This window comes from Oncorhynchus masou, chromosome 31 (assembly GCF_036934945.1).
Source record: "Oncorhynchus masou masou isolate Uvic2021 chromosome 31, UVic_Omas_1.1, whole genome shotgun sequence".
NCBI lineage: Eukaryota > Metazoa > Chordata > Actinopteri > Salmoniformes > Salmonidae > Oncorhynchus > Oncorhynchus masou.
Window position 1 is genome coordinate 82,041,643 of NC_088242.1, and position 72,089 is coordinate 82,113,731.

General features: G+C 42.2%; 4 protein-coding genes across 10 annotated transcripts in view; 2 read left to right on the forward strand and 2 right to left on the reverse strand.

Annotated features, from left to right (window-relative positions):
• Positions 1 to 8,614: 8,614 nt before the first annotated feature.
• LOC135524560 (transmembrane protein 161A-like) lies at positions 8,615 to 24,453 on the forward strand. Its single transcript, XM_064952195.1, is given in 13 exon segments — positions 8,615 to 8,704; positions 9,322 to 9,425; positions 9,642 to 9,728; positions 9,847 to 9,938; positions 10,057 to 10,213; positions 10,839 to 11,019; positions 13,814 to 13,875; positions 14,035 to 14,178; positions 14,273 to 14,386; positions 16,905 to 17,079; positions 17,567 to 17,663; positions 21,408 to 21,647; positions 21,650 to 24,453. Coding segments are annotated over 13 exon segments (1,494 nt in total). The 5' UTR covers positions 8,615 to 8,701; the 3' UTR covers positions 21,688 to 24,453.
• A 2,747-nt stretch (positions 24,454 to 27,200) lies between these two features.
• LOC135524559 (myocyte-specific enhancer factor 2B-like) lies at positions 27,201 to 55,031 on the reverse strand. Of its 2 annotated transcripts, none has more exons than XM_064952193.1 (9): positions 54,794 to 55,031; positions 36,078 to 36,161; positions 35,760 to 35,963; positions 34,287 to 34,421; positions 33,843 to 34,032; positions 32,870 to 33,015; positions 30,399 to 30,510; positions 30,208 to 30,316; positions 27,201 to 29,851 (listed from the first exon to the last, which is right to left on the reverse strand). In XM_064952193.1, exons 2-9 carry the CDS (start codon positions 36,129 to 36,131, stop codon positions 29,524 to 29,526), a joined length of 1,278 nt encoding a protein of 425 aa, XP_064808265.1. In that variant the 5' UTR covers positions 36,132 to 36,161; positions 54,794 to 55,031; the 3' UTR covers positions 27,201 to 29,523. The 2 variants fall into 2 exon arrangements, with proteins under 2 accessions (XP_064808265.1, XP_064808266.1); XM_064952194.1 differs by lacking the exon at positions 54,794 to 55,031 and adding an exon at positions 46,535 to 46,594.
• Positions 55,032 to 69,870: 14,839 nt separating this feature from the next.
• LOC135524563 (transmembrane protein 221-like) overlaps positions 69,871 to 72,089 on the forward strand; it is a 3,440-nt gene continuing 1,221 nt past the window's right edge. Inside the window, exons 1-2 of the mRNA XM_064952204.1 lie at positions 69,871 to 70,278; positions 70,807 to 70,892. Of these exons, the coding sequence (XP_064808276.1) occupies positions 69,983 to 70,278; positions 70,807 to 70,892 (382 nt within the window). The 5' untranslated portion in view covers positions 69,871 to 69,982. The remainder of the gene's footprint in view (positions 70,279 to 70,806; positions 70,893 to 72,089) is intronic.
• The window catches only part of borcs8 (BLOC-1 related complex subunit 8), a 7,884-nt gene continuing 6,500 nt past the window's right edge, over positions 70,706 to 72,089 (reverse strand). For 4 of the 6 annotated variants that reach the window (XM_064952202.1, XM_064952203.1, XM_064952201.1 and 1 more), the window contains one exon: positions 70,706 to 71,882. Coding sequence is in view for 2 of the 6 variants with exons in the window: in XM_064952201.1 (XP_064808273.1) it covers positions 71,819 to 71,882 (64 nt within the window). In the remaining 4 variants the exon portion in view is untranslated. Of the gene's footprint in view, positions 71,886 to 72,089 lie in introns of all 6 variants that reach the window. The other 2 variants (XM_064952200.1, XM_064952199.1) reach the window with 1 other exon arrangement.

The window sequence follows — 72,089 nt, forward strand, 5'->3', positions numbered from 1 at the left end:
GATACTGACAGAACACAAGAATCAGCCAGATGCATTATTATGCAACATGATTGACCACCTACAACCAAATGTAAAAATCAAACTACATGTTCTAGGCACATTTTTAGTGAAACAGTCAGGAGGTTAAATAATAATAATAATAGTTCATGAAAATACTATAGCTAAAGTTTCCTTGTAAAGAATCAGTAAACTTGTCACGACGTCCGCCGAAGTCGGCTCCTCTCCTTGTTCGGGCGGCGTTCGGCGATCGATGTCGCCGGCTTTCTAGTCATCGCCGCTCCATTTTTCATATATCCATTTGTTTTGTCTTGTTTCATACACACCTGGTTTTCATTCCATAATCACACTGCATGTATTTAGTCCTCTGTTCCCTTCCATGTCTTTGTGTGTAATTGTTTATTATTAATGGTGTATGTTCACGCGCTATACTTAAGATTTCATGTTCCGTGTTTTTTGGGCACTTAGATGTCACGTTGTGCCTAGTTTTTGACCGGAATAAAAGTGTGCCTGTTTACTCTACTCTGCTCTTCTGCACCTGCGCCTTAACAGAATTACACACCAACGATGGAGTCAGCAGGAGCAGGTACCCGGGTTAGAGAAGTCGAGGAGCGCGTCCAGGAACATTCAGCTATGTTACAACATCTTGGTGCCATGATGGATCGCGTTGTCCAGACTATGGACCGCTGGGAGAGACAGGAAGTCTCTCCAGTGCCTCGACCAGCGCAACCGGGGTTGCCTCTACCCATCCCATCTGGAGCCAGTCCCAGTGGGATACGTCTCTCCCTTCCCAGGGAGTATGATGGGATGGCCACACAGTGCCAGGGATTCCTATTACAACTGGACATTTACCTGGCCATTGTGCATCCAGCTCCCTCGGGAAGGGAGAGAGTGTCTGCCCTCGTCTCATGCCTCTCAAGGAGAGCTCTGGAGTGGGCAAACGCCATGTGGGAAAAGATGACGCGGTGTTGGACCCCTTCGAGGAGTTCACCCGTCACTTACGGGCCGTCTTTTACCATCCGCCCGAAGGGAGAGTGGCGGGAGAACGGCTCTTCCATTTGAGGCAGGGGACGAGGAGCGCCCAGGAATTGACCCTGTAATTCCGGACCTTGGCCGCCTGGAGCAGGCTGGAACGATAGGACCCTCATCGACCACTATCGGTGCAGCCTGCGTGAGGACGTTCGACGTGGGCTGGCCTGCAGGGAGGCCAACATCTCCTTCGACCAACTGGTGGATTTGTCCATCCGGTTGGATAACCTGCTGGTCACCCGCGGACGCCTAGAGGGGGCTCTGTCGGTGTCATCTTCCAGCAGGGAAGTTTGGTTTATTTTCAGCGTGTGTAGTTTATAAAGTATTTAACTCAATCATCGGTGTGACAGTTCTAGGTCATGGATGTTATTGTTTGGGACCGCGCCGGTTATGGATCGCATGGATTAGTAGCAACATTGTTGCGAAGCTTTGACATACAAACCAACAAACCATTGGAGGGTCAGACAGTACACCGGCAAGCCTGAAGACCACAGCTAAGATCTCTCTTGTTCTCTTTCTCTCTTTCTCTTCCTGCTATTGTTCCAGTGCTTTACCCTGCAACCAGACTTTCTATTTCTCAAATGCACTTCCCATTGAAGTTCATTAGAGCTGGACTATTATTGCCCTGCCAGAAGTATTTGGGTGGACATTTGAGTTAAAAGTGAGGTTGCTTGTAAGTTGTGTATTGTTATTTGAACTGTATTGAGGTGGGGTGTACTAATGACATGGCAGAGAAGATTGTGGACATTTTTAAGGCCTTTGTGTCTATGAATAGCCCCCACATTCATACCCTCTGCACTCCTCCACTGGAAGATATACAGATTATTGCAAATCCTCTGTTGATGACTGGGTTCTTTCTTGTATGAAGTTTCTGTTCAATTGCTCTGCCATTATTATTATTATTATTATTATTATTGTATTAGGTATTCTTGGTGGGGATACCCCTGTGCTGTGATGTGGGATTTATAGGGTGTGTATTCTCTTTTCTCTCCATTGGCTATCTGGTAAACAGGCTACACTCACAGTCTCTTCTGCTGAAGTGTGTGGGTCTGGTAGTGGTACTCTCTCTAATCTACTATTTTCCTTTCGGCATGGTTAATACCTGTCTGGTGCCCGAACAAAATCTTTCTTAACCCCTCTCTAATAAATACCGCTAAAGAATTGCCGCCCAAACAGAGACTTGGAACAGAAGAAGTTCTTGCCTATGCAAGTCGCACCCTTAATTCAGCCGAGTGGAATTATTCAATGACTGAAAGGGAGTGCCACGCTGTGGTCTGGGCTTTGGAGAAATGGAGCTACTACTTGGAGGCGAAGATCTTCACCGTTGTCACAGACCACGCTGCTCTGCAGTGGGTTCTGGCATCAGGCAAGACCAACAGCCGTCTTATTCGCTGGTCTATCAGACTGCAGAAGTTTGACTTCATCATTGAGTATCGCAAAGGAAAACTGAATGTTGTACCAGATGCCCTTTCTCGGATTACAGAGACTGCCAATGTTTGTCCTCCCTTGTGCAGCACTTACACTACCGCTAAATGTCTGGATGATTCCTTTCCTCTGGATGATGAGAGTGTATGGAGAGCACAGCAGAAGGATGCTGCCATCATGGCGATCCACAAGAGTCTGTCTGAAGAAGACTCCAAGAGTCGCTTCAATGATAAGTATAGCATAATTCAGGATAAAGTGTATCGAAAAACTCCAAAAGGAGATGGAATACACAGCACCCATTATCGCATCTTCATTCCTTCTACATTGAGTGACCAGATAATCCAAGTTTATCATGCTTATCCCATGAATGGCCATCTTGGAGTTTTTAAGACTTACCGAAGACTACAAGACGTGGTTTACTGGCCAGGCATGCGGGTTGATACCCGGATGTTTGTACAGCAGTGTGAAGTCTGCCAGAAATACAAACCAGACATTGGCAGACCTGCCGGGAAAATGCAGCAGACCGTGGTGAACCATCCAAATGAAATGTTGGGAATTGACCTCATGGGACCTTTTCCTCCCAGCCGGGGGACCCGGAATGAATTTTTATTGGTGGTAGTGGACTACTACACACACTGGGCGGAGTTGTTTCCCCTCCGCAAAGCCACTGCATCAGCCATTGCTCTAATTCTGCGAAGGGAGGTCTTCACCAGATTCGGGATTCCAGACCAAATCCTCTCTGACCGAGGTCCGCAGTTCATATCAGGAATATACAAAGAGCTCTGTACCTACTGGGGTGTAGTTGCCAAGCTGACCACAGCCTACCATCCTCAGACCAACCTGGCCGAGAGGGTAAACCGAACCTTGAAGGGGATGATTGCTTCATCAGAGGGGGATCAGCACACAAGGTGGGATCAGCATCTTCCTGAATTTCGCTTTGCACTGAACTCTGCCTTGCAGGAGACTTCTGGGGTCACTCCCGCCGAACTACAACTTCTGGAAAATACAGGGTGTACTCAGTTCTACAGTATAGGGTGTACTCAGTTCTACAGCTTCTGGAGAATGCAGGGTGTACTCAGTTCTTCAGCTTCTGGAGAATACACAGTGTACTCAGTTCTACAGCTTCTGGAGAATACAGGGTGTACTCGGTTCTACAGCTTTTGGAGAATACAGGGTGTACTCAGTTCTACAGCTTCTGGAGAATACAGGGTGTTCTCATTTCTACAGCTTCTGGAGAATACAGGGTGTTCTCAGTTCTATAGCTGCTGGAGAATAAAGGGTGTACTCAATTCTACAGCTTCTGGATGGTTCATCACTGCCAATACAACAGTGCCTTCATAGACTTTAGACCAAGTCTGACCAAGTCCATACAACTACAGTTGATGTCGGAAGGTTACATTCACTTAGGTTGGAGTCATTAAAACTCGTTTTTCAATCACTCCACAAATTTCTTGTTAACAAACTATAATTTTTGCAAGTCGGTTAAGACATCTTCTTTGTGCATGACACAAGTCATTTTTACAACAATTGTTTACAGACAGATCTTTTCACTTATAATTCACTGTATCACAATTTCAGTGGGTCAGAAGTTTACATACACTAAGTTGACTGTGCCTTTAAACAGCTTGGAACATTCCAGAAAATTATGTATGGCTTCACAAGCTTCTGATAGGCTAATTGACATCATTTGAGTCAATTGGAGGTGTACCTGTGGATGCATTTCAAGGTCTACCTTCAAAGTCAGTGCCTCTTTGCTTGACATCATGGGAAAATCAAAAGAAATCAGCCAAGACCACAGAAACAAAATGTAGACCTCCACAAGTCTGGTTCATCCCTGGGAGCAATTTCCAAATGCCGAGTCCTATATCGACATAACCCGAAAGGCCGCTCAGTAAGGAAGAAGCCACTGCTCCAAAACCACCATAAAAAAGCCAGACTACGGTTTTCAACTGCACATGGGGACAAAGATTGTACTTCTTGCAGAAATGTCCTCTGTTCTGATGAAACAAAAATAGAACTGTTTGGCCATAATAACCATCATTATGTTTGGAGGAAAAAGGGGGAAGCTTGTAAGCCCGAAGAACACCATTCCAACCGTGAAGCACAGGGTTGACAGCATCATGTTGTGGGGGTGCTTTGCTGCAGGACGGACTGGTGCACTTCACAAAATTGATGGCATCATGAGGGAGGGAAATTATGGGGATATATTGAAGCAACATCTCAAGACTTCAGTCAGGAAGTTAAAGCTTGGTCGCAAATGGGGTCTTCCAAATGGACAATGAACCCAAGCATTTATTTTTTATTTCACATTCATTTAATCAGGTAGGCTGTTCCAAATGGACAATGACCCCAAGCATACTTCCAAAGTTGTGGCAATATCGCTTAAGGACAACAAAGTCAAGGTCTTGGAGTGGCTATCACAAAGCCCTGACCTCAATCCTATAGACAATTTGTGGGCAGAACTGAAAAAGCGTGTGCGAGCAAGGTGGCCTACACCCAACTTCACCCAACTTATTGTGGGAAGCTTGTGGAAGGCTACCTTAATTAAACGTTTTACCCAAGTTAAACAATTGAAAGGCAATGCTACCAAATACTAATTGAGTGTATGTAAACTTCTGACCCACTGGGAATGTGATGAAAGAAATTAAAGCTGAAATAAATCATTCTCTCTGCTATTATTCTGACATTTCACATTCTTAAATAAAGTGGTGATCCTAACTGACCTAAGACAGGGAATTCTTACTAGGATTAAATGTCAGGAATTGTGAAAAACCTGATTTTAAATGTATTTGGCTGAGGTGTATGTAAACTTCTGACTTCAACTGTATGTGTAGGACCAAAAACAGTGACAAAACCTCTGAAGAAAGAAAGAGTTTGAGTCAAAACACTCCCTTCTGACACTCTCCAAACTCATGAAATGAACTTTCAATAAAATACATCATTACTGTGGAATAACTTAACACTTTAAATGTCACACTTGAATAAACAAACACATACCTTTGAGTACAATTGACCACACCCCAAACATTGGTGGTCCTCAAATGGCTTTCAAACAAATTACTAGCACAGCAACAACACATCTCTAAACACACAAATAACCCTTAAGTATATTGAACACAAATATAAACGTAACATGCAAAGATTGCAGTTCATACAAGGAAATCAGTCTATTGAAATGAATTAATTTGTCCCTAATCTATTGATTTTACATGACTGGGAATACAGATATGCATCTGTTGGTCACGGATACCTTACAAAAAAGGTAGGGGCGTGGATCGGAAAAGCAGTCAGTTTCTGGTATGACCATGAGGCCTCATGCAGTGTGACACATCACCTTCGCATAGAGTTGATCAGGCTGATGTTGTCCCACTTCTTTTCAATGGCTGTGCGAAGTTGCTGGATTTTGGCGGGAACTGGAACATGCTGCCGTACACGTCAGTCCAGAGCATCCCAATCATGCTCAACGGTTGACATGTCTATTGAGTATTGTTATTTGTATTTCTTATGGATACCCATTAGCTGCTGCCAAAGCAGCAGCTACTCTTCCTGGGGTTCAGCAAAGTTAAGGCAGTTAGCAAAACTAAGTCAGTTAACAAAATGAAGGCAGTATGCAGGCCATGGAAGAACTTGGGACATTTTCAGCTTCCAGGAATTGTGTACAGATCCTTGTGATATGGGGCCATGCATGAAACATGAGTTGATGGTGGTGGATGAATGGCACTACAATGGGCCTCAGGATCTCATCACAGTATCTCTGTGCATTCAAATGGCCATCGATAATGCAATAGTGTTCCTTGTCTGTAGGTTATGCCTGCCTATACCATAACTCCACCGCCACCATGGGGCACTCTTCACAACATTGACATCAGCAAACCGCTCGCCCACACGAAACCATACACGTGGTCTGCGGTTGTGAGGCCGATTAGACGTACGGCCAAATTCTCTAAAATGAATTTGGAGGTGGTTTATGGTAGAAATTAACAACAGCTCTGGTGGACATTCCTGCGGTCAGCATGCCAACTGCACACTCCCTCAGAAATTGAGACATCTGTGGCATTGTGTTGTGTGACAAAAAAGCACATTTTAGAGCGCTGACACCAGTTTGTCCCCAGCACAAGGTGCACTCAACAACGAGTGTATATAGCAGGCCTGGAATTTCGTGATTTTAGAGGCAAGGCCATTTAGTCTTCAAGAGGTGCCCATCTGCCACGGCACAAACAACATCTGCTAGGGCACCAAGGCCATTAACCCAAATATCCAATTAAATTGGTTTGAAAATCAAAAACAGTAGCTATACTGTTAAGAAAGACATCAGTGTATGTAAATGTATATAAATAATTAGCCTACATGTAGAAGTGTAGGTGATAGCATATTCATATTGGCTTCAGCCCATCATGTCAAAACCGATGCTGACATAAGGGAGGCACCTGAAAATGTAGCCAAACTTTAATGAAACATTTTATTACATATACTGAACAAAAATATAAACTCAACATGCAATAATTTCAACAATTTTACTGAGTTACAGTTCATATAAGTAAATCAGTCAATTGAAATATATTCATTAGGCCCTAATTTATGCATTTCACATGACTGGGAAGATGTGCAGCCATGGGTGGGCCTGGGAGGGCATAGGCCCACCCACTTGGGAGTCAGGCCCAGCAAATCAGAATGAGTTTCTCCCCACAAAAGGGCTTTATTACAGACATAAATACTCTCCAGTTTCATCAGCTGTCCGGGTGGCTGGTTTCAGACGATCCCGCAGGTGAAGAAGCCAGATGTGAAGTTCCTCGGCTGGCGTGGTTACACGTGGTCGGTCTGCGGTTGTGAGGCCAGTTGGACGTATTGCCAAATTATCTAAAATGATGTTGGAGGTGGCTTATGGGAGAGAAATGAACATTAAATTATCTGTCAATAGCTCTGGTGGACATTCCTGCAGTCAACATGCCGATTGCATGCTACCTCAAAACTTGAGACATCTGTGGCATTGTGTTGTGTGACAAAACAGCACATTTTAGAGTGGCCATTTATTGTCCCCAGCACAAGGTGAAACTGTGTAATGAGCATGCTGTTTAATCAGCTTCTTGATATGCCACACCTACCAGGTGGCTGGATTATTTTAACAAAGAATAAAAGCTCACTAACAGGGATGTAAACAAATTTGTGCATACAATTTGAGAGAAATACATGCGTATGGAAAATTTCTGTGATCGTTTATTTCAGCTCACAAAACATGGGACACAATTTACATGTTGAGTTTATATTTTTGTTCAGTGTTCATAAGTCTCACCTGCAGTACTATCAAATATGGTTTGGTATGGGTACTCGCTGGTCATGTCGAGAAGCGATACAGCTTCGGTCAAATTGATGTCAAAAGTAGATTTTTTTCTTCTTGCATTTTAGCTAACCCTTTTCCTAACTTCATGCGTTCATTTTCATAACCTGCTGCATATGTTCAATTTTGACAAAAGTGGCGTGCTTTCTCAATAAAATCGTACTAGGTGTATTTATACATTTGTAATGTTCATCCCTAATTAGGGTCCACTGAGAAACACTGACCCACACTTTGGTTCCTGTCATCTTAAAACCAAAGTTTGTAAATTATCTTTGCTAAAACTGCAAAATATAGCGAACAGACTAAGCGTCTCATCACTTTGTATGAGAAACTACAACTCCCACAATAATAAGCCCAGTTACAGTGTGATTGGTTTGGACAGCTGTGAAAGTAGTCTACGTGTACTTGGCTTTATGATACAGTATCTATAAAACAAGGCTTTTTTTATTGCTAAGCAGGTTCAACTATTTATTTCCTACATTAGAAAATACATTATTATTGTGATTGAGGTATATTTTTACTATGCGTCTTCCACCACTTTTGGCATAGTTTGTAACGGGATCCAAAGAAATCGGGAACAGACATCTATTCGAGCCAATGAAACCGCTTGTTTTCTGCGGTTTGTGGAACCCAAATCCAGGCCTGCCTACAGTAGCATAATGTCATCAGCTCAGAGACGGAAAAGGAAGTGTCCCCCCTTAAATGAAAGTCAATTAACTAAGAAGACCAGACCCATCTGCTATTGCATTGGTGTCAGTTAAGTAGACCTGAACTTACAATTTATGTTCAATGGTAAACGGACAGTGAACAATCTTAATTTATCTGCCATCTTTGATCAGTTGTCAAGACACTTACACTACACATGTGTATATGTTCGTAACACTACGAACATATACTTCAGTTCGTTGAAGAGAGATGGTGAGTAGCTAGAAGTTTCAAAGTTTCATCTGTGTCCACTTGCAACCATTATGTAATGCTTCGCTAGCTAATTCAAATGCTTGTTGTTATAGCGTTTAGCCTCTGCGGCAGGTACTTTTTGGCTTCAAAATAGCTAGGTAACTAGCTTAGAAATGTCAGCTACCGGTAAAATGTCGCTACTGGTCACAGTTACTGCTTCCGGTTCTCTTCAAATTGAGAGTTGGCTATATGTCAGTTTGAAGTTAGCATACATTGCTATTGCATTCTATTAGCCATGGACACGTTGCACACCGTTAGCTAGCTTACTTGGGCTGCTAGCATGGATGGTAACCTTCAAAGCTAGCACTTCCCCATGTCATGGCTATCTTGGGTCATTTCTTTCATTGGCTTAAGAGGACTTGGTTCCTTCCTTGAAAAGTTGAATGACTGACAGTTGTAGGAGGGCACCCCCCACTCTCGACACGTGTAGTAGCGACACCTTTGAGACACGCAGCAGTTGTCGGTTGAAAACATTCTCAGGAAACTCAATGTTGGTTGTCTACAAACGTTAGGTTGACCCCTTTTTGTACTGTAGTTACTTTGATTAACAAGGTGTGTGTCTCTGTCTGTCTGAACAGGCGCTAATTGGAGTGCAGCTGGTGGTCAGCTTGCTGGCTGCTAGCATCATGCAGAGAATGACTCCACACTGCTCTTTTGCCCGCTGGCTTCTATGCAATGGCAGGTAAAGTAATGTACACAAATGCCATGCAGAAGTGGATTTGGAGGTTGGGTGTAGAGACATCCTGATAGTGGTTTGGAGTTATTCCTTGTTAGATCATGAGGGTAGGAGAAATTGCCTAATCATAGTGAATAGATTTGAGTAAAACAACAGTCGTACTACTAGCCAACTACTTGCAATGTATATATGTTTAAAACAAATATAACTTGATCCTTTCAGTCTATTCCGGTTCAAACACCCCTCTGAAGGAGAGCTGTGTGCCCTGGCAGGCAAACAGATACCCAGCAAGCCCAGCAGGAGAGACAGGTGTGAGCTGAGGAGGGGGCATGATGATACAGTATAACTGGTGCCTTTTCTTTTGTATCACTGTTATGATAGTAGACTGTGCTGTTACAGGGAAGGTTTGCTGACTTCTTCTTTGTAGGAGACAGAATGGGGACAGCAAGCCTCTCACAGTGCCGAAGGACATCGACCTTAACTTAGAAAAAGCTCCAATTGGTGTCCTTGATGCCCTTGGTAAATAAAACAAAAGCATGACCACTACTGCTGACTGAAATGCCCTCCAAGCCCTTGCATTTAGGCCTTATCTTTTCCTTACAATAGTTTTGCTTTGTCTCTCCTTTCCCATTCTCAGTACTGCGATTCTTCCTGGAGTACCAGTGGTTGATTGACTTTGCAGTGTATGCGATGGGCATCTACCTTTTCACTGAGGGCTACTTCTGTGTAGTTGACCCTGCCATGGAGGTCCACATTGGGGCCTTCTGGTGTGTGCTGACTGTTCTCTGCTGCCTGTATCCTTCCGTTCACCTTCTCTGAGATCCCATAGTTGTATTACAATTTTAACTTGAAAATGGAATTTAACTTATTCTTAAGACTTAAGTTGTACTCACTGTACTTGTCAATGTTATCACCATGTAAACACTGTTGGTGTCAATTTCTACAAAGTGGGCTCCTTGTATACATCAATAACCCTATGAAAGTCCCGCCTACTTCCTGTTGCAAGTCCCGTACTGTTTTTGAATGGGCTTCAAGCTTATAATCATGAAAACGTGGTAATTTTAAGATACAGTATGTGAAATGATATTTGTATTTTTGAATTAATTTGCTTTTTGATTATGGAAAAAATAAAAATTCAGTCAAACCTTCATGAAACGTCATCAGGTTGAAGTAAATTAATCCAGAAATATAATTTGACATATGTCTTAAGTGAGCAAGTTTTCATGAATTTGATGATATAAGCTTGACGCCCATTCAAAAACAGTATGAAACTTGCAACAGGAAGTATAGCGTGTCACCCAAACATGCACGGTTGCCAAAAAAACACTCAGATGCACATGTTGTGCTCCTCCTTGATTGGAGTTGTTTGTTGAGGGACTGCCCGATTGTCCCTGTGTTGCCCTTAACCCTCTCTCACAGAAAAACCCTCCACTCCCTGATGGGCCACTATTTCCGGTCTGATGAGGGGGGTGAGCGTTCAGTGTGCTTGGCCTTTGGTTTCCTATCTCTGCTGGTGGCCATGTTGGTGCTAGTGGTCAGAGAAGACTACCTGGAGTTTGGCCTGGAGCCTGGTATGTCCACGACACTAACCCCTACTACAGTAGTCCCATGGGGATGTACACTGTGTATACAAAACATTTAACACTTACATAATATTGAGTTACACCCCCTTTTCCCCCTCAAAACAGCCTCAATTCGTCAGGGCATGAACTCTACAAGGTGTCGAAAGCGTTCCACAGGGATGCTAGCCCATGTTGACTCCAATGTTTCCCACAGTTGTGAAGTTGGCTGGATGTCCTTTGGGTGGTGGACCATTCTTGATACACAGGAAACTGTTGCGTGTGAAAAACCCATCATTGCTGTTCTTGACACACTCAAACTGTTGCACCTACTACCATACCCGGTTCAAAGGCACTTAAATCTAGTCTTTCCCATTCACCCTCTGAATGGCACATGTACAGTTGAAGTTGGAAGTTTACATACACTTAGGTTGGAGTCATTAAAACAAGTTTTTCAACCACTTCACAGATTTCTTGTTAACAAACTATATAGTTTTGGCAAGTCGGTTAGGACATCTACTTTGTGCTTGACATAAGTAATTTTTCCAACAATTGTTTACAGAAAGATTATTTACTGTATCACAATTCCAGTGGGTCAGAAGTTTACATACACTAAGTTGACTGTGCCTTTAAACAGCTTGGAAAATTAGAGATATTATGTCATGGCTTTAGAATCTTCTGATAGGCTAATTGACATCATTTGAGTACCTGTGTATTTCAAGACCTACCTTCAAACTCAGTGCGTCTTTGCTTGACATCATGGGAAAATCAAAAGAAATCAGCCAAGACCTCAGAATTTATTTTAGACCTCCAAGTCTGGTTCATCCTTGGGAGCAATTTCCAAACGCCTGAAGGTACCATGTTCATCTGTACAAACAATAGTACGCAAGTATAAACACCATGGGACCACGCAGCCGTCATACCGCTCAGGAAGGAGACGCGCTCTGTCTCCTAGAGATGAACGTACTTTGGTGTGAAAAGTGCAAATCAATCCCAGAACAACAGCAAAGGACTTCTTGGATATGCTGGAGGAAACCGGTACAAAAGTATCTATCCACAGTAAAATGAGTCCTATATCAACAACCTGAAAGGCCGCTCAGCAAGGACGAAGCGATAGCTCCAAAACCGCCATAAAAAAGCCGGACTACAGTTTGCAACTGCACATAAGGACAAAGATTGTACTTTTTGGAGAAATGTCCTCTGGTCTGATGAAACAAAACTAGAACTGTTTTGTCAATGACCATCGTTATGTTTGGAGGAAAAAGGGGGAAGCTTGCAAGCCGAAGAACACCATCCCAACCGTGAAGCACGGGGGTGGCTGCAGCATGTTGTGGGGGTGCTTCGCTGCAGGAGGGACTGGTGCACTTCACAAAATAGATGGCATCATGAGGGAGGAAAATTATGTGGATATGTTGACGCAACATCTCAAGACATCAGTCAGGAAGTTAAAGCTTGGTCACAAATGGGTCTTCCAAATGGACAATGACCCCAAGCATACTTCCAAAGTTGTGGCAAAATGGCTTAAGGACAACAAAGTCAAGGTATTTGAGTCGCCATAACAAAGCCCTGACCTCAATCCTATAGAAAATGTGTGGGCAGAACTGAAAAAGCGTGTGAGCAAGGAAGCCTACAAACCTGACTAGGTTACACCAGCTCTGTTAGGAGGAATGGGCAAAAATTCTCCCAATTTATTGTGGGAAACTTGTGGAAGGCTACCTGAAATGTTTGCCCAAAGTTAAATAATTTGAAGGCAATGCTACCAAATACTAATTGAGTGAATGTAGACTTCTGACCCACTGGGAATGTGACGAAAGAAGTTACAACTGAACTAAATCATTCTCTCTAAAGTAAAGTGGTGATCTTAACTGACCTAAGACACATTTTTACTAGGATTAAAAGTCAGGAATTGTGAAAAACCTGAGTTTAAATGCATTTGGCTGAGGTGTATGTAAACTTCTGACTTCAACTTTACACAATCCATGTCTCAAGGCTTAAAATATATTCTTTAACCTGTCTCCTCCCCTTCGTCTACTCTGATTTGAAGTGGAATTGTGGCATCAATAAGGGATCATTGACTGACCAGGTGAATCTGTCATGGAAAGAGCAGGTGTATGGGATCAGTAATATGCCAAATGTATTGTGTATACCCCTTCATCGCCCATATATGGCATAGACTACTTTTGCGGTGAGCTTTACAAACGGGTGTACACTGCAATAGTGTTGCACATATAGAGTAATCTAGGGTTTCGATTCTTTACATTGTACACATATGGTTACCATACTATAATTTCTGCAGCCTTGAAAGGCAGGCATCAACATGGCCGAACGAGAGGCTGCCAGCGATTTATAGAAATCCCCCCCCCCCCCTCTCTCTACAACTACAAATCGCTTTTTAAGGCTTAACTTTTTGTATTTTTCTTGTCAAATCCCTGACAAAATCAGGTGACCTAAGCTCTTCCAAATATGGAGTTGCAGGTTTGCCGTATCTGTCATGTTTGTGCTAATCTTTATGGCAGTCATTTTCCTTAAGGTCCTTGGAAATGACCTGCGTATCTGCTGTTCTAAAAAAATTCTAATGCAATATATCGATTTACAAATACCAATCAAAAGGTGTTTGTTTGTGGATAGTGATTTACATTTGTGGGTTGGTACTTATTTGTACAGCTCATGATACACGAATACAAAATGCATGCTGTGTTCACAATACATTTGGCATGATATTGATCCCATACAGGTGTCCCTAAAGTTCTGTACTGTGTTTGTATTAAAAAAAACATATTATTTAACAGTGATTTGTTTAGTTAATTGTATAATTTTTATGCTTTTGTATTGCAGGTTTTAAGTCTTTTTGACAACCTTGAAGTTTTCGCAAAACAGCAAGGCTTTGCTGAGTGGTCGTAAGTATCTTTTCATTGGACAGCTTAAATTTATTTAAAATAAATATGTAAATCACAACTTGGGTCCATAGAATAGTCATTCATGGACTGATGATATGCTTTTAGTGATCTGTGTGTTGGCAAATGTTCTCATGTTTATTATATTTGGACTCCCATCAGAGTCCCGGTGACCAAGCTGACTGTGAAGTTGGGTCTGGCTGCCATCTGTGCTTTTATTGGTGCTTTGCTGGCCTTCCCTGGCCTCCGCCTAGCCCAGACCCACCTGGACGCAGTTCAGATGAACTCAGACCGCCCATTCATCCAGTAAGAACACTAACACAGATTTAGCTGTGAAACCAAACATCCACTTGGCTCTACTAGTGATGTGTTTCTGTTCGGTGTTTTCTGCTTCCTGTAGGATTCTGTTGCACATTAGTTTTCTGGCTCCAGTGGTGGTGATCGTGTTGTGGATCAAACCCATCGCTAGGGACTTCCTGGGGAACGCTCCCATGGGGAAGACCTCGGTCACGCTGTAAGTGTGTGTCTTGGTACTCTATATGTACAAAAGTATGTGGACACCCGTTCAAATTAGTTGATTCGGCTATTTCAGTCACACTCGTTGCTGACGTGTATAAAATCGAGCACACGGCATGCAATATTCATAGTTGTAGAATGGCCTTACTGAAGAGCTCAGTGACTTAACGTGGCACCGCCAAAGAATGCCACTCTTCCAACAAGTCAGTTCGGTCAACTATACCTGCTTTTATTGTGAAGTGGAAACGTCTAGGAGCAACAACAGCTCAACCGCGAAGTGGTAGGCCACACAAGCTCACGGAACAGGACCACCGAGTGCTGAAGCTCTTAATTGTCTGTCCTTGGTTGCAACACTCGCTACCAAGCTCTAAATTGCCTCTGGAAGCAACGTCAGCACAATAACTTTGTCTGGAGCTTCATGAAATGGGTTTCCATGGCTGAGCAGCTGCACACAAACCTAAGATCACCATGCATAAAGGCAAGAGTAGTGTAAAGCTCGCTGCCATTGGACTCTGGAGCAGTGGAAATGCGTTCTCTGGAGTGATGAAATCACGCTTCACCATCTGACAGTCTGACTGATGAATTTGGGTTTGGTGGATGCCAGGAGAACACTACCTGCCTCAATGCATAGTGCCAACAGTAATGTCTGGGGCTGTTTTTCATTGTTCGGGATACGTGCCTTAGTTCCAGTGAACAGAAATCATATCGCTGCAGCATACAATGACATTCTAGACAATTCTGTGCTTTTAACTTTATGGCAAAAGTTTGGGAAGGCCCTTTCCTGTTTCAGCATTACAATGTCCCCATACATAAAGCAATGTCCATATAGAAATGGTTTGTCAATCGGTGTGGAAGAACTTGACTCGTCTGCACAAAGCCCTGACCTCAACCCCATTGAACGGAATTAATTGGAACGCCGACTACAAGCCAGGCCTAATTGCCCAACATCAGTGCCCGACCTCACTAATGGTCTTGTGGCTGAATGGAAGCCAGTCCCCGCAACAATGTTCTAACATCTAATGGAAAGTTCCCAGAAGAGTGGAGGCTGTTATTGCAGCAAAGGGTGACCAACTCCATGTTAATGCCCATGATTTTTGGAATGAGATGTTTGACAAGCAGGTGTCCACATATTTTTGGTCATGTAGTGTATGTATATACTTGCTGTATTCCACTCTTGTGCATCCCCTGATTTCCTATACTTCAATGATGAAATATTACAATTATGACTGTTTGGTACCCTTGTGCTCATTCCTTCTTAGGGCTGTGGCGGTCATGAAACTTAGTCAGCTGGTTGTCATGCAATTGACTGCCGGTCTCACGGTAATTGACCGTTAATTAATTAACCATCTCAACTCTGCTTTCACACAAGATTGCATATAGAGATGTCTGGGCTTATAACACTTATTTCACTCCAAGCAACAGCCACTATTTGAGGAGCATGCAGCCTCTTGCTGCGTGACAGGTGATATTGCGCCCACACTTTGTATGCCATGGGCTCTCCAACCATGTTCTTGCAGCTCTCTAGTGCTTAATTTGATAAGGCAAGTTAAATCTGTTAAGGAATATAGGTAGTAAAATGTTTTTACAATAACCTATTTAATTAAACTGACAGTCCCGATCTCTGCGCTCTCGAAAGGAATTAAGGGGAGCGCGAGGAGATGGAAATGCACAGTGGTGAGATTGTGTAGCTAAAGAAAGTGTCAGTCTATTCATTATGAAAATATAACAGCCTACAATTTGTGAATTTGTATTTAACTGTAAGCCGCCTTGCACAATCAATGAACCAACAGTATTGCCTATGTGTACTTTCCCAGACTCATGGATAGCATAAGGTAACCAGTCCTTCCTTCCAGTATCCATAAGTATATAGTCCACTCTCAAAGGTGACTAGTATAATGTGTTTAATTTTGGAGTATTGGCTAGACCAATTAATTATATACCCAAAAAATTCTTCAATGTATAATAAAAAAATATATATAAAGAAATCTGCTGTGTGTTGTAAGCGGTAAGCTATCAGCTATGTATTGTATAAGGAAAAATAATTTTCATTCAGGGTTTTCGGGCTTGGGCTCAAGCCTATATGTATCCATAAGGTCTAATATGTGTATGGGTGTTTTGAATTGATCATCGCCTTAGAAAGCACTGTCCACTTCATTGTTTGGCTTTGAAACAACATCCACAATGACCATGTTTTCCACTCAGTTTCAACCTGTTATTGAATTTTTCTTCAAATTGATCGATCAGTGAGGTGGGTTTTAAAAACTGTTCTGATAAGTGTTTGCTATGATTTGAGATCCAATTTGCATTGATGTCCGTGGTTAAAGGGACTATAGAGATCTGAGTTCACTGCCATTAGCAGTTGGGTACTAACAACACATGTCCAGAATGCATAAGAGGAGATTAACGTGACTCAATGGTCATGTGGAATTTGACTGGTCATGACTGCCAGTGTGGCGGTATTGCAGTCACCGCAACCGCTCCACTCCTAGTGTTGACGTCTCTGTGTGTTATCCCAGTATGTCAAGCGTGATGTTTGACAGTGTTCGTCTGTGGACGGTGGTGGTGCTGTGCTGCCTGAGGCTGGCCCTGACCCGCTACCACATGCAGGCCTACCTCAACCTGTCCCAGAAGTGGGTGGACCAGATGAAGAAGGAGGCAGGACGCATCGCTGCCATCGACATCCAGAGGAAGGTAAGATGCCTAAACCTCTAAACCAGCCATTTTGTCTTTCAAATTACGGACAATATGATTTTCAATACTGTTTAAAAAAAAAAGTTATGCATGCATACATACACTTTTCTTTTGGTGGCGGAGGGGTTGGGCTAGGGCGTGCTACGCCACTGCTTAAACTATAAGGTAAGTATAAGAAATCTAAGGTGTCGAATTATCTCCAGCTCAGGGCTCCAGCTATGCATTTGCTTTGCTAACTTTCTAGCTAATTGGCTAGATTTCTAGCTAAGTGGCAAGATCAATCTTCTTGCTTACAGCAGAGACATACAATCTCTGTTGGCTCAAGATCCCTGTTGCCTCAATTGTTTTAGAAATAGCGCCCCTTGTCTGCACTTCCGGTAATATCGTATACCCTGGTATGGTACAGAAATGGTTTGAAAATATAGGTACCGCCCAACCTTAGTTGACAGAGGAAACCTGTATCCATGAGTCTTTGTTGTCCTTCCAGGTGACCCGAGTGTTCTGCTACCTGACCATAGTCACCCTGCAGTACGTGATCCCTGTTCTACTCCTCCTCTTCTCTACCCTGGCTCTGAAGGTCCTGGGTAAGACATGTACAGCACCTAACAACATAAGCAACAACTCTAATCTCAGTGAGGCCTTCAGTGACTGCTGAGAATCTGCATTCTACAATTTAAAAATGGGGAGTCATGATGATTTACCAACAGCTTCACCATAATGCCTGATGTTACAGGTAACTGCCAAAATAAAGGAAATACGTGTGTAAATGAGGGATGCAAAGTATATTGAAAGCAGGTGCTTCCACGCAGGTGTGATTCCTGAGTTAATTAAGCAATTAACATCCTATCATGCTTAGGGTCATGTATAGAGATGGCTAGTTGCCCATTATTTGGGCTACCATGGCTAGAAGAAGAGATCTCAGTGACTGAAAGATGCCCCTTTGAGATGCCTAAGTGTCGTTTTTCTATAGAATGTGACATTTAGAAAATCTAGTATGTTTGTTTTTAAATGACAAATTGTTATACTCATTTCTGCTTTTCATTTAGTAGACTTTGCTGTACACTTTTGAGGAAGAGAATTAACTTTCCAGACTCATGCTTGTTTGATAATCCGTTGATAGAGAAAAAGGGACCCGCTGTACCCAAATGAACAAATGGCGGGAATCAACGCAATTGTGCGTTAGATGATACATTCTCAGGATTGATGAGCCTATTTTGTTGATATTTCTTGGTTACTGTGTTCATTTTGACTAAATAGTACGTTCTGAAGAGGGTGTGTGTGTGTGTGTATATAGTACGATTAATACACGCCACTGGTCAAAAGTTTTAGAACACCTACTCATTCAAGGGATTTTATTTGTACTATTTTCTACTTTTTTAGAATAGTAGTAAAGACATCAACTATGAAATAACACATGGAATCAAGTTGTAACCAAAAAAAGTGTTAAACAAATCAATGTATTTGAGATTCTTCAAATAGCCACCCTTTGCCTTGATGACATAATTTGTAAGTCGCTCTGGATAAGAGCGTCTGCTAAATGACTTAAATGTAATGTAAATGTAAATGACATCTTTGCACACTCTTGGCATTCTCTCAACAAGCTTCATGATGTAGTCACCTGGAATGCGTTTAATTTAACAGGTGTGCCTTGTTAAAAGGTTAATTTGTGAAACTTTTTCCTTCTTAGTGTGTTTGTGACAAGGTAGGGGTGGTGTACAGAAGATGGCCTTTTACCAAATAGGGCTAAGTCCATATTATGGCAAGAACAGCTCAAATAAGCAAAGAGAAACTACAGTCCATCACTACTTTAAGACATGAAGATCTGTCAATATGGAACATTTCAAGAACTTTGAAAGTTTCTTCAAGTGCAGTCGTAACAACCATCAAGCGCTATGGAACTGGCTCTCATGAGGACCGCCACAGGATTGGAAGACGGCGAGTTACCTCTGCTGCAGATATGCAAGTTACTTACCAGCCTCAGAAATTGCAGACTTAATAAAAAGAGACTTGCTTTGGCAAGAAACAAGAGAAATTGACGTTAGACCGGTGGAAATTTGTCCTTTGGTCTGAACTCCAAATTGGAGATTTTTGGTTCCAACCGCTGGGTCTTTGTGAGATGCGGTGTGGGTGAACGGATGATTTCTGCATGTGTATTTCCCACCATGAAGCATGGAGGTGGGGGTGCTTTTCTGGTGACACTCTTTGGTTTATTTAGAATTCAAGGCGCACTTAACCAGCATGGCTACCACAGCATTCAGCAGCGATATGCCATCCCATCTGGTTTGTGCTTAGTGCGACAATTTGTTTTTCAACAGGACAATGACCCAACACACCTCCAGGCTGTGTAAGGACTATTTCACCAAGAAGGAGAGTGATGGAGTGCTGCATCAGTTGACCTGGCCCCCCACAATCACCTGGCCTCAACACAATTTAGATGGTTTGGGTTTAGCTAGACTGCAGAATGAAGGAAAAGCAGCCAACAAGTGCTCAGCATAGACTGTCGGAAAATCATTCCAGGTGAAGCTGGTTGAGAGAATGCCAAGAGTGTGCAAAGCTGTCATCAAGGCAAAGGGTGGCTATTTGAAGAAATATTTTGTTTAAGACTTTTCTTGGCAACTACATTAGTCCATATGTTATTTCATAGTTTTGATGTCTTCACAATTATTATACAATGTAGAAAATAGTAAAAAATAAAAACCCTTGAATGAGTAGGTGTTCTAAAACTTTTGACCATAAGTATATGCAGAACAAAAATATAAACACCATGTAAAGTGTTGGGCCAATGTTTCGTGAGCTGACTTAAAAGATCCCCAGCATGATCATTACACGGTTGCATCTTGTGCTCGAGACGATTAAAGGCCACTCTAAAATGTGCAGTTTTGTTACAACACAATGCCACAGATGTCTTGAGGGAGCGTGCAATTGGAATGCTGCCTGCAGGAATGTCCACCAGAGCTGTTGCTAGAGAATTGAGTGTTTAATTTCTCAACCGCAAGCCGCCTCAACATTTGTTTTAGAGAATTTGGCAGTACGTCCAACTGGCCTCACAGCTGCTGACCACATGTAAAAATGCCAGCTCAGGACCTCCACGTCCGGCTTCTTCACCAGAAGGATTGTCTGAGACCAGCTTCCCGGACAGCTGATGAAGCTGGGTTTGCACAACCAAAGAATTTCTTTTCAAACTGTCTCTGAAGTTCTTCTGCGTGCTGATCGTCTTGACCAGGGTCTTGACCTGACTTCAGGGGGCAAATGGTCACTGGCACGCTGGAGAAGTGTACTCTTAATGGGTGAATTACGGTTTCAACTGTACCGGGCAAATGTATGGCGTTGTGTAGGCAAGCAGTTTGCTGATGTCAATGTGGTGAATAGAGTGCCACATGGGGGGTCATGGTATAAGCAGGCATAAGCTATGGACAACAAACACAATTGCAGTTTATTGATGGCAATTTGAATGCACAGAGGTACCGTGAACAAATCCTGGGGAACATCATCTTGCCATTCATCCACCGCCATCACCATGTTTCAGCATGATAATGCATGGCCCCATGTCGCAAGTATCTGTATACAATTCCTGGAAGCTGAAAATGTCCCTGTATATTCACCAGACATGTTACCCATTGATCATGTTTGGGATGCTCTGGATTGACATGTATGACAGCGTGTTCCAGTTCCTGCCAATATCCAGCAACTTTGCACAGCCATTGAAGAGATGTGTTGTGCTGCATGAGGCAATGGTGGTCACACCAGATACTGACTGGTTTTCTTATCCACACCCTTTTCTTTTGAAGGCATCTGACCAACAGATGCAGTCTGTATTACCAGTCTTGAAATCCATAGATTAGGGCCTAATTTATTTCAGTTAACTTCAGATTTCCTTATTTGAGTTTAACTTAGTTTAAAAAAATGTAATTGTTGCGTTTTTTAAAAATGTTTCTGTTGTGGGCAAATGCTGTTAAAGTAGGCGAGACATTTCAGACATGGTGTATCAGTACGCAGGAACTCTACCCAATTGAACACTTTTTTGTGAGATTCTAGAGCGGTGCCTGACACACAGTTTTCCACCACTATCAACAAAACACCAAATGGTGGTATTTCTCATAAAAGCATTGTCGCATCCCTCCAAGAGTTCCAGACCCTTGTAGAATCTATGACAAGGTGCATTGAAGCTGTTCTGCCTCATGGTGGCCCAACACCTTATTAAGACACTTTATGTTGGTGTTTCCTATATTTTGGCAGTTACCTGTATTTGTAGCCTGTAAGTTGTTCATTTAGAATGTCTCATGTGGTAACGGCCTTTGTTCCTGCTGTGTTTTTGTTCTGTATGTCAGGTGACTTCTCATGGAGTGGTGCGGAGCAGGCTCCGGGGGTGACTCCTGCCCTGGTAATGCCCACGGTCACTCCCATCCTGCCAGGGCTGGAGGAGGACGAGGATGGGGTGGAGTACATGGAGGAGGACATCCAGGCCACGGTGGCTCGTCTGACAGAGGGCTTCTCAGCCCTGCGCTCCGTCCTCACCCCACTCTTCTTCAGAGGCCTCTTTGCCTTCCTTACCTGGTGGGTGGCCGCCTGTTTGGCATCTACTTCCACCAGTACCTCATGCAGAACTGAGGAAGAATACACAGAACTACACTATCCACAATACCTAGCTAACACAAGCCCAGTGTGATGTAGGCAGGTAAAACTCTTTAACACAACAGAAGGGCAGGATGGGTGCTCTTGTCTTACTGTAACTAAGGTGTCACGGATGTAAAAAAAACAAACACATGAGGCTTTCTTCTGACACACTACTACTTTGTTGTCCTGTGGGACACAGATGACGTTGCCTGTGACTGCCTGGGGACTATGATGGAGATGCAGTATAATGGGGACTGAACTCTGTCCCTTGCTACTTAACACATTTCTCTTAAGCCAGTGTTAACCTTATTCATTTTTCATCAGAAAATATTGTTAAATGCTGCAAATGAGACTTTACTATTAGGAAAAAGGTACCACTACACTACAGCCTAGTTTGCTATTAGACAGATTCAGAAGCTCTTGAAGCTTTTTAAAATGGTCGTCCAATAGTTCTGCTAATACCGTACCGATTGTCATGAACCCATGGAATTCAGTCTACAGTGCCTTGCAAAAGTATTCGGCTCCCTTGAACTTTGCGACCTTTTGCCACATTTCAGGCTTCAAACATAAAGATATAAAACTGTATTTTTTTTGAAGAATCAACAAGTGGGAAACAATCATGAAGTGGAACGACATTTATTGGATATTTCAAACTTATTTAACAAATCAAAAACTGAAAAATTGTGTGTGCAAAATTATTCAGCCCCCTTAAGTTAATACTTTGTAGCGCTACCTTTTGCTGCGATTACAGCTGTAAGTCGCTTGGGGTATGTCTCTATCAGTTTTGCACATCGAGAGGCTGAATTTTTTTTTTCTCCCATTCCTCCTTGCAAAACAGCTCAAGCTCAGTGAGGTTGGATGGAGAGCATTTGTGAACAGCAGTTTTCAGTTCTTTCCACAGATTCTCGATTGGATTCAGGTCTGGACTTTGACTTGGCCATTCTAACACCTGGATATGTTTATTTTTGAACCATTCCATTGTAGATTTTGCTTTATGTTTTGGATCATTGTCTTGTTGGAAGACAAATCTCCGTCCCAGTCTCAGGTCTTTTGCAGACTCCATCAGGTTTTCTTCCAGAATGGTCCTGTATTTGGCTCCATCTTCCCATCAATTTTAACCATCTTCCCTGTCCCTGCTGAAGAAAAGCAGGCCCAAACCATGATGCACCCACCACCATGTTTGACAGTGGGTATGGTGTGTTCAGGGTGATGAGCTGTGTTGCTTTTACGCCAAACATAACGTTTTGCATTGTTGCCAAAAAGTTCAATTTTGGTTTCATCTGACCAGAGCACCTTCTTCCACATGTTTGGTGTGTCTCCCAGGTGGCTTGTGGCAAACTTTAAACGACACTTTTTATGGATATCTTTAAGAAATGGCTTTCTTCTTGCCACTCTTCCATAAAGGCCAGATTTGTGCAATATACGACTGATTGTTGTCCTATGGACAGAGTCTCCCACCTCAGCTGTAGATCTCTGCAGTTCATCCAGAGGGATCATGGGCCTCTTGGCTGCATCTCTGATCAGTCTTCTCCTTGTATGAGCTGAAAGTTTAGAGGGATGGCCAGGTCTTGGTAGATTTGCAGTGGTCTGATACTCCTTCCATTTCAATATTATCGCTTGCACAGTGCTCCTTGGGATGTTTAAAGCTTGGGAAATCTTTTTGTATCCTAATCCGGCTTTAAACTTCTTCACAACAGTATCTCGGACCTGCCTGGTGTGTTCCTTGTTCTTCATGATGCTCTCTGCGCTTTTAACGGACCTCTGAGACTATCACAGTGCAGGTGCATTTGTACGGAGACTTGATTACACACAGGTGGATTGTATTTATCATCATTAGTCATTTAGGTCAACTTTGGATCATTCAGAGATCCTCACTGAACTTCTGGAGAGAGTTTGCTGCACTGAAAGTAAAGGGGCTGAATAATTTTGCACGCCCAATTTTTCAGTTTTTGATTTGTTAAAAAAAAGTTTGAAATATCCAATAAATGTCGTTCCACTTCATGATTGTGTCCCACTTGTTTGAATACTTTCGCAAGGCACTGTATGTAGCAGTCATCACCACTTGTGTATGGATTGATCAAACTCGGGCCTCGCCTGTTCATTCTCCTTAATCATTTATACCCACCTTTTAAAACGGAGCACAGAGGATCAGTTACTGTGTTTTATTTAATGAAGGGATTCAAAGAGGAATTCCAAGTGCCTGGAAACTCAGGGATTTTAAGTCAATTATATGATCTTCTTTCATGTTTTTTTTTCTCTGTAAAATGGTAGACTGGTGATAGACATTTATATATATCATTTGAAAACACTCCAGCCCAGACTGGATTTGGCCAAATTTACCTGTTATCAACCATCTTTCAGTCTCAGCAAAGTTTGTTAGTTGTTTGAACAAGGTACTTTGTCTTTTATTGCTGCCAAACTATAATTTACAGATGTAGGCTTAGAACAAATCTCGCTTACCTTAAACCTAGGTCTGAAATGCGTTACTGATTGTAGTGTCAACGTTTTTTTTAATGTATTTATTTCTACTCTATTGCCCCTGGTCATATTGTGTTGGAAAGGTACAGGTGTCGTGCTGCTGTACGTTTGGTTTATGGCACGTGCGATTTTATTTGATTGAATGTTCGCTAATCATTTCACGGTTTCTGTGAAGATGCTGTTTTTACAATTAAGAGACTTCTGAATGCATGGCGTTAACTTTAGTTGTGTACAAGTGTTTCTATTTGGTTGTGTGGCTTAATAAAACAATAATTGAATATTTTTATGATTCTTTTCAATCTTTAGTATGCCAAAATCACATGTTTTGATTATCCCAGTAAATTGTAAATTTCAGATTTTATTTTCTCATCATTGATAATTGCCTTGCACTTATTCTGTCTCAACAATCTGATATAGACAAATATTTTTTTGCAAGTATATTTAGATTTTTTGATCGTAGTATGTTCAATATCATATAGCTTTGTAGCAATGTGATAATTTGTCAAATTTCTCAAATCGTATATTTTTGTGGATTATTATTGTGAAATAATATTGGTAAAACCAGCTTGCTATTGTACAGTGCTAAGGAACATGACCTTCCCTCAGACGTGACAAAGCCAGAAAGGCCCGTGGAGCTGACTGTAAAAAATATTTTTTTTGTTTTATTTTACCAGGCAAGTCAGTTAAGAACAAATTCTTATTTTCAATGACGGCCTAGGAACAGTGGGTTAACTGCCTGTTCAGGGGCAGAATGACAGATTTGTACCTTGTCAGCTCGGGGGTTTGAACTTGCAACCTTCAAGTTCTAGTCCAACGCTCTAACCACTAGGCTACCCTGCCGCCCCAATGATTTATTGAAGATTTAGTGAGGGACTGACTTATCTGAGCCTTCACGTGCTGGTGAGGTGGGAATGTTTCATTGGAGGATATCGATAGTGCTCAAGCACAGAACTAGATGGGACCAGATAACACATTGGAACATGGTTATGGATGGCTGAGATTCTGATCTTGAATGTCTGTTTCACTAACAATCTTTTTCTGTTTGACAACATTTTTTTATAATTGTTGAGTGAAATTTCTTTAAAAAATGCTTTTCAGATCACAGTGCATTTTACAATGATGTCAAAACGGCTATCCTGAGTACTTTGACATCCTTCTGAGAATTTTCTACCTTACCCTCTATTGCTCCTCCTGGTATAAGGCCTATGTGGCGGGGCTTGCTCTGCTCTTAAGGCCAGGCAGATTCAGGCCTTTACTAGCCTCTGACAGGTCTGGGAGAGTGTCTGGCTTAATGAACTGGAAGGTGACAGGGTTGACATATCTATATAATCACATTAATTATGTGCATGTGTTTGGAGGCCCCCAGTCTGCAGCCTGCAGCCACCATGGCTGTTGCTATAGGGACCAGGCAGCGACCAGACAACGGAGGCTTCAGTCATGCCCTGCAGACTGGCCCTATCCTCAGGGGAGCTGCCCAGACACCACCCCTGTGACTCTTTTCATTTGGGGAGCAGAGGCCATGCTGATGGGTGGGAGAGGGATCATTCTAGCCAATTTCATTCTGGTTATTCTAAATTGTAGGGAAATGCTCTAGAGGGAAGAACATATTCACTGTATGTGATGTCCAGCTGTTATTGTAAGGCATTTTCTATTGTCTGCACGCTATATAAAGCTTGTCTGGTTTTAGTGTTCCTTCATTCTTGTTCCCCCCTCAGTTGGAACCAAGTGGTTTGACATGATAGTGAGTGACTAGATGTATTCAGTGGAACAATCTAGATAAATGGACACATGAAAGATACACGTCGTAGATAGCATTTTATCGGTCTTCAGATAAATATACATCAAAGGAAATGCTGTGACTTCTGAATCAACGTTTTTTAAATTAGTCAATTAGATGTACAGCCTTCGGGTCAAAATAACTTACAAATCAAATATTGCTAATTGAAAGGAAGCCACATCATTAAAATAAGTATAAAGCCATTGGTTGTTTTGATAAATACTGCCAGCGCTGACACTACCCACTGGGCACATATGTCAATCCAACGTATAGTTTTGATATACATTTGGTTGTGTTGTCAACTAACGTAAATTCAACATGAAATCAATAAAAAATGTCAATGTCATTGTATTTAGGTTAAAAAGGTTAAAGACGAGATGCCCTTACGTTGATGACTTTCTGCAAATCCAATCAGTTTTCCACGTTAATTCAACGTCATCACATTGTTTTTTGTTGTTGTTGAAATGACATTGATTCAACCAGTTTTTGCCCAGTGGTATTGATGTGCTGGAATAACCTGCGTGGTTTTTACTGACAAGTGCTTATATTCAAAAATATGTCAAAATAACTTTAATGTGTGTGTCTGAGAATACTATTTGTAACTGAAGTTACTGTTTTTACCTTTCTACATTTATCCACAGTTGAAATAGTTTCTCCTGGCAATAATTCCATGTTGTCAGTCAGAACCTGCCCATATATCCTCTGTGTGTATGTCTTCAATACACTAATTATTCAGTTTTATCTGAATACCATCACATTGCACTGCATTAACTTGTCACTTTTGCCATGGAAAATCAGATAATGAATTGCCAGTAGTAGCACTAATGGCTGATTTGCTCTGCATTGTCATGCCTTCAGAGTGATAGTGTGAAATACGTTGACCTCTTGTGGACTAAGGAGTTTACTTCAATCTACACACAAACCCACAAGGAACTAAACGGATACAAGATCATTTTACATGAACTATTTTCAGACTTTTTAAACATTAAATTGATAAATGAAACAACACGCCACAAATGATCTGCATAAAACACAAAAATTACAAAATATATATATAAAAAAATCACACGAGCAATAAAATGTGTCTTAATGTTTTTTTTTCCATACACAAAAGTTAATTTATGCAGTTTATTTGATAGGTGTCTGATTGTCAGCATACCCTATTCCCATTGACCCACTGAAAATGTGTTTCCTTTTCAGGAATGAATAAATAACTGGAATTTATTTAAACAAAATACAACACTGCTGAAAGTAGTAAAGCTCAACTTTATAAAATGGTTATAGTGAATATGGACCTTGAGCATCACAAGCAGGAATAGATTGAAGATGTACGATGATAACTAGTAATGATTCTTATACACCATTATATGCTAAATGTTGGCTTGTTTCAGATATTGCTTCACAAATAATTAAATTGAACACAATATCCATTAATAAGAAATAAAGCACATGTTACATTCCCTTTCGTCTTAAATTTGTCATCATTTTGCATTACTAAGGCCAGTGTCCAAAGATAAAGACTTTAACTATGCAGTATATAGTGTAAAAACAAACTGCTCTGCTCAGTAATTTTCTAGCCTTAAAAAGCAACACTAACCCTGTATAATGGAACCAATGATCCAAATCCCTGAGAGACTTATTGATGCACAGATTTTAAATACAAAAATCCATAAGTGCAGATTGCATTTTTGTTTTTCTTTAATCAATTCCTATCCAGACTAACTTCCCACTCACTATCACAGAGGGCGTGCCACTATGATAGATGAGTAGAACCTTGGTGCTCCCTAATCGGTCTCCTGTGAGCTGACCACTTCATTGATTTTGGGCTAAAGGCTAAAGCATTAAAGTTATATACAGTACCTCCGAAAAGTATTCAGACCCCTTGACTTTTTCCACATTTTGTTACATTACAGCCTTATTCTAAAATGTATTAAATAGAAAACATCCTCAGCAATCTACACACAATACTTCATGACAAAACATATATACCTTATTTACAAACCAAGCCATGAGGTCAAAGGAATTGTCGGTAGATCTCCGAGACAGGATTGTGTCGAGGCACAGATCTGGGGAAGGGTGCCAAAAAATGTCTGCAGCGTTGAAGGCCTCCATCATTCTTCAGCGGAAGAAGTTTGGAACCACCAAGACTCTTCCTTGAGCTGGCCGCCTGGCCAAACTGAGCAATTGGGGGTGAAGGGCCTTGGAGGAGGTGACCAAGAACCCGATAATCACTCTGATAGAGCTAGAGAGTTCCTCTGGAGATGGGAGAACCTTCAAGGAGGACAACCATCTCTGCAGCACTCCACCATCAGGCCTTTATGGTAGAGTGGCCAGATGGAAGCCACTCCCCAGTAAAATGCACATGACAGTCTGCTTGGAGTTTGCCAAAAGGCACCTAAAGACTCTCAGACCATGAGAAACAAGATTCTCTGGTCTGATGAAAACAAGATTGAACACTTTGGCCTGAATGTCAAGCGTCACATCTGGAGGAAACCTAGCACCATTCCTATGGTGAAGCATGGTGGTGGCAGAATCATGCAGTGGGGATGTTTCTCAGCGGCATTGACTGAGAGACGAGTCAGGATCGAGGCAAAGATGAACGGAGCAAAGTACAGCGATATCCTTGATGAAAACCTGCTCCAGAGCACTCAGGACCTCAGACTAGGGTGAAGATTCACTTTCCAACAGGATAACGATCCTAAGCAGACAGCCAACACAATGCATGAGTGTTTTGGACAAGTCTCTGAATGTCCTCGAGTGGCCGAGCCAGAGCCCGGACATGAACCCGATCTAACATCTTTGGAGAGACCTGAAAATAGCTGTGCAGCAACACTTCCCATCCAACCTGACATATATTGAGAGGATCTGCAGCACTCCACCATCAGGCCTTTAGAGAAGAATGGGAGAATCTCCCCAAATACAGGTGTGTCAAGCTTGTTGCATCATACCCAAAAAGACACAAGGCTGTGATCACGGCCAAAGGTGATTCAACAAAGTACTGAGTAAAGGGTCTGAATTCTTATGTTAAAAATGGCAAAAAAACTGTTTTTGCTTTGTCATTATGGGGTATTGTGTGTAGATTGATGGAAAAAAAATATTCAATTTTATAATAAGACTGTAATCTAACAATATGTGGAAAAAGTCAAGGGGTCTGAATACTTTCCGAAGGCACTGTAACTGGGGACCTGAATGTAAAGTACTACTCTGAAACACAGTGCTCTAAGAACATGGCTAAATGACTGAATCTCCCTTACCCTCTGCTCTGTAGCTCAAACAGGATGAGAGAACCACACTGATATGTGGTTTGACATACCCTCTGACCCCAACACACAGACAAACCAACAAAACCCAACAACACACCCAGCAATATATCAGGATCAGAGAGGCAGTGACACATGTCCATCACCCACAAGGGAGAGTCCAGCCCAGCTCTAAGGGGGGTCTTTCTTTCCTCTGGGATGATGTGAATTAATGAACCTCATCTCCCCATCCTCCTCTCTCTGTGAGTGGGCAACCATGTGGCAGGCTTGCTTTGGCTTGAAGGAGGGTGGGTGGTGTGTGGTAGTCGCTGCCAACTATCTCTGCCACCCATCGCTAATTTCTAATTGCCTCAGGGGCAGCCCCCCTTTCTCCTCTGCCCCTTGCTGAGCCGGGTAGGGAAAACCTCCTTTGGGGAATTCCTCTCTCTCATTGGCTGGGTAAGGTTCCTGGGGAGTGCGGCAAGCAGAATCGGGGGTGCTCATTGGAGAGTGCTGCCTCAGATGTTGCAGCGGCGGAGAGGTCGCAGAGCAGATGCGGTCCGGGGAGGCTCGCTCTGATTTGATGCTGAGGTTGAGGGAGGGTTGAGGAGGAGTGGTGGGAGTGGAGGCCTGAGAGGGAAAAGAGCACCCTCCGCTGGACATCCTGGTACACAGCAAGCAGACAGAGAAAAGGGAAGAGAATATGCATCACATAGAGCGGGGGTATTCAACTCATACCCTACGAAGTCCGAGGCCTGCTGGTTTTCTGGTCTACCTGATAATGAATTGCACCCAGGTCTAAATTAGTCCCTGATTAGAGGGGAACACTGAAAAAAACGCAGTGGAACTGGCTTTGAGGTCAAAAGTTGAGTTTGAGGGACATAGAGCATGAAATAAATCCCCACATGCTATTTTTCCTATAAAGGGCACGAGAAGACTCATCACAACAGTATCATGGTCCATCCTTGTTCAATGTTTAACACTTAGTAATTGAGTAAGGTTTCATATCAGTGGTCTTACGCTGGGCTGAGGTGGGGTACATGTTGCTCCTGCTGTTGTGCCGTCTGCCACAGGTTCACTGTACCACGCTGTAGACTCACAGCATGGGAGAAACCTGGGTGGCTGTAGTCTGGGACAGAGGAGAATGATTATTTTATATCATTAACTAAGAAGCACATACAGATGTCAGAAGAGCAGAGCTGCAGTCTTACCAGATGGTCCAGCAGAGAGGCCGTAGCCCCCAAGACTCTGGCCCAGCAGACCTGCCTTCCCCGTGGTCAGCATGTGGTTCCCTGGGTGCATGCCCTGGTACAGTATGCCTCTCTGAACATTACATGGAGAGAGAAGCAGTTACTCAGTTCAAAACATTATAAACTGGGTGGTTTGAGCTCTGAATGATGATTGACTAAAAGCCGTGGTATATCAGACCGTATATCATGGGTATGACAAACCATTTATTTCCACTTCTCTTATTATGTTGGTAATCAGTTTATATTAGCAATAAGGCACCTCAGGGGTTTGTGATATATGGCCAAATACCATTGCTAAGGGCTGTGACCTAGCACTCTGCGTCAACAAAGTAAAGGAGTTCAGGTGAGTCCAATGAGTGCTGATGTGCGTAATGATGGTGACAGGTGTACGTAATGAAGGGCAGCCTGGTGTCAGAGAGGGGAAGTGGAGGCAGGCGTGACAGTGGGATGCGATAGATCCCAAATTAATACAACCACTCACATCAAAAACCTTTTAAAAGAGGCTGATGCAACAGATTAGAACATGTATCTTACAATGCTGACAAAATATTAGGCTATTTCTTCACATTATAAGCGCAGCAACACCAGTTGTAAGAGGATGAATGTGCTTAATTTTAAGAAGTTATATGGCCACTTTAGTTGTGATACAAACCATATCAAAACATATAGGCCTATGGGCTAGGCTACATGTGGCATGGGACTATGATTTCTTGCCTTACTGCACACAAGCTGGGCATTATTCACAAATGACAATATATCATCAACAAGTGATAGGCTAACATTGTCACCCATCGGACTATTCTTGATTTAATCTTGTCTTTACATATACAAAATAATATTTGTGTGAAATGAGTTTTGATTTAGAATGGACCATTATCATGCACCTGTCTCGGAACAGGGGCAGGGAAAAAAGACATGTCATCTATGACCTTACAGTGCATTCGGTATTCAGACCTCTTGACTTGTTCCACATTTTGTTAAGTTTCAGCCTTATTCTAAAATCTAAACACAATACCCCTTAATGACAAACCAAAAACAGGTCTTTAGAAATTTTAGCAAATGTATACAAAAATTAATAATGAAATATCGCATTAACATGAGTATTCAGAACCATGTCCAATCAATTGAATTTACCACAGGTGGACTCCAATCAAGTTGTAGAAACATGCTCCTGAGCTCAATTTCAAGTCTCAGAGCAAAGGGTCTGAATACTTATGTTAATAAGGTATTTCAGTTTTTTATTTTTTATTAATTTGCAAAAATGTCTAAAAAACGCTTTTCACTTTGTCATTATAGGGTATTGTTTGCAAATGGAATAAAAAATATTCTATCCATTTTAGAATAAGGCTGTAACGTAACAAAATGTGGAAAAGGAGAAGGGGTCTGAATTACTTTCCAAAAACACTGTAAATAGCAAATGTAGGACGCTTATTCCATGGTTCATTTTCATGCCAGCCAGATAAGCTATTCTCCTGCTGTAAAGCGAAGCAATGTGCTTAATATTAGGAGTTGAGAAAGTTGAGAAATAAACTGATGGGATCCTCCTTAATAGAGGCCATCAAAACTCTGTTTTCTTACGCAATTGCACAGCCTCCAGAAATGTTGCGCAACATGAGCTCATGGGCTCTCATGAAGTGTTTGATTTGATTTTCAAATACATTTGCATTGATGTCAGAGTGACTAGAGGGACAATAGAGTGCTGAGTACCAGGCAGTTATCAAGTTTGGTAGACTACTATTGACCATCAGCAGAATCAGAGCTTGGAGAAGCCTAGTTACCGTGACGAAGCGGTTACATGGAATTTGACTGCTGTCATGCCTCGTGACTGCCGGTTTGGTGGTAATATGGTCACTGTAACATAACCCTGATCTCTAATTGGTCCCTTCTTAATGACATCGTCATAACCCTGCTCTCTGATTGGTCAATCATAATGACATCGTCATAACCCTACTCTCTGATTGTTCCATCATAATGAAATCATCATAACCCTGCTCTCTGATTGGTCCATCATAATGACATCATCATAACCCTGCTCTCTAATTGGTCCCTAGGTAATGGCATCGTCTTAACCCTGCTTTCTGATTGGTCCCTTCGTAATAACATCATCATAACCCTGCTCTTTAATTGATCCCGTTGTAATGATATTGTCATAACCCCCAGTAAGACTAGCTGTCGCCATTGGCGTCGGCTAATGGGAATCCTATTAATACAAATAAAAATGTATTTGTTATTGGTCCCTTTATAATAACATCCTCATAAACCTGCTCTCTGATTGGTCCCTTTGTAATGACATTGTCATAACCCTGCTCTCTGATTGGTCCTTGATAAGGACCATGAGTGATAGTGAAACTATATTCTATAGCCTGCAGTACTTTAAAACCTCCTGCTAACCTCTTGTTATGACTGACAAGTAGGATTTAAGAGATCCTTACAGCACTGTTGAGGTTGGCGCGAATGCCACCCATACCAGGGTGGCTCTCTGCCCGCCGGTTGTCATTGCCCAGGTTCAAAGGGGGAGGAGTCTTCATCTCCAAGGCCCGGCTCAGGTTGCCATGGGAGAACATGGAGTAGCCAATACCTTTACAGAGAGAAAACAAATAGGAAGTGAGAAACAAGATGTGGGTAGAATAATGTTTCACTCACAGACAGTACACTCATTCACTCTCTCTCAATCTCTCTCACTCACTCCACCTGTAAAACAGAAGTTCTTTTTTAGGATTAAACTTTATCTCTTGTAGACATGTGGCACTTCAGATTACCAAAACGTACATAGTTAATGTTAACCTCATAATGAAAAATGTATTCACACCTTGATAACAACTACATTAAGTCAGTAAGCATAAGCATTTTTTTTTACATATGTTTTGGTCTGATATGTATTGATAAAAAGGGAAAATTACAAACATCATAATGTACAGTGTAAAGCATTTCAAAATGCAGTGTTAATTGACTACATAGTTCAGCTGCGATGGCAAACCATTGAGTGGCATCCCTACTACCAATTATAGAGTATGAAAAGTGGAGTTGAGCTCAACTGAGATGACCAGCAGGTGCAACACACTCACTGCTCAGAAGCCAAAGATCAGCCTCCTGACACTGTTTCACTCGTGGGGGGGGGGGGGGGGGACTGTTTCACACAGCACGTAAGCATGCACACACACGCACACACACACACACACACACACACACACACACACACACACACACACACACACACACACACACACACACACACACACACACACACACACACACACACACACACACACACACACACACACACTTCCTGTTTGAACAGCCAGCTGCACAGCACTGAGGTGGCCTCACATTCTGTAGGCAATCAATGACAATAATGGTACCTCTCTAGGAATGTTTGCAAAGAAGAACTAGGGTGCCAGGTCTTACCTGAGTGTGGAGACATGAAGGCAGTGTGGCTGTGGGGCCCTGCAGGGCTGACTGAGCCTGGTCTGGGGCCCAGTGGCTTGAAGGCAGGGGGTCTGTGGGAGCTCAGGCTGGGGTTGGACGAGTTGGGGTATCCATTCTCACAGCTAGCAGTCACCAGGAACTGGGCCTCGGGTGAGAGCAGGGAGGGGGCCTGAGGAGAAATATGGGAGAGTTTCTGTTTCAGTTGAGATCAGAAAGTTAGGTCTATTGCAGCTGCATTGTACTGCTAAAGTATCTCTTTAAGTACAAAATGTGCTCACTGAGTCAAATTAATGGTTTGACCGTTCAATAGAATCATTTTCACCATTCTTCACTGAATACAATAAATCAATGAAACAGCTTTAGTCCATTTACAGCCTTTGGCTCAGACTGCATGTGTCTCATAAGACAAGTGTGAGTAGTTACATAGTAGCGCTGGCGGGCCAGGGAGAGGTCCATGCCCTCGCTTAGTGTACCGAACTTCTCTGCTGCAACCTGCATGGGCTCCTCAGTGTCCAGCAGCTCTGTCCCGTCCAGACCCAGGCCTTTCCTCCGCAGAGTCTACAGCAACAGGACAGAGAAAAGAGCAGCACACAGACATTACCTCAAGGATACCACAGCCTGTTCATACTATTGCCTCTTTGGGATGACCTAATGATACAGAAGTGGGCTGTACCAACATTGTTTTTCAATGCGTTATAGGGTTGCCCAAGTAAGCATTTCATAAGCTTAACTTCTTCGATATAGGGGGCGCTCTTTTAATTTTTGGATTAAAAAAACGTTCCCGTTTTAAACAAGATATTTTGTCACGAAAAGATGCTCGACTATGCATATAATTGACAACTTTGGGAAGAAAACACTGACGTTTCCAAAACTGCAACGATATTATCTGTGAGTGCCACAGAACTGATGCTACAGGCGAAACCAAGATGAAATTTCAAACAGGAAATGGCCCAGATTTTGAGTGCGCTGTGTTCCAATGTCTCCTTATATGGCTGTGAATGCGCAAGGAATGAGTCTACACTTTCTGTCGTTTCCCCAGTGTGCCTGCAGCATTGTGACGTATTTGTAGGCATATCATTGGAAGATTGACCATAAGAGACTACATTTACCAGGTGCCCGCTTGGTGTCCTCCGTCGGAATTATTACGTAATCTCCAGCTGCGTGCATTTTACCATTTGCTTCAGAGGAGAAAGTCAACTGCCACGAATGATTTATCATCGAATAGATATGTGAAAAACACCTTGAGGATTGATTCTAAACAACGTTTGCCATGTTTCTGTCGATATTATGGAGTTAATTTGGAAAAAAGTTTGGCGTTGTAATGGCTGAATTTTCGTTTTTTTTCTTAGCCAAACGTAATGAACAAAACAGAGCGATTTCTCCTACACAAATAATATTTTTGGAAAAACTGAACATTTGCTATCTAACTGAGAGTCTCCTCATTGAAAACATCCGAAGTTCTTCAAAGGTAAATGATTTTATTTGAATGCTTTTCTTGTTTTTGTGAAAATGTTGCCTGCTGAATGCTAGGCTAATGCTATGCTAGCTATCAATACTCTTACACAAATGCTTGTGTAGCTATGGTTGAAAAGCATATTTTGAAAATCTGAGATGACAGTGTTGTTAACAAAAGGCTAAGCTTGTGAGTGAATATATTTCTTTAATTTCATTTGCGATTTTCATGAATAGTTAACGTTGCGTTATGCTAATGAGCTTGAGGCTATGATTACGCTCCCGGATACGGGATTGCTCGACGCAAGAAGTTAAGCATTTAAACATCAAAGCTATCTCAACTTCATTGGGAATTAATTGGATCCTTGGACATAACAAATGACTATACATACATACTGTATAGGAGAACATGTGTAATGTGTGGACCGAGTAATGTATTTATACCTCCATTATGTCTGTGTTGGTCCTACTCTCGTGAGGCTCGCTGTACTCTGTGTACTTGAGTAGGACCTTGTCCATGTCAGTGCTGGCGTACTGGAACAGACGGTTGGTGCTGTTGAAGATGATGAGGGCAATCTCACAGTCACACAACACACTCAGCTCATACGCCTTCTTCATCAGGCCAAACTTACGCTTGGTGAAAGTAACCTGGGGACAGAAACATATTGGTTCAATGTATTATTTATCATGTGGGACTGTTTAACTAAGCCATGGCAAATACAATAATGATTGAAAGTGATAGAAATAATCAAAGAGTTGTACCTGTCTATTCCGCTGGTCCAGGATACGAGAGATTTGTATTTTTTTCCTTCCCATTGTGATCACAGTCTGACAGGTGGCTTTACACTGTGAAAAAATATCACATTTTCATCAAAACTCAATCATTTTAACTCATCACCTTTTCATCACATAATAGAGAGAACATTTCACCAGGATATCAGATTGCGATAAATAATCTCTTGTAGATCTCATGGCAACATCAACAAACAGTTACACAATCAAACCGGAGAAACTTTCAAAAAGCAAACCATATGGTTGAGACCACTGCACTTTGGTATTTTATTAGGATCCCCATTAGCTGTTCAAAAGCGGCAGCTACTCTTCCTGGGGTCCACACAAAACATGAAACATGACATAATAAAGAACATTAATAGACAAGAACAGCTCAAGGACAGAACTACATACACATAAAAAAGGCACACGTAGCCTACATATCAATACATACACACAAACTATCTAGGTCAAATAGGGGAGAGGCGTTGTGCCGTAATTCTTTAAACCAGGTTTGCTGTTTATTTGAGCAATATGAGATGGAACGGAATTCCATGCAATAATGGCTCTATGTAATACTCTACGCTTTCTTGAATTTGTTCTGGATTTGGGGACTGTGTAAATACCCCCTCTTGTGGGTTAAATGTGTGTGTCAGAGCTGTAAGTTGACTATGCAAACAATTTGGGATTTTCAACACATTAATGTTTCTTACAAAAAGAAGAAGTGATGCAGTCAGTCTCTCCTCAACTCTTAGCCAAGGGAGACTGGCATGCATAGTATTTATATTAGCCCTCTGATTACAATGAAGAGCAAGATGTGCCACTCTGTTCCGGGCCAGCTGCAGCTTATCTAGGTCTTTCCTTGCAGCACTCAACCCCAAGACTGGACAATAATCAAGATAAGACAAAACAAGAGCCTGCAGGACTTGATTTTTAGAGTGTGCTGTCAAATAAGCAGAGCATCTCTTTATTATGGACAAACCTCTCCCCATCTTTACAACCATTTAATCTATATGTTTTGACAATGACCGTTTATAATCTAAGGTAACGCCAACTAATTTAGTCTCCTCAACTTGTTCAACAGCCACACCATTCATTACCAGATTCAACTGAGGTCTAGAACTTAGGGAATGATTTCTACCAAATACAATGCTCTTAGTTTTAGAAATGTTCAGGAGCAGTTTATTACTGGCCACCCATTTGAAAACAGACTGCAACTCTTTGTTAACTTCTTATGGCTGGGGGGGCAGTATTGAGTAGCTTGGATGAATAAGGTGCCCAGAGCAAACTGCATGCTACTCAGGCCCAGAAGCTAAGATAGGCATATTATTAGTAGATTTGGATAGAAAACACTCTGAAGTTTCTAAAACTGTTTGAATGATGTTTGTGAGTATAACAGAACTCATTTGTCAGGCAAAAACCTGAGAAATCTGAGGTTTGTAGGTTTTCAAGTCTTTGCCTATCCAAGATACAGTGTACATTTGGTCCGATTGCACTTCCTAAGGCTTCCACTAGATGTCAATAGTCTTTAAAACCTTGTTTCAGGCTTCTACTATGAAGGGGGAGTGAATAAGAGCTGTTTGAACCAGGGGTCTGGCAGAAAGTCTCGCGTGGCCGTGAGAGCTAGCTCTTTTCCTTTTCATTTCTAAAAACAAAGGAATTGTCCGGTTGAAACATTATTGAAGATTTATGATAAAAACATCCTAAAGATTGATTCTATACATTGTTTGACATGTTTCTACGAACTGTAATAGAACTTTTTTGATATTTCGTCTGGACTTTGTGCTCACGTTGTGCATTTGGAGTAGTGAACTAAATGTGCAGATGAAAAGGAGGTGTTTGAACATAAATTATGGACTTTATCGAACAAAACAAACATTTATTGTGGAACTGAGATATTCATGGGAGTGCATTCTGATGAAGATAATCAAAGGTAAGTGAATATTTATAATGCTATTTCTGACTTTTGTTGACTCCACAACATGACAGGTATGGTGGCTGAGCGCTGTCTTCAGATTACCGCATGGTGTGCTTTTGCCAATAAGCTTTTTTGAAATCTGACACAGTGGTTGCATTAAGGAGAAGTATATCTTTAATTCTATGCATAACACTTGTATCTTTTACCAACGTTTATGATGAGTATTCCTGTAAATTGATGTGGCTCTCTGCAAAATCATCATTACTGAACATAACGCGCCAATGTAAACTGAGATTTTTGGATATAAATATGAACTTTCTCGAACAAAACATACATGTATTGTTTAACATGAAGTCCTATGAGTGCCATCTGATGAAGATCATCAAAGGTTAGTGATAAATGTTTTCTCTATTTCTGCTTTTTGTGACTCCTCTCTTTGGCTGGAAAATGATTTTCTGTGACTAGAATGTTTTTCTGTGACTAGGTGCTGACCTAGCATAATCAGATGGTGTGCTTTCACCTTTTTGAAATCGGACACTGTGGTGGGATTAACAACAAGTTTATCTTTCAAATGGTGTATAATACTCACTGGCTGTTGTCAAATCAATCCAGTTTACGGGATTTCAGCCGTAAGAAGTTAAGGGTTTCAGTGACTTCATTAGCTGTGGTTGCTGATGTGTATATGGTTGAATCATAAGTGTACATGGACACACATGCCAGTGGCAGGTCATTGTTAAAACCTGTTAGAGATAGGGCTACTTTTTCCCCAATTTTTTTAAAAATCGCGCAACATTTCAACATCCTGCTACTCATGCCAGGAATATAGTATATGCATATGATTAGTATGTGTGGATAGAAAACACTCTGACGTTTCTAGAACTGGCTAAATCATGGCTGTGACTATAACAGAACGTGTGTTGCGGGCAAAACCCCAAGGAAAACTGATCACCCAAAAAAATAATAATATCAATGCGCCAGTTGCCTGTATTGTCTATGGCAAGGGAAAATAGATAGCTCCCAGTTGACAATTCCTACAGCTTCCACACGATGTCGCCAGTCTTGGCAATTGGTGTGAAGTTATTCCTTGGTTCAATGAAGAAAAGGCACTTCATGTCATCAGGGCATAACAAAGGCAGTTTTGGTAGAGAGAATATCAACCAACATTTCAAGACCTGCTGCTATTGAATACAGATCGCCCCGTGATGAATTCGATCGATTATTAAAGTTTACTAATACCTAAAGTTGGATTGCAAAAGTAGTTTGAAGTGTTTTGTCAAAGTTTATAGGCAACCTTTTTAATTTAAAAAAATGACGTTGCGTTTTGAAACAGTGTTTTTTCCTGGATCACACAGTCTTCATAAATGGACATTTTGGGTATACATGGACCGATTTAATCGAACAAAAGACCCAATTGTGATGTTTATGGGACATATAGGAGTGCCAACAAAGAAGCTCGTCAAAGGTAATGAATGTTTTATATTTTATTTCTGCATTTTGTGTAGCGCCGGCTACGCTAATTCTTTTGTTTACGTCCCCTTCAGGTATTTCGGGGTGTTGCATGCTATCAGATAATAGCTTCTCATGCTTACGCCGAAAAACATTTAAAAAATCTGACTTGTTGGCTAGATTCATAACGAGTGTAGCTTTAATTGAGTACCCTGCATGTGTGTTTTAATGAAAGTTTGAGTTTTAACGAGTGCTATTAGCATTTGGCGTTGCACATTTGCATTTATTGTTGGCAAGGTGAGACGCTAGCGTGTCAGCTTGCTGTAAGAGGTTAAAATTTAAAATAGTAGAGGGCCTAGAGAGCTGCCCTGTGGTACAACACACTACATTTGACATTAGAGAAGCTTTCATTAAAGAAAACCCTTTGCATTCTATTAGATAGATAGTTCTGCATCCAAGATATGGCATAGGTTGAAAAGCCATAACACAAGGTTTTCAACAACAGGTTATGGTCAATAATATCAAAGACTACATTTAAATCTAACATTACAGCTCCCACAATCTTATTATTATCAATTTATTTCAACCAATCATCAGTAATTTGCGTCAATGCAGTACATGTTGAGTGCCCTTTTCTATAAGCATGCTGAAAGTCTGTTGTTAATTTGTTAACAGAGAAATAGCATTGTATTTGGTCAAACACCATTTTTTCCAACAGTTTGCTAAAAGCTGGCAGCAAGAACCAGCAAAGGCCGCTTTACCACTCTTGGGCAGTGGAATTACTTTTGCCTCGCTCCAGGCCTGAGGACAAAGACATTCCTCTAGGATCAGATTAAAGATATGATAGAGAGGAGTGGCTATAGAGTCAGCTACTATCCTCACTAGATTTCCATCTAAGTTGTCAATGCCAGGAGGTTTGTCATTATTGATAACAATCATTTTTCCACCTCTCCCACACTAACTTTACAAAATTCAAACTTGTAATGCTTTTCTTTCATTATTTGTTTCTTTATGTATGAATACCATGGCTCACTGTTCGTTGTTTGCATTTCCTGCCTAAGTTTGCCCACTTTGCCAATAAAATAATAATTAAATGGTTTTGTCATGAATAAGCCATCTGATTTGATGAAAGATGGAGTTGAACTTGTCTTTCTGCCCATATCTTATTTAAAGTACAATGTTTTTTTCCATATTTTTTTATAACATTGATCTTGATTTCATAATACAGTTTCTTCTTTTTGTTGAGTTTAGTCACATAATTTCTCAATTTGCAGTAAGTCAACCAGTCAGGTGTGCAGCCAGTCATGTTAGCCACTCTTTTTGCCCAATCTTTTTTAACCATACAGTTTTTCAATTCCTCATCAATCCATGGAGCCTTAACAGTTCTAACAGTCAGTTTCTTAACAGGTCCATGTTTATCAACAATTGGAAGAAGCAATTTCATAAATCCATCAAGTGCAGGATCTGGATGCTCCTTCTCAGACCAACAAATATTTTTAACATCATCCACATAAGTCACAGCAAAATCTTTTGTATGATCTCTATACCCTATTTTAGGCCCAGCTTTTGGAACTTTGGCTTTCATGGATATAGCCACTATATTGTGATCACTGCATCCAATGGGTATGGATACAGCTTTAGAACAAAGTTCTACAGAATTAGTAAGAATGTGATCGATACATGTGGATAATCTCGTTCCTGTAGTGTTTGTAAACACCTTGGTAAATTGATTAATAACCTGACCAAGATTACAGGCACTGGTTACAATGAGAAGCTTCCTGTTGAGCTGACAACTTGATGAAAACCAGTCAATATTCAGGTCCCCAAGAAAGTAGACCTCTCTGTTTACATCACATACACTATCAAGCATTTCACACAAATTATTTAGATAATGACTGTTATCACTTAGTGGCCCATAGCAACACTCCAAAAGAAAAGGCGTTAGATATGCAGAGTCCTGCAACCACAACACTTCAATAACACTTGACATAAGATCCTCTCTAAGCATTACAGTGATATGGCTCTGAATATATACAGCAACACCTCCCCCATAAGCATTTCTGTCTCTTCTATAGATGTTATATCCTTCTATTGCTACTGCTGTATCATCAAATTAATTATCTAACTGAGTCTCAGAAATGGCAAATATATTCATATTATCTGATGTCAGCAAGTTATTGATTTCATGAACCTGTCATGTCCTGATATAGAACCCCACATAGAAAACCTGTATTTTCTATGGTAGAGTAGGTCAAGGCGTGACTAGGGGTTTTTGTTCTAGTTTATATTTTCTATGTGGGGTTCTAGGTTTGATTTTCTATGTTGATGATTTGTATGATTCCCAATTAGAGGCAGCTGGTTGTCTCTAATTGGGGATTATACTTAAGTAGCATTTTTTCCACCTGTGGGTTATGGGATATTGTTTATGTTAGTTGCCTGTTAGCAGTGCATTGTCATCACGGTTTGTTTATTCTTTATTTGTTTTGTATTTCCTTAAGTTTCACTTGTTTCATTAAAAGTATGTGGAACTCTACGTACGCTGCGCCTTGGTCCGACCATCATTATTACGAACAACGTGACAGAATATCCCATCACAACGGGACCAAGCAGCGTGCTCGAGAGGAGATGGCATCCTGGTCTTTGGAGGAGATCAGGGAGAGAATATCCTGGACATGGGAAGAAATAATGGCAAGAGACAAGAGCCTGCCATGGAAGCAGGCGGAAGCAGCGAAGGAGGGACAGCGACAAAGTCAGGGAGGAAGGCCACAGAAACCCCAATAAAAATGTTTGGGGGAACACATGGAGCAGTCGGCGGAGTCGAGGAGTGAACCAGAGCCAGTCTGGGAGAAGAAGGAGAATATGGAGGAGAGAGAAATGGGGGAGTTGTTGAGTTAGGGAAGGGTGCACGGGTTTTGCCCAAAGGAACGTGTTGTCAGTTTGGTGCCACCTGAGTCATTTCCCCGTACTCGTCTTGAGAAGTGTGTTACAGTTCCGGTACCATTGATGCCGGCTATATGCACCAGGTCTCCAGTACGTCTCCACAGCCTAGTACGTCCTGTGCCTGCTCCTCGCACTCTCCCTCAAGTGCGTCTTCCCAGTCAGGTAAGTCCTGTGCCTGCTCCTCGCACTCTCCCTCAAGTGCATCTTCCCAGTCAGGTACGTCCTGTGCCTGCTCCTCGCGCTCGCCCTGAGGTGTGTGTCTCCAGCCCGGTACCACCAGTGCCGGCCCCATGCACCAGGCTTCCTGCGATGATCCCCAGTCCAGAGCTTCCAGCGACGATCCCCAGTCCAGAGCTTCCGGCGACAGTTCCCAGTCCAGAGCTTCCGGCGATGTTTCACGGTCCGGAACCTCCAACGACATTTCACGGTCCGGAACTTCCTATGACGGTGCACGGTCCGGAACCTCCAACAACGGTGCACGGTCCGAAACCTCCAACGACGGTCCACGGTCCGGAACCTCCTGAGATGGTCCACGGTCCGGAACCTCCTGGGACGGTCCACGGTCCGGAACCTCTTGCGAAGGTAAACGGTCCGGAACTTCATGGTCCAAGGCTGGATCTGCAGGATGAGCGGGTACTTCGTCCCTCACCAGAGCCGCCCCCGATGCTGGCGGATGAACGGGTACTCCGCCCCGCACCAGAGCTGCCACAGACACTAGAAACACCCCCCCCCTCCCCCACAACCCTCCCTTTTTGTTTCAGGTTTTGCGGTCAGAGTCCGCACCTTTGGGGGGATACTGTCACGTCCTGACCATAGAAAACGTGTATTTTCTATGGTAGAGTAGGTCAGGCGTGACTAGGGGTTTTTGTTCTTGTTTATATTTTCTATGTGGGGTTCTAGGTTTAATTTTCTATGTTGATGATTTGTATGATTCCCAATTAGAGGCAGCTGGTTATCGTTGTCTCTAATTGGGGATCATACTTAAGTAGCATTTTTTCCACCTGTGGGTTATGGGATATTGTTTATGTTAGTTGCCTGTTATCACTGCATTGTCTTCACGGTTTGTTTATTCTTTATTTGTTTAGTATTTGCTTACGTTTCACTTGTTTCATTAAGAGTATGTGGAACTCTATGTACGCCGCGCCTTGGTCCGACCATCATTATTACGAACAACGTGACAGAACCTTATTTCTAAGGCTAAATATAATATTTTCAGCCCTTTCCTGGGCAGCTTATTAGAGATAGACATAATATGTAAAAGAGCAAACAAAGCAAGACAACAGTCTCTGTGCAGGGTAGGCCCATACACAGTGCTGTCACTCAACCGTATCAAAATAAGAGCACCAACCACTATACAGTATGGGAAAATGTCATCTGTTTTCTTTAACCCTTCCCCCTCGTCATGGCAGCCTATTTATTTATACCCTGATGAGGCGATAGGGGCTAAAGTTAGAGCAGGCCCATGCAGGGCTGGCACTCCCCTAGTCTGGGTTACCCCGGGACCAGTGTACACCAGCCAGCTCCCTGTAAGGTCGAACACAGGCCCTGGTGGAATACAGCAAAAGAAAATAAAGTGCGTTTTAGACCAGGAAAAGTTGCAAACCACCCCCTCTTCTCCCATGTTCAGGCAGATGTCACAGAGAAACATTTTTTAAGACCTTTTTTCCCGTTTTAACCACAGATCATAGAAACACGCCGTTTTCACATACAGCGGTACCAGAGCGCCAAGTCTAGGATCAAAAGGCTCCTTAACAACTTCTGCCCCCAAGCCATACGACTGCTGAACAATTAATCAAATGGCCACCGGACGATTTACATTGACATCACCCGCTCCCCTCCATTTGTTTTGTACACTGCTGCTACTCACTGTTTATTATCTATGCATAGTCACTTCACCCCTACCTAAATCTGCACTGTTGGGCTTGTAAGTAAGCATTTCATAGTAAGGGCTACACTTGTTGTTTTCGGGGCATGTGACAAATAAAGTTTGATTTTATTTTTTTCCTTCGACCGCATGGTTTTGTTTTTGCTCTGACATGCACTTTCAACTGTGGAACCTTATATAGACAGGTGTGTGCCTTTCCAAATCATGTCCAATCAATTGAATTTACCACAGGTTGACTCCAACCAAGTTGTATGAACATCTCAAGGATGCTCAATGGAAAGAGGATGCACCTGAGCTCAATTTCGAGTCTCATAGGAAAGGGTCAGAATACTTATGTAAATAAGGTATTTCTGTTTTTTAGTTTTAATACATTTGCAAAAACTGTATAAAAACCTGTTTTCGCTTCGTCATTATGGGGTATTGTGTGCAGATTGATGAGGAAAATGATATATTTCATCCATTTTAAAATAAGGCTGTAACGTAACAAAATGTGGAAAAATGGAAGGGTTATGAGTACTTTCCTAATGCACTGTATTATAGACACTGGTATGGTGCTGAAGATAATGAATTTGAGGTTGAAATGTTGTGGAGTTGCCCTTTAAGGTACAGTATATGCTTGTATTGTTAGCACACCAATAAGTTACAGATCAAGAAATCACATTCAGCACCTTACTACAAAGTAAGTGATAACTATACCGGTCGTATATCACACAAAATGTTTGTGTTTTATTGCTTGAGATAAGTTGATTGTTGAGATCAGAAAGTGAGGCCTATTGCAGCTCTCTGCATCCCTATCCTCAGCTGGATTGTCCATAGCTGCAGGCTGTCTAAGCAGCTGACTGAACTGTACTGTCTCCACTGATGCAATGCCCAGAGGAGTATTCCCCTCGTATTCCTCTCATATTGGGCATGTATGACCTCCTCTATATTTAGAGGTCACATCCAAATTGTGAGTGAACGGATATGGGGCCGGTGTTCCCACGAGCCCCAGAGTCCCCCAGAGTGCCCGCTGCCCCCTCGCCCATGCTTGGCGCACAGGCACTATGGGCATTTCTGAGGAATCCACCTCTGTGCACCTATCATTACCTTATAAAGTATCCACTGGCCTCTACAGACAAGACACTCTCACCTATCAAACTGTAAAACACAACAGAATCAATGTTTTCATTCATACATCCTTGGCACTCACAAAATATTTTATGAATGAAAACTCTTTACGAATAATACCGCTTTATTAAGACTGACAGAATTAGAAAGAAGACAAGTCTCATAAATCTATAGTGCAGCCTACTAGTAACAGATACTGGGCCAAATTAGTAGTAACTGCTCTGATATTGGATTGCATAAAAACAAGACGTCCACCAAGAACACACCAAATGACTGCACCATTTATGATTGCATCACCTTGCATTGTTTCTGAATGAAAATAACGGTGGCGCCATTACACTATTGAGTTTTTAGTTTGTTTTCACCATACAACACCCTGCATACACTACTGATCCTACATAGTTTGTTATATTTTTGTATTTAGCATTATTTAGTTTAATACATGTATTACTTTTAACATTTAAGTCAGGCGTGGTTTCATTTTGTTGTTACGAACTATGAGCCAGGCCATAACACTGTACATGAATACACTCTATAAAAATGATGGGCTAAAAACAACCCAATTTGGGTTATTTGGTAATCCAGCACTGGTTAAATAGTGGACAGAACACAGCTTATTTTGAACCAGCTAGTTGGGTTGCGTGAATAACCCAACATGTTGGGATGTTGGGATTACCTAAACATGGGTTAATTTAAGCATCATTTGGATATTTTTTACTCTCATGCTGGGTTGACCGAGCAGCTGTCTCTTTTTTAATGTAATCTTTAGTGTATTTTCATGAGGTGTGGCTTGTAGGGGCGTGGCTTTCAGCAAACTCTTATTGGCAACCAATAAGAATAAATGTAGGTTAAGTTTGCATAAAGCAAAGAAAATTTTTCCCTTTTTTAATACATTCTTCTTTAATATTTTGATTATTTATTACATATTATAATAAGATATACCACCTTATTGCATCCCAACAATGGGATTTACATAGACTTTCAGGAAGCTCATACACTTCTGTAAGCATCATTGAAACTACAAAAATGTAAATATCCAACCTTCACATGTGACAACATTCCCCAAGAGAGGATGGCTTTCACTTCAACAGTAATACATTCATTAACTTATTTGAGGAAAAGATCATGATTATTAGAAAGCAAATTACGGACTCCTCTTTAAATCTGCTTATTCCTTCAAAGCTCAGTTGTCCTGAGTCTGCACAACTCTGCCAGGACCTAGGATCAAGAGAGACACAAGTGTTTTAGTACTATATCTCTTGACACAATGATGAAAATAATCATGGCCTCTAAACCTTCAAGCTGCATACTGGACCCTATTCCAACTAAACTACTGAAAGAGCTGCTTCCTGTGCTTGACCCTCCTATGTTGAACATAATAAATGGCTCTCTATCCACCGGATGTGTACCAAACTCACTAAAAGTGGCAGTAATAAAGCCTCTCTTGAAAAAGCCAACTATCGGCCGATAAAAAAAACTATCGTCCTATATCGAATCTTCCATTCCTCTCAAATATTTTAGAAAAGGCTGTTGCGTAGAAACTCACTGCCTTCCTGAAGACAGACAATGTATACGAAATGCTTCAGTCTAGTTTTAGACCCCATCATAGCACTGAGACTGCACTTGTGAAGGTGGTAAATGACCTTTTAATGTTATCAGACCGAGGCTCTGCATCTGTCCTTGTGCTCCTAGACCTTAGTGCTGCTTTTGATACCATCGATCACCACATTCTTTTGGAGAGATTGGAAACCCAAATTGGTCTACACGGACAAATTCTGGCCTGGTTTAGATCTTATCTGTCGGAAAGATATCAGTTTGTCTCTGTAAATGGTTTGTCCTCTGACAAATCAACAGTAAATTTCGGTGTTCCTCAAGGTTCCGTTTTAGGACCACTATTGTTTTCACTATATATTTTACCTCTTGGGGATGTCATTCGAACACATAATGTTAACTTTCACTGCTATGCGGATGACACACAGCTGTACATTTCAATGAAACATGAAATATGAAAATTGACCTTGCTAGAAGCCTGTGTTTCAGACATAAGGAAGTGGATGGCTGCAACCTTTCTTCTTTTAAACTCGAATAAAACAGAGATGCTTGTTCTAGGTCCCAAGAAACAAAGAGATCTTCTGTTGAAACTGACAATTAATCTTAATGGTTGTACAGTCGTCTCAAATAAAACTGTGAAGGACCTCGCCGTTACTCTGGACCCTGATCTCTCTTTTGACGAACATATCAAGACTGTTTCAAGGACAGCTTTTTTTCATCTACGTAACATTGCAAAAATCTGAAACTTTCTGTCTAAAAATGATGCAGAAAAATGAATCCATGCTTTTGTTACTTCTAGGTTAGACTACTGCAATGCTATACTTTCCAGCTACCCGGATAAAGCACTAAATAAACTTCAGTTAGTGCTAAATACGGCTGCTAGAAGACCTCCTAATTGTCCCTAGAATTTCTAAGCAAACAGCTGGAGGCAGGGCTTTCTCCTATAGAGCTCCATTTTTATGGAATGGTCTGCCTACCAATGTGAGAGACGCAAACTCGGTCTCAACATTTAAGTCTTTACTGAAGACTCATCTCTTCAGTGGGTCATATGATTGAGTGTAGTCTGGCCCAGGAGTGTGAAGTTGAACGGAAAGGCTCTGGAGCAACGAACGGCCCTTGATGTCTCTGCCTGGCCGGTTCCCATCTTTCCACTGGGATTCTCTGCCTCTAACCCAGTTACAGGGTCTGAGTCACTGGCTTACTGGTGCTCTTTCATGCCGTCCCTAGGAGGGGTGCGTCACTTGAGTGGGTTGAGTCACTGATGTGATCTTCCTGTCTGGGTTGCCCCCCTCCTGGGTTGGCGCCCCCCCTTGGGAGATCTTTGTGGGCTATACTCGGCCTTGTCTCAGGATGGTAAGTTGGTGGTTGAAGATATCCCTCTAGTGGTGTGGGGGCTGTGCTTTGGCAAAGTGGGTTGGGTTATATCCTTCCTGTTTGGCCCTGTCCGGGGGTATCATCGGATGGGGACACAGTGTCTCCTGACCCCTCCTGTCTCAGCCTCCAGTATTTATGCTGCAGTAGTTTATGTGTCGGGGGGCTAGGGTCAGTTTGTTATATCTAGAATACTTCTCCTGTCCTATCCGGTGTCCTGTGTGAATTTAAGTATGCTCTCTCTAATTCTCCCTTTCTCTCATTCTTTCTCTCTCTCGGAGGGCCTGAGCCCTAGGACCATGCCTCAGGACTACCTGGCATGATGACTCCTTGCTGTCCCCAGTCCACCTGGCCGTGCTGCTGCTCCAGTTTCAACTGTTCTGCCTGTGATTATTATTATTTGACCATGCTGGTCATTTATGAACATTTGAACATCTTGGCCATGTTCTGTTATAATCTCCACCCGGCACAGCCAGAAGAGGACTGGCCACCCCACATAGCCTGGTTCCTCTCTAGGTTTCTTCCTAGGTTTTGGCCTTTCTAGGGAATTTTTCCTAGCCACCGTGCTTCTACATTACATTACATTACATTTAAGTCATTTGGCAGACGCTCCTATCCAGAGCGACTTACAAATTGGTGAATTCACCTTATGACATCCAGTGGAACAGCCACTTTACAATAGTGCATCTAAATCATTTAACGCCCTGCATCTAAATCATTTAACACCCTGCACCTGCATTGCTTGCTGTTTGGGGTTTTAGGCTGGGTTTCTGTACAGCACTTTGAGATATCAGCTGACGTACGAAGGGCTATATAAATACATTTGATTTGATTTGACAACTATGCAACAGAACAGATGAACAGGAATGACATTTACCCTCATGGGTGGTTAAAAAGAACTGTCCGAATGCCACGCCCCTACTAAACTACGCCTCGAGCCTACTGATCTGACCCACTGGGTCATTTCTCAATAACACAGCACTAATAACCAAGCAGTTTTTATAGAAAAGCACCCAACTAAGTGAACCAACGCCTGCAACCCAGCAGTTGGGTCAACCAATCAAACCAGCAGTTGGGTCAACCAAACAAACCAGCATCTTTTTGGAGTGTAGCAGGCCTACATTTTCTTCTGCTGAAGATAGTATCTCACCTCAGATGTAAATTAAGAGAATAGAGGGAAGTGGGGGATCTGAGCTAAAGAGAAGCCAGAGATCTTTATCACATAGGGGTTTACAAAAAGTTCCTTTCTCTCAGATATAACTTCTCACCACAGACAACCCCCCCCTCTCACACAGCCAGGCAAATATAGCATTTACCCCCCTAAACGGTGAGGACTTGGCCTTCTCAGAGTGGTTTTGAATGTTTCTCAAACCACTACTGCCAGCAAACCAGCACACGCCTAATGTCACCTAATTCTGGATAATGCAGTCTGTATGACAACTGCTGCTCAAGGTCTCAAAAATGCTAAAAACAGCCAAGTAAGGCAGCAATATAGCTGTCAGCAAGAGTTTCACTGTCTGTAAAATCATTGGAGTGTTGATGAGAATATACATTTGGCTGCCTTGGGAGCTAATGACCACATTTTATGGTCTTCATTTCCGATGACCCTATACATACACTTTTTTACACTCCAGAGATCCTGGTATCTACGACCAGGAAAAGCTATGATCCTTTAATGATGTCACTTGTTAAATCCACTTCAATCAGTGTAGATGAAGGGGAGGAGACAGGGTAGCGAAGGATTTGTAAGCCTTGAGACAATTGAGACATGGATTGTGTATATGTGCCATTCAGAGGGTGACTGGGCAAGACAAAAGATGTAAGTGTCCTTGAACGGGGTATGATAGTGGGTGCCAGACGCACTGGTCTGTGTCAAGAACTGCAACGCAGCTGGATTTTTCATGCTCAACAGTTTCCTGTGTGTATTAACAATGGTCCACCACCCAAAGGACATCCAGCCAACTTCACACAACTATAGGAAGCATTGGAGTCAACATGGGCCAGCATCCCCGTGGAACAGTTTTGACACCTTGTAGAGTCCGTGCCCCGATGAATTGAGGCTGTTCTGAGGGAATAGTGCAATAATTGCACACATACAGGGTCTACAGCTCCTAGCGACCGAGAGCAGCTTCCTCTGACATCTTCCCGGAGGCCAGACAGTGGAAACGAGACCATTACACACTAACAGAGCAGGCCTCTAACACAGTCAGGCTCTCTCTCCCAAAGACACCCTGCAGTCCCTGGAGACAGGTAAAGACTAATTGCTGAGTGTCTCACTGAGACAACACGGGGTGAACACCAACAACACACTGTTGTGTCATTACCAGTCAAAGCTGTAGCACTACTTCATGAGTGGGGGACTTGATACAGAGGCGTTACTTCTCACTAACACACTGAATGTTAATTCCAGTGAATGTTAAATGGGAACTTACTCATGAGCACTGATACTTACTGTATCTTTACACGACGATAATAACTGTGTCATGCACATTCCATTAAAAATAAATATGTTTTGTGCTAATGTTTACTCTTTGCAATAACTATATATTTACCCTTTTAGGCTTATAACTTTGAATAGAGAAGCATAGATTTAGGTTACAGTATGATCCAACTACCATACAATATTAGCTGGAAATAAGCATACAAGCAGAGCATATGGCACCTGACCAGGCCAAAGCCCAACACATTTTTTCAGTATTAGTTGTTGATGCTTCTGCCAGTCATTTCAGCTCAATGTCAAGATGAGAAACCAGGTCTCAAAATAGAAGGCAGGAATCCTATTTGCATAACCCAATACATAAAGCCCCTAAGCCAAGGCAACCATGCCGACGCAAACATTTATTGGCTCTACACAATTATCATCAACAAACCTCAATTATAAAAATTTGAAATGTAAAAAAATACTTGTGAAGCATGAAGATAACACTTAATTTATTGCTGAATGTATCACACATTAAGGTTTGCATGAAATCTGGGATAAAGACAGAAATATATATTTTTTATACAGTATAAATTTGTGAGACTGATTTATGATTGAAAAATCAACATTTTACCCCATGTGTATTTAAAATCTAGTGATATAACAGGGTCAGAAAGTTCATACGCTTCGTCATATTCAATCACTCCCTGCCTGGACCTTTGCAAAACTGAGGTGTGAAAATATTTGGCAAATTTTAACAGGAGATAATTAAATTTCCTGGATATTTTGTATTGAGACAGAATAGAAACACACTATGGGTAGGACAACTCATTTTTCCGGACTGGCTTTGGGATTTTTGATGACCACAGAGACCATAGTGTCATGTCAAGACTATACTGTCATGTCTCAGCTTAGAAAACTTCAGAGAGAGATGGTGAGGTACTCATGATGACTGCACAAGGGGCAACAGGTTCAATACTGAAGTTTTGTGGTTTTATTATGAAACGAAGAGGTCAAAGATGCTCTCTTTCAGAACAAACATATTGCTGTCCATGGAAAAGCAACTTGACTACAAGAATAACAGACACAGAGGTTGTCAAGTCATGCAAATAATTTCAACTGTTCAGTATGCAATAAACACATATTTGTTGCAATTGAGCATAGGAAATATTTCAGTATTTTATAGAAAACTGTTCATTCTTAAATATTCTACTTTGAATACATGTTTTTCTTTATGGATCCTAACCACAATGTGTGCCTTTCTATTGTTGTTTGCACACTCTCTGTTGGCAATGCTTGGATGCAAGTTAACATTTTTGCAAAACTGAATGAGATTAAAGTGTAAGGATAAAGAAAATGCATTTAAACATCCACTGGACCAGATTCCACTTAACATATTTGCAGCACAGAGAATCTTTCCATCAGGATCGAAAAGCTTGCCTCCCAATTGTGACAGTATCATTTACACCCACTAAGCCACTGGCATCATCTACAATAGATGTAGTGCTTACAAAAAACAGTGTATAAATGTTCTATAGCATTTAAAAATGCACCATAACATATGCATTACTGAACAAAATGTTGTACATGCAATGGGAATGAAATAACAACACACACAATACACCCCTCACCCCAAATATCCATTATTTATGCACACTATAAGTGTTATATTTGTCAGTCATTATCATGATGTGTAGATAAATTAGCTGAAAGTGTCATGTCTTGTTGGGTATACTTGGGGCATTACTCTTGCTATCCCTTTCCTTTCATCTTCAATTCTAACACAAATATGATCTGACTGAGGTGTGACTCAGTGGGATACAGCTATAGAATGAACATGTATTACTATTTACAGTGCCTTGCGAAAGTATTCGGCCCCCTTGAACTTTGCGAACTTTTGCCACATTTCAGGCTTCAAACATAAAGATATAAAACTGTATTTTTTTGTGAAGAATCAACAACAAGTGGGACACAATCATGAAGTGGAACGACATTTATTGGATATTTCAAACTTTTTTAACAAATCAAAAACTGAAAAATTGGGTGTGCAAAATTATTCAGCCCCCTTAAGTTAATACTTTGTAGCGCCACCTTTTGCTGCGATTACAGCTGTAAGTTGCTTGGGGTATGTCTCTATCAGTTTTGCACATCGAGAGACTGAAAATTTTCCCATTCCTCCTTGCAAAACAGCTCGAGCTCAGTGAGGTTGGATGGAGAGCATTTGTGAACAGCAGTTTTCAGTTCTTTCCACAGATTCTCGATTGGATTCAGGTCTGGACTTTGACTTGGCCATTCTAACACCTGGATATGTTTATTTTTGAACCATTCCATTGTAGATTTTGCTTTATGTTTTGGATCATTGTCTTGTTGGAAGACAAATCTCCGTCCCAGTCTCAGGTCTTTTGCAGACTCCATCAGGTTTTCTTCCAGAATGGTCCTGTATTTGGCTCCATCCATCTTCCCATCAATTTTAACCATCTTCCCTGTCCCTGCTGAAGAAAAGCAGGCCCAAACCATGATGCTGCCACCACCATGTTTGACAGTGGGTATGGTGTGTTCAGGGTGATGAGCTGTGTTGCTTTTACGCCAAATATAACGTTTTGCATTGCTGCCAAAAAGTTCAATTTTGGTTTCATCTGACCAGAGCACCTTCTTTCACATGTTTGGTGTGTCTCCCAGGTGGCTTGTGGCAAACTTTAAACGACACTTTTTATGGATATCTTTAAGAAATGGCTTTCTTCTTGCCACTCTTCCATAAAGGCCAGATTTGTGCAATATACGACTGATTGTTGTCCTATGGAAAGAGTCTCCCACCTCAGCTGTAGATCTCTGCAGTTCATCCAGAGTGATCATGGGCCTCTTGGCTGCATCTCTGATCAGTCTTCTCCTTCTATGAGCTGAAAGTTTAGAGGGACAGCCAGGTCTTGGTAGATTTGCAGTGGTCTGATACTCCTTCCATTTCAATATTATCGCTTGCACAGTGCTCCTTGGGATGTTTAAAGCTTGGGAAATCTTTTTTTGTATCCAAATCCGGCTTTAAACTTCTTCACAACAGTATCTCGGACCTGCCTGGTGTGTTCCTTGTTCTTCATGATGCTCTCTGCGCTTTTAACGGACCTCTGAGACTATCACAGTGCAGGTGCATTTATACAGACTTGATTACACACAGGTGGATTGTATTTATCATCATTAGTCATTTAGGTCAACATTGGATCATTCAGAGATCCTCACTGAACTTCTGGAGAGAGTTTGCTGCACTGAAAGTAAAGGGGCTGCATAATTTTGCACGCCCAATTTTTCAGTTTATGATTTGTTAAAAAAGTTTGAAATATCCAATAAATGTCGTTCCACTTCATGATTGTGTCCCACTTGTTGTTGATTCTTCACAAAAAAATACAGTTTTATATCTTTATGTCTGAAGCCTGAAATGTGGCAAAAGGTCACAAAGTTCAAGGGGGCCGAATACTTTCGCAAGGCACTGTATCATGCAAGCATTAGCCTAGGCCTACTTTTTCCATTACTTTTACTTCATTGGATGACATCTCACTTTTCAACTGATCGAACACTACAATTAGCTTCTTGCTAGCATTTTGAAAAATCATATATTTGATCCTATCAGGGGGTTGTTACTATATATCTCTTTCCACCAAAATGAAACCATCAATAAAAACAGACCTACTGGTGATTGCCCATTAAATGTATCAAGTGAAATACTGTGTCAAGCACAGCATAAACAGGCACATGACAGTCTTACGTAATTATACAACTGGGCATCAGCACTATAAATACAGCTGTGAGGCCTGCGTGTGTTGTTGCTAATAATAAATAAGACTGCCAAATAATGACTGAATTGCTGACGTCATTCAAAAATACTCGGTTAATAATAGCCCTGTCCCAGAGTTAGGCATTCCTAAGTATCTATCTAAGTTACTTACATAGTAATAGCATGTGACTATGTAACAACTTACAGTATCCTCAGAATATAACATGTATTTTAGGCAACTCGGAGAGTAACTGTGTTAAATGTTGTTTTGACAGAGGAAAACAACAAAGGTATGCGCTCAGCTCACCTATTCTTTGATGTTTCTCCAGTGTCACGTTTTTCCCTTTTTCTTTATTGTAGGCTCTGCGTTTGACCCGGTATTTACTGAGAAATACGACAGCAGAGTATATTACTAGTTTGTTTCCTGTCTCAAAATTATTCAAGAGCTCTTCGTCTTCGTTGAAGTGAATAGAATACGCAGTTCCGTGGCTAGAAGTGTCCACTTGATGCTCGAGGATGATGATTCAGAAGCGCTCCTTCCAACATCGCGCACATCTCCGGCAGCAACAGCTGGCTGCAGCCCATTTGTAAATTACCATATATACCCGCCCCCTCGGCTGTGCCCATTGGCTTAGCGTTGATACACTCATCCGCCTCCGCTAGCCAACATTTCAGTAGATGAGAGACTACAGAAGAAGGCTCCAATTCAATGAAGGCTGTCACAACTGATGCCCCAAATAGTGTGTGTCAATATGACATGCTTGCTTCTTAGTTTTTATGTTATTGTTAGATGTGATATTTTCATCATACACATTACTGTACATGACAAGTAATGGACATGTTATATTATAACACATGGGAATAAATTAGGAAAATGTATTATGAGATTAAAGAGCAACTGGCCCTAAAACCCAACTAATCATTTTGAAAACGGCCCAATTGGCATCAAAATGAGTCAGAAACATGTATTCTAGTGTCAAAATGTACTAAAAAGTGTAAATAGGATAATTTTGGTCATAAAGTCAGTCTCGTCTAAAACGGAGTTTGGAACCTCAGTGCGTCACAAGTAGGCCTAAATTCAGGTTGGGTTTGGATTACAATTATGTAATCAAATAATGCCCCCTTTTGCCAAACTCCTCCTGCAAATCGTCTCTCAGACCACTATGCTTCCCTTCATTGAATGGGTCTCCGTTGTTTCATCGCCTCCAATGCGTTCAAAGGATCATGGCCATTTTAGACTGAAAGCACTATACGGATTGACCATGCATGCATGCTTCCAGCAGGATGCACAGCTAACTGGTTTGCATGCCCTGCCAAAGGACCAGTGGTGGAAAAAGTACCCAATTGTCATACTTGAGTAAAAGTAAAGATACCTTAATGGATAATGATTCAAGTAAAAGTGAAAGTCACCTAGTAAAAAACGACTTGAGTAAAAGCCTAAAAGTATTTGGTTTTAAATATACAAAGGTGGGTATCATAACATGTCCAGCAATATGATTGCAATGGTTTAGACCTCCAAAAATAATTTCATTCACTGTTCACTTGCTATTTTCAGTTTGTCAGGCAAGACCTCAGAATGAAAGTGGTTCATGCAACACACGTACCCTTGTTACACCTCCTATGTTGTTGCCAGTCCCCCTCGACTCCTATGAAAAGGATACACCATCATGAGGCCTCTGATAGTGACCCGAGTTACTGCCCTAATGACACAGTGGCTTCATCAACAATGACAGGTAATGTGTATTATGTGAAAAGTTGTATTCAAAAGTTGCATTCAAAAATACCTTGCTTAATAAACCAGTTGGATAATTCCCAAGCCAAGCAGATACAACCAGTAGAGTAATTTTGGTTGTGAAGTGCATTAGCAAAAAGCTTTGTCCTTTCTTTAGAACAAAATGAAATTTACCACTTGGCTGTCTATTATATAATCCTGTCAGAGGCCCTCCCAGTCAACACCACCTCACAAGATTGCCTGCTGCAGTTGTTCGAGAGGATTCCAGTTTGCAGCCGAACGCGCAACATAGAGAAGGCCAGCAAGGGGGCCCTCATCAGCATCATGCGGACATGCCTTCGCTGTGAGCACTCCTATGAATGAAACAGTCAGCCACATGTTGGCTGTATCTGGCCAGCAGCCTTCACCAGTCAGCAGCAACAGCTTTCACAGGCTCATCATTTGTACAAATACAGAAGTTAACACACTTCATTACTTTGATAACCCAATTGTGAAACATAATTTATGTAAACTGACATAATTTGTTGCTTATTTTCTACTTCTTAGATGCATATAACGTCCAGGGCATAACCTGGTCTGATGGAACCAGTCTGATCACTGTGTTCACCATTATATTTCACTTCCAATTTATGATATCTGAAGTGAAATAGAAAGGTGAACGCAGCAATTAGGTTGGTGAGGAAGTCCAGACTGACAGACGGGCTTGATACTGATATCTCTGAATGGAGAGAGACTTGGCACTCTACCATCGTGGCCAAAAGTTTTGAGAATGACACAAATATAAATTTTCGCAAAGTCTGCTGCCTCAGTTTGAATGATGGCAATTAGCATATACTCCAGAATGTTATGAAGAGTGATCAGATGAATTGCAATTAATTGCAAATTCTCTCGTTGCCATGCAAATGAACTGAATCCCCCAAAAACATTTCCACTGCATCTCAGCTCTGCCACAAAAGGATCAGCTGACATCATGTCAGTGATTCTCCCGGTAACACAGGTGTGAGTGTTGACGAGGACAAGACTGGAGATCACTCTGTCATGCTGATTGAGTTTGAATAACAGACTGGAAGCTTCAAAAGGAGGGTGGTGCTTGGAATCATTGTTCTTCCTCTGTCAACCATGGTTACCTGCAAGGAAACACATGCCATCATCATTGCTTTGCACAAAAAGGGCTTCACAGGCAAGGATATTGCTTCCAGTAAGATTGCACCTAAATCAACCATTTATCATCAAGAACTTCAAGGAGAGTGGTTCAATTGTTGTGAAGAAGGCTTCAGGGCACCTAAGAAAGTCTAGCAAGCACCAGGAACGTCTCCTAAAGTTGAATCAGCTGCGAGATCGGGGCACCACCAGTACAGAGCTTGCTCAGGAATGGCAGCAGGCAGGTGTGAGTGCATCTGCACGCACAGTGAGGCGAAGACTTTTGGAGGATGGCCTGGTGTCAAGAAGGGCAGCAAAGAAGCCACTTCTCTCCAGAAAAAACATCAGGGACAGACTGATATTCTGCAAAAGGTACAGGGATTGGACTGCTGAGGACTGGGGTAAAGTCATTTTCTCTGATGAATCCCCTTTCGATTGTTTGGGGCATCCAGGAAAAGCTTGTCCAGAGATTACAAGGTGAGCGCTACCATCAGTCCTGTGTCAAGCCAACAGTAAAGCATCCTGTGTCCAGGTAAAGCATTCTCAGCTCACACACAATTTTGCCTAAGAACACAGCCATGAATAAAGAATGGTACCAACACATCCTCCAAGAGCAACTTCTCCCAACCATCCAGGAACAGTTTGGTGACGAACAAGGCCTTTTACAGCATGATGGAGCACCTTGCCATACATAAGGCAAAAGTGATAACTAAGTGGTTCGGGGAACAAAACATCGATATTTTGGGTCCATGGCCTGGAAACTCCCCAGACCTTAATCCCATTGAGAACTTGTGGTCAATCCCCAAGAGGCGGGTGAACAAACAAAAACCCACAAATTCTGACAAACTCCAAGCATTGATTATGCAAGAATGGGCTGCCATCAGTCAGAATGTGGCCCAGAAGTTAATTGACAGCATGCCAGGGCGGATTGCAGAGGTCTTGAAAAAGAAGGGTCAACACTTCAAATATTGACTATTTGCATCAACTTCATGTAATTGTCAATAAAAGCCTTTGACACTTATGAAATGCTTGTAATTATACTTCAGTATTCCATAGTAACATCTGACAAAAATATCTAAAGACACTGAGGCAGCAAACTTAATATGTGTCATTCTCAAAACTTTTGGCCACGACTGTACATTAAAATGTTACGAGACACAAATTTGACTTGTGTTGTCTTTTTAAAATTATTGAATTGAATAGTATCAGTCAATATGAGGTGGGAGAAACCCTGTGTATTCTGTACCAGGATCAGGGAACTCCTGTTGTTGTCACACCCTGATCATGGAGAGCTTTTCATTCTCTATGTTGGTTAGGTCGGGGTGTGACTAGGGTTTGTCATCTAGGTGAGTTATATTTCTAAGTTGGCCTGGTATGGTTTTCAATCAGAGGCAGCTGTTTATCGTTGTTTCTGATTGGGGATCATATTTAGGCAGCCATTTCCTTCTTGGTGTTTGGTGGGATCTTGACTATGGATACTTGAATGTTAGCACTATTGTTAGCATCACATTTCGGTTGAGATTATTGTTTTGTTTTGCTGTGAGTTTCACTTAGTAATAAAAATATGTGGAACCCAGATCACGCTGCGCTTTGGTCCAATTATTATGATGATCGTGACAGTTGTATACAGGACACCACACAGGAAGATGTTTACCAAGGTTTCAGATCCTGATTACCGCCAGACAAAATGCACATAGGCACAGTATCTCTATCGGCTGGGAAACAGCTGCGGGCAAGGTTCTGACAGATTGTCACGACTTCAAGACCTCTTCTTGTTCGGGCGGTGCTCGGCGTTCGACGTCACCGGTCTTCTAGCCATCATTGATCCATTTTTCATTTTCCATTGGTTTTGTATTGTCTTCCCACACACCTGTTTTCAATCCCATTCATTACCTGTTGTGTATTTAACCCTCTGTTTCCCCTCATGTCTTTGTCAGAGATTGTTTTATTGTCAGCGTAATTTTATGTTGTATAGGTGCGCGTCGTGTCCTCGTACCCATGTTTGTTTATGTATGTACCTTTTAGTGTTATGGAGCATGTTACGTGGACTTTATTAAAAGACTCCATTTTACACTCCATTTGACTCTCCTGCGCCTGACTTCCCTGCCACCTATACACCTATGCCTGACAGAATCTCTGACCAATAATATGAAGTCAGCAGGAGAGGACACTATGCCCATGGAGCTGGAGGAACGCGTTCAGGAACAAGCGAGGGAGTGTGACTGTATAAGCTCCGTCATAGATCGCATTGTCCAGAAAATGGATCGCTGGGAGAGACAGGGAGTTTCTCCAGCGCCACCTCCACCACAACCGGAATCTCCTGTGAACGTTTTTTCCTCTCCGGAATCGAAGATCCATTTATCCCTACCCACGGGATACAACGGAGATACTGCCGGCTGCCAGGGTTTCCTCCTTAAGCTAAACTTATATCTAGCCACGGCCTCCCCAGTACCATCTGACCGTGAGAAGAGTTACGCCCTCGTCTCATGCCTCACCGGGAAAGCCCTGGAATGGGCCAGCGCTGAGTGTAGAAGGGAGGATGCGGCGTTGGACCATTTTGAGGAGTTCACCCGCCAATTCCGGATAGTATTCGATCATCCAGCTGAAGGCAAAGCAGCGGGTGAGCTCCTCTATCATCTGAGGCAGGAGACGAGGAGTGCACAGGTGTTTGCTTTGGAGTTTAGGACCTTGGCTGCCGGCGCTGGATGGAGCGACAGGGCCCTGATCGACCATTACCGTTGTAGTGTACGCGAGGACGTCCGTCGGGAGCTGGCCTGTAGACACCACCTTCACCTTCGAGCAGCTGGTGGACATGTCCATCAAGCTGGACAACATGCTGGCTACTCGTGGACGTCGAGATCGGGGTCTGGTTGTTCCATCCTCCCGCACCCTCTCTCCCGAACCTATGGAATTGGGATGGTGCGCAGGGAGACCGGAGGGGGTTCCCACTCGAGCACCATTCATGGTCGCAGAGGGCACACTGCTGGTCGGTGCAGGGTTGGTTCCTCTGGAAATAGAGAAGGCAGGCAGGGCATTCTGGCTTCACCCCAGGTGAGTAGGCACCATTCTCATCCAGAGCCCTCTGCTGCACTAATGTTTGTCTCTGTCTCTTTTCCTGATTTTTCACTGCATTCCCAGTATAAGGCGCTGGTAGATTCAGGTGCGGCTGGGAATTTCATTAATAAAAGTCTAGCTCATAGTTTAGGGATCCCCATTGTTCCTGTGGATATGCCTTTCCCTATTCATGCCTTAGATAGTCGACCATTAGGGTCAGGGTTTATCAGGGAGGTAACCACACCTTTGTGTATGATAACGTAGGAGGGTCACAAGGAGAAGATTAGTCTTGTCCTTATTGATTCTCCTGCGTATTCTGTGGTACTAGGCCTACCCTGGTTAGTTTGTCATAACCCCACTGTTTCTTGGCCACAGAGGGCTCTCACGGGGTGGTCGCGAGAATGCTCAGGTAGGTGTTTAGGGGTTTCCGTTGGTGCTACTATGGTGGAAAGTCCAGACCGGGTCTCCACCGTGCGCATTCCCCCCGAATATGCCGATTTGGCTCTCGCCTTCTGTAAAAAGAAGGCGACTCAATTACCACCCCATAGACGGGGTGATTGTGCGATAGATCTCCTGGTAGACGCTGCTTATCCCAAGAGTCACGTGTATCCCCTGTCGCAAGCGGAGACGGAGGCTATGGAGACATGTCTCTGAATCCCTGTATCAGGGGTTCATTCAGCCATCCATTTCACCCGTCTCTTCGAGTTTCTTTTTTGTGAAAAAAAAGGATGGCGGTTTACGCCCGTGCATTGATTATCGAGGTCTTAATAAAATCACAGTGAAATAAAGGAAAAGGAGTTGCAGCGTTTTTTGGGGTTTTCCAATTACTACCGGAGTTTTATCCGGGGTTTTGGTCAGGTGGCAGCTCCCATTACCTCACAGCTAAAGGGGGGCCCGGTGCGCTTGCAGTGGTCGGCTGAGGCGAACAGGGCTTTTGAGCACCTGAAGACTCTGTTTACCTCGGTGCCTGTGCTGGCTCATCCGGATCCCTCTTTGCCATTCATAGTGGAGGTGGACGCATCCGAAGCTGGGATAGGAGCAGTGCTCTCTCAGCGTTCGGGTACGCCACTGAAGCTTCGCCCCTGTGCTTTCTTTTCGAAGAAGCTCAGCCCGGCGGAGCGAAACTATGATGTGGGGAACCGAGAGTTGTTAGCTGTCGTAGAAGCTTTGAAGGTGTGGAGGCATTGGCTTGAGGGGGCTAAACACCCTTTTCTCATCTGGACTGACCACCGCAATCTGGAGTACATCCGGCAGTTGAAGAGATTGAATCCTCGCCATGCAAGGTGGGCCATGTTTTTCACTCGTTTTGTGTTTACTCTTTCTTACAGACCAGGCTCCCAGAACGTTAAGGCAGACGCATTGTCTCGGCTGTATGACACAGAGGAGCGATCCATGGATCCCACTCCCATACTCCCAGCTTCGTGTCTGGTGGCGCCTGTAGTGTGGGAGCAGGACGCGGATATTGAGTGTCCAGCTGGTCGTCTGTACGTTCCGTCTGCTGTCCGCGACCGATTGATCTATTGGGCTCACACGTCACCCTCCTCTGGTCATCCTGGGATAGGTCGGACGATGCGCTGTCTTGAAGGGAGGTACTGGTGGCCCACTTTAGCTAAGGACGTGAGGATTTATGTTTCTTCCTGCTCAGTGTGCGCCCAGTGCAAGGCTCCTAGACACCTGCCCAGAGGTAAGCTACAACCTCTACCCGTTCCTCAACGGCCGTGGTCGCACCTGTCGGTGGATTTTTTGACTGATCTTCCACCTTCACAGGGTTACACCACGATCCTGGTCGTTGTGGATCGGTTTTCAAAGTCCTGTCGTCTCCTCCCTTTGCCCGGTCTCACTACGGCCTTACAAACTGCAGAGGCCCTGTTTACACACGTTTTCCAGCACTATGGGGTGCCTGAGGATATAGTGTCTGATCGGGTTCCCCAGTTCACATCAAGGGTCTGGAAGGCGTTCATGGAGCGTCTGGGGATCTCGGTTAGTCTTACCTCAGGTTTTCAACCGAGAGTAATGGGCAGGTGGAGAGAGTTAACCAGGATGTGGGTAAGTTTCTGCGGTCTTATTGCCAGGATCGGCCGGGGGAGTGGGCGAAGTTCGTGCCCTGGGCAGAGATGGCTCAGAACTCGCTACGTCACTCCTCCACTAACCTTACTCCCTTTCAATGTGTATTAGGGTATCAGCCGGTTCTGGCTCCTTGGCATCAGAGCCAGAACGAGGCCCATGCGGTGGACAATTGGTTTCGGCACGCTGAGGAAACCTGGGAGGCAGCCCACGTCCATCTTCAGCATGCCATAAGGCGCCAGAAAATTGGTGCAGACCGTCACCGCAGTGAAGCCCCAGTGTTCGCACCAGGGGACAGGGTCTGGCTCTCGACCCGAAACCTGCCCCTTCGCCTGCTCTGCCGGAAGCTGGGTCCGCGGTTTGTGGGGCCGTTTAAAATCCTGAGGAGAGTGAACAAGGTATGTTATAGGTTACAACTGCCCACTCATTACCGTATTAACCCCTCGTTCCATGTGTCTCTCCTCAGGTCGATGGTGGCTGGCCCGCTCCAGGAGGCTGAAGTGCGTGATGTTCCTCCGCCTCCTCTAGACATCGAGGGGGTTCCGGCGTACTCTGTTCGGTCCATTTTGGATTTGTGACGTCGGGCGAGGGGCCTTCAGTATCTCGTGGACTGGGAGGGGTACGGGCCGGAGGAGAGATGCTGGGTTCCGGTGGAGGACGTGTTAGATCCTTCCATGTTATCAGAATTCCACCGTCTCCATCCGGATCGCCCTGCACCTCGCCCTCCGGGTCGTCCCCGAGGCTCGGCGTTCGACGTCACCGGTCTTCTAGCCATCATTGATCCATTTTTCATTTTCCATTGGTTTTGTCTTGTCTTCCCACACACCTGTTTTCAATCCCATTCATTACCTGTTGTGTATTTAACCCTCTGTTTCCCCTCATGTCTTTGTCAGAGATTGTTTTATTGTCAGTGTAGTTTTATGTTGTATAGGTGCGCGTCGGGTCCTCGTACCCATGTTTGTTTATGTATGTACCTTTTAGTGTTTTGGAGCATGTTACGTAGACTTTATTAAAAGACTCCATTTTACACTCCGTTTGACTCTCCTGCGCCTGACTTCCCTGCCACCTATACACCTATGCCTGACACAGATGGGCTTGGCGGTGGCAAGGACACACCCAAGAAACACCGACATACCCCCAAGCCAACTCACTTATTGATTCTGTCATGGCCGCCAGCATGTCTTGAAGATCAAGCCAAAAAACGAGGCAAAATCAGCAGCTGTAGTTCCCCTTTAAAATTGTTGGACACTTATTCCATTTTACTCAAGCTATTGGTGGCCATACCAAATGATGCAATGGTATAAAGCAATTTCTCTGACAAAAATTTGATGATGCAAGTGTGACAGAGAGATGCTAAACCTGGACACTGTAATTGATTAAGAATCTGTTGTGCAAGATATACCTAACTCCGCAAACACTTATCACACAGGATTTAACTGTAGGCCTTTGATGCTGTAATATACAATTACGTTTCAACTTCACAACATTTTTGTATTGGAAATAATATTCATGAGTTCAACGCCTTATTTAAGTTGCATATTAACAGCTTAGGCTGGTGTTGCACCAAGTAACATGCCATTTAACACACTCCATATTTTCAAGCATTGTGGTGGTGGCTGCATCATGTTATGGGTATGCTTGGAATCGTTAAGGACTGGAGAGTTTTTCCCAGAAAGACACAGCTGTAATCGCTGCCAAAGATGATTCTAACATGTATCGACTCAGAGGGTTGCATACTTATCTAATCAAGATTTATTAGTTTTACTTTTCATATTTTTTAATACAAATGTTCCCAAAAAAATTCCACTTTGACATTTGAGTATTTTGTGTAGATCATTGACAAAAAAAGACAATTAAATACATTTTAATACCACTTTGTAACACAAGAAAATGTGGAAAACGTCAAGGGGTGTGAATACTTCTGAAGGCACTGTATACACTGTACATATAGGTAGGGGTAAAGTGACTAGCAGCAGTGTATGTGGTGAGTGTGAAATTGTGTTTGTGTGTGTGTGTGTGTGTGTGTGGCGTCAGTGTGCATGTTATGCGTGTGTGGGCATGTGTAGTGTGTGTACAGTATATGTGTGTGTCAGTGTATCAGTGTAAGTATGTGTGAGTATGTGGGTAGAGTCCAGTGTTTGTATAGTCAGCGCAAGAGAGTTAGTGCAAAAAAGGGTCAATGCAGGTAGTCCGGGTAGCCATTTGATTAGCTATTTATCAGTCTTGTTTAAAAGTCTTATGGCTTCGGGGTAGAAGCTGTTCAGGGTCCTGTTTGCTTCCAGACTTGGTGGATTTTGTTACCGCTTGCCGTGCAGTAGCAGAGAGAATAGTCTGTGTCTTGGGTGGCTGGGGTCTTTGACAGTTTTTTGGACCTTTCTCTGACGCCACCAGGCATAGAGGTCTTGGATAGCAGGGCCTCAGTGATGGACTGTCAGGGCCGTATGCACTACCATCTGTAGTACCTTGTGGTCGAATGCCAAGCAGTTACCATTCCAAGCGGTGATGCAGCCAGTCAAGATGCTCTCGATGGTGCAACTATAGAACTTTTTGAAGATCTGAGGACCCATGCCAATCCTAAATAACACTGTAGTCCCGGTCTTGATCTGTGTTGTTCATAGATATGTTACTAGTATACTTTTTGTGCCTTGTTCTGAAGAAAAGATAGATAAACCACAGAGAAGACATCTATTTCTGTTCACTGTATTGGGTTTTCAAAACATTTTATTGGTCGGAGATGTTCTAATGAAGGCCTACCATTGGTATGACAAGAGTTGTATTGTGGATAAAAATGACCAATTTTCTTTCCATGATGAAAAGTGAAATAATCCTTTCATTTTGGTTCACAGCAAATTCTAGGAGCTCCCTATTTGCTGACTTGCTTGCTAACTCACGTACATTGGCTGTGTGTCAGTAAAAAGGTAATTCAAGATGAATGATGTCAATAATACAGCCTAAGAACAGAAGGGGATAGTGGTGGATAAAATTACAAAAAATATAATAAAATGCTCCAAAGAGAGGTACACTACTGTACATAAAATGATTTGATAGGTAACTTAGATCACCATTTGCCTCCTGCTGTTTATATTTAGTTTAAGTTCAACTGGTGAGTGTATAGACTGGCAATAAGAGCATCCAATATCCAATACCTCTGTCCTTAATGTCTCACTTTCTCACAATCTGCATTGAATCTCACTGCATACCTTTCCAGCTAGTATTTACTTACATTGGTTGTGCTTGCTTTTGTTAGATCTACAATACATTTTTCACTGAACTCACACAGCTAATCAAGGCTTATTACTCTTCAATAATCTAGCCACATCCCTTAGGCCAAACATAGTACTGACATGGTTTATTATATATAGCATGCATTTGTCAGTTCAAAGATGTCAAAAGTTAGTCCACATACTATCTTAATAGATACGGTATATTTAGAGGTAATTACTCATTCATTTATGTGAGCTACACTATTCTTGACTATTTTGGGAGGTGGCACATTGCTTTGGACACTCCTAAAAAGTATTTAAGGACAAGTGTTATTAACATCGAACATCGAACAATCACAGACACACACACCCACACTGATCTCCAAGGAGGCCTTTCATGATGCAAGAGTTAGCAACATCCCAGAAGGCTGCTTCCACCCTGGCGATAGGCTACATCCCTGTGTGCAGCTGGATTCACCAAATCAGTGGAGAAAACATACAACACCATCACCTTTAAATAAAAGAGTAAACCACCTGCTAAGAATCATAGAAGCTGTGTTGACCTTTTGTCTAAAAGTTATTCATTATGGAGGTTTAGGTTCAAAGACAGGGCAGAGGAGATCTGTTATGTTACATTCAGTTACATTATAAATGAAATAGTGGTCGACATTATCATGTGAATTAATGCATGTATAGTATCATACATCTTACACGGTTGTCCAATAGCATCCAATAGCATACAACTTGGATGACGTATAGTATTGCACGTCTTTATCTAAGACCAGGTTGCTTCTTGCGCTGTAACAACATAAGAGAATTAGGGGGAGAATTCACATTGGCGGTTAGGGAAGCTAAAGACAAAGGTTAGGAGAACTAAAAAGAAAATGGTTAGATGAATTTACGTAGCAGGTTAGGTGAATTGGGTTAAGTTTAGTATCAGGGATAGCTAAAATACTACAGTTGTCCCTGACACCACTCAAACATGCAACCTTTGGATTGCTAGACTGTTGCGGATTTCACCCACCCATCCTCACTGACAAACCTCCTTAAACTAGACCATTAGTAGGTATCATACATCTTGGAGGTGTTCAGAAATAAGTCAAATATATTTTGCATGCCTCTGAGGCCAGACTGCAGTGTTGTGACCAAAGTATGTTTCCCCAAAAGCCATTTATACGGAGACTTGATTACACACAGGTGGATTGTATTTATCATCATTAGTCATTTAGGTCAACATTGGATCATTCAGAGATCCTCACTGAACTTCTGGAGAGAGTTTGCTGCACTGAGAGTAAAGGGGCTGAATAATTTTGCACACCCAATTTTTCAGTTTTTGATTTGTTAAAAAAGTTTGAAATATCCAATAAATGTCGTTCCACTTCATGATTGTGTCCCACTTGTTGTTGATTCTTCACAAAAAAAATACAGTTTTATATCGTTATTTTTGAAGCCTGAAATGTGGCAAAAGGTCGCAAAGTTCAAGGGGGCCGAATACTTTCGCAAGGCTCTGTATATTCTAAGTCAGATGAAGGAGCCTTTGGAAAGTGTTCACATTTAGACTTATTTTTTGTTTTCCTGAAACTGCTCACTTCTGCTTTCGACAACATCAGATGCTGCCATTTTAGTACGTGTGGTGAGGCTGTCAAATTCAGAAATAGACTCCATGGTCAGTGTGCATATGTGAGAGCAATTCTTCGTCGTGTGTACTTTTATAGCTGCAAGCTTATCTCCATCAAAACAGCTTTAGCTGCACTACAGGTGTCCTGCTGTCTTCAAGACAGTCACATGCAGATAACATTTCCCTTACCCCTTATTAGAGATCAGCATCAGTACATACACATATATAGAATTATACCTAATTAAGCTTTGGTTTTCTTGGAACTTTTGTTGTTGTAGGGTTTTAACATGTGCTATCCACTTCAGAATGGATAAAATACAACCATGTTTGTTTGCATGAAATCAAAAAGGTATTCTATTTGTATACTAGGGAGGTATCCATGTAATTAAAGTATCTTCAGAAAATGGAGGCATAGCCATAGTCTAAATATGGATGATGGAAAGAAATAGTAGGAATATTAATTAATCAAACTGTAGGCATTGTTTTTTTGTTAAGTGGTGCAATCCATAGAGGTCACAATGATCACCAATAGGACACATTTACTGTCAATCAAGTATTTTCTAAAATTCAATATACTGTAAACTGAACAAAAGTATTAACGCAACATGCAACAATTACAGTTCATATATAGAAATCAGTCAATTTAAATAAATCCATTAGGCCCTAATCTATGGATTTCACATAACAGGGAATACAGATATGCATCTGTTGGGCACAGATACCTTAAAAAAAGTCAGGGGCGTGGATCAGAAAACCAATCAGTATCTGGTGTGACCACCATTTCCCTCATGCAGCGTGACATATCTCCTTCGCATAGAGTTGACCAGGCTGTTGATTGTGGCTTGTGGTCCCACTCCTCTTTAATGGCTGAGCGAAGTTGCTGCATATTGGCTGGAACTGGAATTCGCTGTCATACACTTAAATTCAGAGCATCCCAAACATGCTCAAATCACTCGCTCACATCTACCCGGTACAGTTGAAACCGGGATTCATCCTTGAAGAGCACACTTCTCCAGCGTGCCAGCGGCCATCGAAGGTGAGCATTTGCCCACTGAGGTCGTTAAGACGCCAAACTGCAGTCAGGTCAAGACCCTGTTGAGGACGACAACTTCGCAGATGAGCTACCCTGAGACGGCTTCTGACAGTTTGTGCAGAAATTCTTTGTGGAGGTCCTAGGCTGGCTGGCATGTGGTTGTGAGGCCGGTTGGGCATACTGCCAAATTCTCTTAAAGGACATTTGAGGCGGCTTATGGTATAGAAATTAACATTAAATTATCTGCCAATAGCTCTGGTGGACATTCCTGCAGTTAGCATGCCAATTGCATGCTACCTCAAAACTTAAGACATCTGTGGCATTGTGTTGTAACAAAAGTGAAAAAGGTACACCTGTGTAATGATCATGCTGTTTAATTAACTTCTTGATATGCCACACCTGTCAGGTGGATTAATTATCTTGGCAAAGGAGTAATGCTCACTAACAGGGATGTAAACAAATTTGTGCACAACATTTGAGAGAAATAATATTTTTGTACAGTATAGAACATTTCTAGGATAGTTTAATTCAGCTCATGAAATCAACACTTTACATGTTGCATTTATATTTTGATTCAGTGTACAATAACAGGTCAATGGTGAAATGAATTACGTTTCCTAAAGAAGCCAAACATGAAAGGTGGGTGAGTGAATGCACAAGGCAGTAGCCTCAAATCAACAGCGCAACAGCAGTGCACTCTCTGGGTAAACAGTGTTTGTTTCCAAGGCAACCACTGAAAAGTTAATTGGATTCAAAGAGGGAGATTTCGGGGAGAATGAATGAGAGGGCAGGACACTCCATTTCAAATTCCCAGGAACTCTTGGGGCGTTGCACAATCGCAAGCTGATGGCATTGCGTCATCTTTTGGCATTTCAGACGTTCGTGCATGAAAAGCGAAACAATAACTAATGTAGACGCTTTTAGTTTGATTATTTTCAGGAGGCTACTATTGATTAATTAAATAGACAATGCCTCATTAAAGAGCTATTGAGAACTAAAGAATGTATTTTGATGGATCCTTATTCATTTTAATAGCATGTCTGCACCAAAAATATGACGGTGGCCTAGTCAACCCAACATAAATAAAAACCAAGTCATAATATACAAATAAAAATATTTGTTTTCTGGAGCATGGTTTCTTCATATGTAAAATGTATTTGAGGTTTAAATTCAATGCGCACTACTGCAATTGTGTAAACGTTCCCAAAATGCCTTCATGCCGGTGTAATTCATGTTTTGGAATGGAAAGTGAATAGTTTCTATCTTGTATAAATTTGTAGTTTCCCCCCGGCTGTGGACTGCTTCGGACGAGCACATCAACGCATTGTTCCGGAGAATCCAAGTGAAAAGTCCATTGTTGTTGCGAAGTTTTTAATCTGGGGATTTAAAGAACATCACATGCTCGGCTGGGGGAGTGGGTGCTCGCGCACAATACGCAAATAACTCTAATTCCATGATCGGACTCTAAATCACAGGTTTCTTACCTTTTCCTATTCAAAACATTTTTCTACACTTAAAAACTATGTTAGTTTGAAGCCTTTGGAAAAGAGGACCGCAAGAAGGATTCGGAGGATAAAGTGGATTCCCACCGCGATAACTTTTTCCAAGGAAGACAAGTGCGTCGACGTCAGTCCGTGATTTATTACCCAAATATGACGGTTTACAGCCAGCGGTCTTTGATGGTCCTTGCTTTATTAGGGATCCTATCAGGGATTATGTCTCTGCTATCGGTCAATCTGATTTTCCACTTACAAACACAACAGATTGCTGTGAAGGAATCTCCCCCCACCATCTCCATCGTGCCAACTAATGTTTGGGCAGTGCTGATGCCAGTGTCTACAGTGCTTTCTGCTCTGTCTCTCACGCTCAATTTGAGCTCTGTCGTGGTCTGCCTTCTGCACAGCTACTTTACAACCGAGATATGCAGAGGAGAAGATGATACTGAAAAGTAAATCCATCAACACACCTATACTTAGGATGCTATTTGTTGGCTAACATCACTAATACACCAGTAGTTTATTTGGTTGAATAATGTGCTTTAATTAGCCTATATTAATGTTTGACATTGATAGAAATTAAAGAATACTACATTCTTATACATTCATAACTTTCAGTGTGTGCAGAGGCTGCTTGACTGACCAAAACTCGGTATGAATCCTGGATGAACAATAGCATTTCCTCATTATGCACCCAGTGCACGGCCGTGCACGGCCCCTGGCCTCAGTGGCCCTGCTCTTTCCCACTTTTTGCTTATCATTTACTTTCATTTAGCTTCTGTGCACTCCAGTGCAAGTAATGACAAAGCATTCTGTTTAAAACAATCGATTTTGAGCAGAAAAGTATCCCATGTATGGACAGAAGGCCTAATTGCAACCTTGAATTTATTTATTTATTTAGGTCTAAATACATAATTTAGCACTTTCCACAAATAGTATGGTCATGTAACTGATTGCATTTGCTTCATTTCCTCCCACAGAGCAGACTGGTTCCTATTGGATAGCCGAGCTGTCCGACATGTGGCCATCGGACTATTTTGCCTTGGGGTTTCAGTATACTTAGCAGGTAAGACCAACAACAAATAACAGTAAGGCCTAGTTAATGACCAGGACATATTGTGGACCAAAGCAATCTGCATCCAGCTGGTCTTAACACTTGTCACCCCAAACTCATTGGCAAAATCAAAAGTAACAAACTGCTACATATTTGGTAGCGTTATGTACACAGTAGTCAGCCCACAACTATTCCACATCAAGTAACTCCCAAAAGCAATAAAATCAGATTTAAAAAAGACAAATACACCTTATGGAATAGTGAGGACTGAAGGGTCACACACATGGGTACATATGTACACACACGGGTACATATGTACACACACAGGTACCCTACACACACACCTGGATAGTGTGTTGCATTAGAGTAGTGGCCTGCAGAGAGACAGTTAATGTTGTAACATTTATTTTAATGTTTAAAATTATATTCTAATATATTACTGCATTCATTTTTGCTGGATCCCAATAAGTGTAGCTGTTGCTTTGGCAGCAGCTAATGGGGTTCCATAATAAATACAAATGAACCTCACGTGCAAGCTTTTAAATGAATCTGCTTTAGCTAAATTATCAGACATTACATACGTTTAGACCAACGGCTAAACAATTAACAGCTTCTACCAAATAGTTGTGACCCTAGAAAGGAAAACTTAATTTAGATTCCTACAGATACATTCCAGTTAATTTGCAGCAGAAGCAAAAGTCACTACTTTCAGAGTCCCTCCAATTGATTGATACACAAGGCCCAAAATAATGACTTCTTTGACGTGTTAATGCATGTCCTGGCAAAGCTGCTGGCTTTCCATTCCATTGAGTCTCTTGTTGAGGTGGTGGGGGCAGGGCACCATTGTGATGGTAGGGTGAATGACCTCCTGACCCCACAGCTCCCTTTCAGAGGGAACTTGGCCAGAGCCTCACTGCAATGCCACAATGTCATCATCATCATGTCCCAGAGCTGTGTTTCTCTCCTCCTTCCTTCAGCACTCTTGGGTCTGTGGTTCTTCTCCTGCTGAGAGATGTTCAATATAGTAAAATAGGTCACAAAAACACAACCGTGGCATTGCACTACATTAGAGTTATCCACCCCAGGGAGAAAAAGGGATCTGAAAAGTGATCTTTCTTACAGTGTATAGACTCATCTTTCTGTACCTGTCACTGTGTCCATCTCCCCCTCTTATTCTGTTTATCTTTCTCTCTATCCCTCTCTCTCTGC

What these genes read in the sequence shown, in the direction of transcription:
- LOC135524559 (XM_064952193.1), bottom strand. Translation starts at nt 36,131, where the DNA reads ATGGGAAGGAAAAAAATACAAATCTCTCGTATCCTGGACCAGCGGAAT. An exon ending in TGGACCAGCGGAATAGACAG is followed by an intron (nt 35,964 to 36,077) that starts GTACAACTCTTT and finishes TTCTGTCCCCAG; the next exon opens with GTTACTTTCACCAAGCGTAA. An exon ending in GCGCCAACCTCAACAGTGCT is followed by an intron (nt 30,511 to 32,869) that starts GTAAGGATCTCT and finishes TGTAATGTTCAG; the next exon opens with AGAGGCATACTGTACCAGGG.